The sequence below is a fragment of the Danio rerio genome, chromosome 1 (assembly GCF_052040795.2).
Source record: "Danio rerio strain M-AB ecotype USA chromosome 1, GRCz13ab, whole genome shotgun sequence".
Taxonomy (NCBI): Eukaryota; Metazoa; Chordata; class Actinopteri; order Cypriniformes; family Danionidae; genus Danio; species Danio rerio.
Window position 1 is genome coordinate 6,336,980 of NC_141021.1, and position 72,089 is coordinate 6,409,068.

General features: G+C 36.7%; 1 long non-coding RNA gene across 1 annotated transcript; it reads right to left on the reverse strand.

The window, feature by feature from the left end:
- Positions 1-17,543: 17,543 nt before the first annotated feature.
- Positions 17,544-48,123, reverse strand: LOC147846656 (uncharacterized). The gene is made up of 3 exons (XR_015476128.1): positions 47,678-48,123; positions 24,125-24,303; positions 17,544-19,776 (listed from the first exon to the last, which is right to left on the reverse strand). It is a non-coding gene; the product is annotated as an uncharacterized LOC147846656 (long non-coding RNA).
- Between the last annotated feature and the right edge of the window lie 23,966 nt (positions 48,124-72,089).

Here is a 72,089-nt window from a genome sequence, read left to right on the forward strand (position 1 = left end):
TGTACAGTCTTGAAGCAAACGCTGCTGGAAAATCAAACAGCCTCATAAGATACTGAGCTACACATATGCATCATGGCATGGCAGATACGCTCAAGGGTAATAGTGGTTATGAATAAAGTTTATTCAGTTCCAACAAGAAGGTTTTCGATTTTTCTGGGTGGATGATCCTGATGATCCTGAAGACTGAAGTAATGATGCAAAAAACAGCATTGAGTGAAATAAATAAATGGTATATTAACATATATGTTTAAAGTAAAAAACACTTATTAAAAAATAATTTAATTAAATAAATGAATAAATAAATAAATAAATAAATAAAAATAAATAAATAATAATTATATATATATATATATATATATATATATATATATATATATATATATATATATATATATATATATATATATATGTGTGTGTGTGTGTGTGTGTGTGTGTGTGTGTGTGTGTGTGTGTGTGTGTGTGTGTGTGTGTGTGTGTGTGTGTTTATTTATTTATTTATATATTAATTTATTTATACAACAGTTCTGTATGGTTCTTGAATCTGATTGGCTGGCTGGCCGTACAATATTCTGCCAGTAACAGCACTTGTCCAGCCTCTTCACCCTTGTGTATTACTCGGCCTACATACAGCAACAAGCAGAGGAGACACTACAGTTTGACAAATATTGCAGCTGTTGGACAACATAATGTACTTTTGAGGCACTTTTAGTCGAGAATGTAGTTGTTTATGTTGCAACTATGCAGTTTAATTATAAGGATAGTACCTATTTTTAAATATTTATTATATCTGAGAGACAGTGTGTCGTCTGCCATTAGCCTGTCATTGAGCAGAGCAAAGATGGTTGACGTTGACTATCCACATGATTGTTACAGAGACCGCATAATAAGGCCTTAGAGGAGGTAAAATACAGCCTAATTTTAAACTACAGCAGATTAAATTATTATAAAACAGGTAAGTGACTTTCTAAATCGATCTTTTTTGTATGTTGTAGTGCTGTATTTATATCATAGTAATTGTGGTGTGTTGAATGTAATATGGGACTCGTCTTAGTCTTAAAACCAGAGATGGCCATCTGTTTCTGTTGAGCCTCCTGTTTTTCTACTGCAGACTAGTTCAGTAAAAAGAAAGAAAGATGCCCACACGTGTTTACCGTTTTTCCTTATAACAAACACAACAGTAATCTGGTAGTGATTGCGTTGCTTTGGCTTTTTTAGGGTTAACTATTGTGATATCCCGATTGCAACAGAGAAGTATTGGGAAATGTCTCTAGACTGATGGCACTTCATGCCGTTTAGCTTTAAAATCCTAAAATATCAGCAAGATCACCTGCTTTGTCTTCACTTTAGACACTATGCTAAAGAATCATTTAACTATTGGCGTTAAAGTAGTGTTTGTTAAGTAGCAACAGTTTCTGCTGTTCTGACGTCAGCTGTAGATGTAAATGAATGGCGGAAAAAAAGTAGTTCCTCATACAAAAGGATTTTGAGACCCTCCATGTTTGATTTTCTTTTTTATACACACACGACTATGCAGTCAAACTGTTGTATGAAGGCAATATCACACTCGTAGCAGTATATATATATATATATATATATATATATATATATATATATATATATATATATATATATATATATATATATATATATATATATATATATATATATATATATATATATATATATATATATATATATATATATATATATATATATATATATATATATATATATATATATATATATATATATATATATATATATATATATATATATATATATATATATATATATATATATATATATATATATATATATATATATATATATATATATATATATATATTGACATTTACATGTTGCATACTCCACCTCCTCCTACTCCCCTCTCAATCCCTTTTTTGCATCACTATTTATTGTGTACAGATTATGATTTGTACTGTAAGAATTTAGTTACATGTTTGAGTAGTGAGGTGCACTTAATCTAATCACACATGCATATAATGTACATTGTATATGTGTATAGAGACAATAAAAGGCATTTTATTTTATTCTATTCTATTCTATTCTATTCTGCTATTCCAAACTTTCATGAACATGATTAGCAGGATTTGTGTAGGCCTCAGTGAATCAGTCACTGGCAGTTGTATGTATTTTTCTCCAGACATGACACAGCCTTAAGCCTGACAGCGATGTGCAGCAGTAGTTGTTGACTTGAGTCAATATGAGCGACAGAGACCGTCAGCAAGTTCAACTATATGCAGATCCATGATGACTGATGAGAGAGCAGATGGAGAACCTCTTCTGATCCATGAGCTGACAGAACACAAACAGACCTAATGCCATTTGCTTTAGTCCTTATATATGTTCAAATCCATTTATGATGGAAATACTTTTTGGTTACATTAAAAAGTCAATTAATTCATTTGAGAAAGGAATGCTCACTGTAAAAAAATACAGTGTTGTGGGTTTCACACAATTTATTTGTATTGGGACAACATGAAGGGATTATGCTAACTCATTAAACATAAAACAATTAGGTTGTCCCAGAAAACCTCAATAATTGTTAAATGTTTTACAAGAAAATATAATATTAGTCCCTTTACTTTAAAATCATGCGTTTAAATATTCTTTGTAAACATTTGTAAAAATTTACCAATTACATGCTAGCACTTTAGGCGTTTCTGTGTGGAGTTTGCATGTTCTCCCTGTGTTCGCGTGGATTTCCTCCGGGTGCTCCGGTTTCCCCCACAGTCCAAGGACATGCGGTACAGGTGAATTGGGTTGGCCTAATTGTCCTTAGTGTATGAGTGTGAATGTATGTGTGGATGTTTCCCATGGGTTGCGGCTGGAAGGGCACCCGCTGCGTAAAACGTGCTGGATAAGTTTGCGGTTCATTCCGCTGTTGCGACCCCGGATTAATAAAGAGACTGAGTCAAAAAGAAAATGAATAAATGAATGAATGAATGAATGAATGAATGAGTGAGTGAGTGAGTGAGTGAGTGGGTAAGTGAGAGAGTGAGTGAGTGAATGAATGAATGAATGAATGAATGAATGAATGAATGAATGAATGAATGAATGAATGAATTCTATCACTTTATTTGCATATGCAGTCTTGCTTTTAACTTGTACATATGAACTTGTCATATAGTCATTACATAAATGAGTTAATGTATTAACTAACATAACAAACAATGAGCTGTACATGTCTTACACTAATTATTCATCTTTGTTGACCTAATGGGAAAAAAAATCATTCATGCTTAGTACTTGTAACTCACAGTTTATTAACTAATGTTAACAAGCTTAATTGTGGAAGTTAATAATGTATTAGTAAATCTTGAACTATAGTAATAAATGCTGTACAAGTATTGTTAGTTATTAGTTCATGTTAGTAAATACAACAGGTTTGCAAACACGTTTTATACCATTTCAAATATATATTTTTGGTGCATGCTGTATGTAATAAGAGCACATACATTGTTTACCCAGAGTGTTACATGGTCATAATACAACAAGCATTTAGTTTGGGCATCAAGCGTCTTTTGAAGCTGGACATTGCTTGAAATTACCCTTGATGGGTGAACATTAGCCTGTGGGGGAGTGTCTTTTGTCTCTTCGGGTGTGAATTGTTCATGATCATTGTCACTCCTATGCATATAGCTGACCCAAAGCACACTTTACAAAATGTAAATCATTGTAATGTTTTCTTTGAATGAGAGAACAGAATAATTTTCACATAGTTGTGAAGTAAACATACAGTGCATCCAGAAAGTATTCATAGCGCTTCACTTTTTCCAATTTTTTTTTATGTTACAGCCTTATTCCAAAATGGATTAAATTTAATTATTTCCTTAATTATTAAAGGTTAAAGATTCTACGCACAATACCCCATAAAGTCAATGTAAAAAACGATTTTTTGAAATTGTTGAAAATTTATTCAAAATAAAAACCTGTACATCAGTATTCACAGCCTTTGCCGTGAAGCTCTAAACTGAACTCAGATACATTCTGTTTCCACTGATCTTTCTTGAGATGTTTCATCAGCTTTGTTGGAGTTCACCTGTGGTCAGTTCAGTTGATTGGACATGATTTGAAAAGGCAAACACCTGTCTATAAAAGGTCCAGGGTTGGCGGTGCATGTTAAAGCACAAACCAAGGATGAAGACAAAGGAATTGTCTGTAGACCTCCGAGACAGGATTTTCTCAAGGCACAAGGTTGGGGAAGGTTACAGAAAATTTCTTCTGCTCTGAAAGTTCCAATGAGCACAGCGGCCTCCATCATCCGTAAGTGGAAGATGTTTGGAACCACCAGGACTCTTCCTCGAGCTGGCCGGCCATCTAACCTGAGGGACCGGGGGAGAAGGGCCTTTGTCAGGGAAGTTACTCTGTCCAAGCTCCAGCGTTCTTCTGTGGATAGAGGAGAACCTTACAGTAGGACAACCATTTGTGCAGCAATCCACCAATCAGGCCTGCATGGTAGAGTGGCCAGACATAAGCCACTCCCCGCCTGGAATTTTCCAAAAGGCATCTGAAGGACTCTTAGACCATAAGAATCAAAATTCTCTGGTCTGATAAGACAACAACTCTGTAAATGTCCTTGAGATGCCCAGCCAGAGCCCAGATCTAAATCCCATTGAACATCTCTGAGAGATCTGAAAATGGCTGCACACCATCACTTCCCATCCAGCCTAAAAGAGCTTGAGAGGTACTGCAAAGAGGATTTGGAAAATTGCCAAAGACAGGTGTGCCAAGCTTGTGGCGTATTCAAAAAGACTTGAGGCTGTAATTGCTACCAAAGGTGCATCAACAAAGTACTGAGCAAAGGCTGAGAATACTGATGTACATCTGATTTCTCAGGGTTTCTTTTTAAATAAATTTGCAACATATTTAAAAACTTTTTTTCCACACTGTAATTATGGAGTATTGTGTGTAGAATTTTGAGGAAATAAATTAATTTAGACCATTTTGGAATCAGGTTGTAACATAAAAAACAAAATATGTAAAAAGTGAAGAGCTATGAATAATTTCAGAATGCACTGTACTAGCGTACAAGGCTGGTTACGCAAAAGTCTTATTCAGGCCCATTCAGTGTGTGTTTTTTTCTTTTGCAAAACCTTCTAACCATGCATATTTTTTTATTTTTTTCTAAAAAACGCAATCATGTACATCAATATTTCTCACATATTATTGTAGCACAGTTTGTGCTGAATACAAAAAAACACACATGTTGGCCAATACTATGTAGGCAGAAATGTCAGGGCATGTCAAAACATCTAAGGAGCCACAAGATCACCTCAGACCCCAGAGGGTTAACTAATGAAACCTTATTGTAAAGTGTAAATGTTGGGTTGCCGTATTAGCATTAATGCTATTTAATGAGCAGTTAAACAGATGTAGTAAACCCATGTTTGCCTTTTTTTGTTGTTGTTTGTACTGTGTGTTGCTTTATCGATAATCTTTTTTTTTCATTCACATTCTGTAAGTGGTCCATTAACCCTGCTGCACCCAATAGCTGAATACAGCAATTAGGTTGACGACTACACGCGAGAACATCGGGAAACCTCCAGTGATTTAATGGCTGTCGGCCCTTTGGAAGGTATATGCCTATGTGGACAAATTTCAAAATCTTTACAACATCATCTGTGGGCAAACGCAGTTGTCTCGAAAGTGAATTAAAATGAGCTGTGAAATGTGTCGAACAGCAGTTTAGTCTTTTAGGAGGGAGTCACGATAAGAGTCAGACTGCTATATTGCTTGTAAATGCTTATTTCATTCCAAAATGCATACAGCAAGAGGAAAACCGCACTTTCCTCATAAATCAAAAGGCAGTGGGAAACCAGAGCACCCAGAGGAAACCCACACGAACACTAGGAGAACAAGCCCACTGGTTCAGTCGAGACTCAAACCAGCAACCCTACTTGCAGCGAGACGATAGTGCTAACCGCTGAGCCACCATGCCAGGGGCGCCGCGGGCTGGTACGGGCTCTTTGACAACATTCTGGTGGGGGCAGTCACGGACAAAAGTGAAGAGCAGGAGGAGGAGGCGTTAATCACATATGAAAGTGAAGACTGCGTGGGGTGCGGGACGGGGGGTGTAGGGGGGTGTCCGGTATGGTGCTGCAGATGAAATCATGGGGGGGTTGATGTGGTGGAGGGGTACAGAAGTTATTTTGGGGCTCCATAGTATGGCAGTCTGTTATCAGGATGGTTCAAGAGGTGAAACATTTCCAAGAATCTCTTCTGGAGAACTATACAGAGGTTAGTTGGGTCTGAAAGTCTTTCAAATACAGCCTGTAATCTCCTACATCATCACAAATAGTTTGAAAGGTTTTTAGGAAGACAAAAGAATCATCCAAAAATAAGCTCTTGATTTATTTATTTTTTCTTTGGTAAGATTTTAAGCAAAGGATCAAAAGGTTAAACAATAAAAGCAATTTTACTCATGTTTACCGAAGGTGTCAGTATTAGAGGAGGGCACTGTATCATCACCCTGTCAAACAATCGCAGCTGATTTGAGGCTGATGTCAGGCTTATGGAAGAGCAGTAATTATTCATCAGTGTTATCTTTGACTCATCCAGGTTCAATGCGGGGCTCCAGAGTTCCCTCTGCAAGACTCTAATTGCAATATAGAGGTAATGACAAAATGACTGTAATGAGCGTCTGATTATCTTTCAATTTAAGACATTCATTTGAATAATTGAGGTACAAACTTCATTGTTTGAGTCTCATGCAGGGAATTCCTTCAGTATTTGAAGACACATCGGGTTTGTTTAAGGTGGTACTACCGCATAGAAATAAAATACAATCAATACACATTGGTAATCAGTATCTCTAACTTATGTAGTTTTTAAACAAATGTGCTAAATATTGTATTCAATATAACAAATCATCTATTAAATGATAATATCACAAAAATAAACTCAGCGGCCACTTTATTGGGTACACCTGTCGAACTGCTTGTTAACACAAATGTTTAATCAGTCAATCACATGGCAGCAACTCAATGCATTTAGGCATGTGGACATGATCAAGACGATCTGCTGCAGTTCAAACCGAGAATCAGAATGGGGCAAAAAGGGATTTAAGTGACTTTGAATGAGGCATGGTTGCTGGTGCCAAACGTGCTGCTCTGAGTATTTCAGAAACTGCTACTGATATTTTCACGCACAAAAATCTCTAGGGTTTACAGAGAATGGTCTGTAAAAGAGAAAATATCCAGTGAGCGGCAGTTCTGTGGGCACAAATGCCTCGTTGATGCCAGTGGTCAGAGGAGAATGGCCAGACTGAGGATATATTCTTGGCACACTTTGGACCCATTAGTACCAATTGAGCATTGTTTTGACGCCACAGCCTACCTGAGTATTGTTGCTGACCATGTCCATCCCTTTATGACCACAGTGTACCCATCTTCTAATGGCTACTTCCAGCAAGATAACGCCATGTCATGTCATGAAGCAGGAATCATCTCAGGCTGGTTTCTTGAACATGACAATGAGTTCACTGTACTCAAGTGGCCTCCGCATTCACCAGAACTCAATCAAATAGAGCACATTTGGGATGTGGTGAAATGGGAGATTTACATCATGGATGTGCAGCCGACAAATCTGCAGCAACTGCGTGATGCTATCTATTAACTATTAAGGCAGCTCTGAGGGCAAAATGGGTCCAACCCGGTACTAGTAAGGTGTACCTATTAAAGTGACCGGTGAGAGTATATCAGGTCATGCAGTTTTATCATTGCAGTTGTTCTTGTTGTTTGTTGTATTTTTGTTATTATTATTATTATTATTAGTAGTAGTAGTAGTAGTAGTAGTAATATTACTGAAATTATAAATAGAATTTATTTATATTCAATTTTTATTGATGATGGTGGTGATGTATTTATGATTCAGCATATGCTTACAATTTGTTCTTATTTTAATTATTAATTAATTTAATTGATTTATTATTTAAAATTCAAACAATGTTAATAATTCAGGAAAAAAAGGTGCTTATATTTTTAAATATTGCATAAAAGAAATGCAGAACTGACAAAAATGCCAATTTTTAATTTTTTTTTTCAGGGTATTTCATGGTCCAAAAATATTTATATTCATAGAAATCCAAGTTCCAGAAGTCAATATTGACAGATCGCAGCATTCCTAGAATCATTCTCATCGGCACCAGCTTCTCTCCACTCCGAAATCCCCGTACCTTTATAAATTATGACTGGCTAAAAGATTTAGCTGGAGAGTTTGTTCACATGAAAGAAGATTGCCTTCAGACCAGGCTCTACCCGTGGGGCCAACTAGCAGGCAGGGAACAGTGTGTGTAGTGGACCAAAACAACTAAATGACTTGTTGTTCTGCCAGCGCACATCAAAAAGTGGGTGCATTAACTCCAAATTGGACAGTTCAGACAGGTTATACACTTCTATTTCTCCTTTGTCTCCATTCGATTTTTCAGTGGCAAAAGTAATGTGCGACGCCGAAGTGCAGAAACAGCTGTTCTATCAAAGATATGGATGACCAAAGCGAGGGCCCATAATGGTGATGTACTTTATGGCCGCAATGAGAGACCAGAGTGCAAAACAAATGTGGACAGAGAGATCACTGTTGTCTAAATTGGCTCGGTGGGCACTGTTTGTACAAAACATCCAGCCAGTGCTAAAGACGGCAGCGCTGAGACATTTATAACCCCCGCTCTTAACAAGAACTGCCGGCACATAATGGATCACAGATAACGTAAAAATGCTAATGAACCAATTAGACTGCATATTTCGCTGGTAATTACGCTCTCCGCTGATGAGATCCACTCTTATTAATTAATTAAGCACCCTTCGTTTGAGAATATATCGACATTTTTGGTCATTTGCAACCGTTTGCATAGTGTGAGGAAGACGTTTGTATTTATCACTGGATAGAGTTTGTAATATGTTATTTTGCATGCAGCACATCCGTTATGCTTATATTCGCAAATAGCAGCTGACGTTGTCTACACTCGTTGTTGATCAACACTGTGATGTGCAAATGGGAACTGAATGAAGCGATTAGTTGACTATTTAAGTGAGTGAATCAGAAACATTTCCATTCAATAAATGTGCAAATAAAATATGATGCACAAACTTATTGATGATTCCTACTTGTCTTTCTCGTGATAAATAGTGGGCAAAATCTGATATGTAGCGGGGAAAAAAAGAAGAAAGAATTCATCAGACGCTGGATTCGAGCCGAGTTTATGCTCGAACGTGTCAGTACATGATCACATGCTTCTTATGAGGTGCGCCACTGAGACTGCTAAGAGTATTGCAACAGTTTACAGATATAAACCACACTATTTCTTTTTTAAATGCACTCAGTGCGATGTTCAGACCCAACTGTGTTAACCGTATCAGCTAAACTCTCCCACTCTATTTTTTTCTTTTGTTGTTAATTCCGGAGAACAAACTTGCAAATAACACCGCTTTTCTCCGTTCTACCTCCGAAAGCAGCACCTCCAATTCACATTCTGTTCAAAGTTTCTCTTTTTGTTTGATTTTGCCGTTGCTTTTTCGTTGGGTTTTGCCATTAGCATAGTCATTAGCATATTCATACGGGGGAGGAGGCAGGGAGGGGTTTTGCGCTCGTGCATGTTGCGCTCAGTTTCACGTTCATTCGGATGTACAAAAGAATATGCGTGAGATTCGGCGTACGCAGTGTTTCATACATCTGAAATTTTTTCTGCGTACGCACATTTACAGCTTTGTGCGTACGCAATGTTTTAGTAAGATTTCCACGCAAGTCTTCGTACATGAGGCCCCAGGTCCTGATGTGTGTTTACTATGCTGATGTTCTTTTGCAGACGTCAGCCTGAGAAATAATGCCATGAGGCTGAAAAGTGGATGTTTTTGATTCACATGTTTAGAGTGAGAACAAACTGACCAAAGAGAAGGAAACATCATACACTCGGATAAAGGGTGTATTCTCTTTCTAAATGTTCCTTTTTCTCTTCAACTCAGCCTTTTATACACACACACACACACACACACACACACACAAACACACACACACACACACACACACACACACACACACTTCTGTGATTTGATGTTCTTTGTACTGCAAAGAAAAGACGAGTAGGCCTATGCTGGGTATTACAGAGCTCACTAGATAAATCTTATAGTACAGACAGAAAAACGGGACATAATTTTCTCTCTCAAAGACAGGAATTCTTCGCTGAACAGGGAAAAGTTGCTGGTAAACTTGCTTACTCTTTGCAGTTTCTTAGTTTTTTTTTTGCTATGATCAGTTGTTCTTGGACAGATGCTTGTTTGGCTTTGCATCAGACTCTTTATCTCTTACAGCCACTGAACAGCACTTTTGCAGATCCGTCACTGTACCTGCCGGGAATGATGCAGACACACATGGATGTTTGACTCTGTGGAGGATGATCGTATCTATGGCAACTTAATCCTCAACAAATGAAGGAAATTAAGCCTGTTGAAGAGCTGCATTGAACATCAGGATGATGTGACCTGTTACTCAAATCAGGCAATTTCGCAGAAAAGAAAAAACTGAATGGGAACAGGAACAAGAGTTCTGTTTACGGCCTTGAAATGCAAAGAACACAATTTCCATCTGAGAACAAATAAACTCATTTTCTCATATTATCCATTGCAGCATCAGCTCTTTTTCCTTCACAATAGCCCCTTTCACACAGTGATACTGGTAAATATCCAGAAAACAAACGATCTGGAATAACTTTTCCGGTAAACTCAAAAAAGCACTGTTCACACAGGCAAAGTGTTCAGGATCTTTTCAGGAAAAGACCATTCACACATCCATTCCAAAATACCGGTAAATTCTGATATCATTAACCAGAACTGACTTCTAAACGGCTGTGATTGTATTTGTAAACACATGACTACATTAAAAACTCTGTGGATGGATAAGTATTGTGAACAACTTCGATGAAAACATATGGAGGAACACTTTCGCCAGGGACTGGACTGGCCATCTGGCAATTCTGGCAAATGCCAGAAGGGCCGGACCATTTGTTAAATCTGGGCCGTTCAGTTTTTAAAATTTCTTTTATATGTATTGTTTTTACATGCAGGCAGATTTATCTCTGGCAAGAATATGAATATATAATAATAATAAAATTAATAATAATAATAATAAAATTAATAATAATAATAATAAATGTTTAGCATTTGGCCAAACCCGCTGCGGCTGGCTGATTTTGAGATGGGCCAACCTAAGCCTAGCCAATCAGCGGTTACGCTGGTGGCGTTTTGAGGAAGGAGGGGGCTTTGGGGGCTTAAGCCCCTGATGTATTGTCAAAAGCCCCTGATCTTTTGGAATATGTTGCACTTAAATAAAATAGGTCATAGAACATTTAATTTGTTATCGGAGTCCCTAAATTTTTCACATACATCACGCGCTCTACTTAACGCAGCATCTGTGTCATGTAATTAAATAGTCAGCTATTCAGCATTACCTGTTTCTACTGGTAAGTGGGAGTGGCATTGTTGTCACATGGTGTTAAAAAAATCCTGTCATCATGATTCTTCATTATTTTGAGGAGCTGATGCTGATGAGGTAATAATACGACTGTTTTGCGAAACTGAATAGTTCTAACTACTGATGAAGCTTGATATTTGTTTTCACAGTATAAAATGTGTGTAGTTTTGGTGAAATAAAATAACTAATTGATCAAATGTGCATCATATCAATGTCAATATATGTGAATTAGTCATAAAAACTGTCAAAAAAAATTGTACTAGCTTTCTATATACATATTTATCTAGATATACATATTTATCTAGATTTGATATAGCCAGGCACATCTGTTTCTGTAATAGTTAAATCACAGTGAGTTAATGCATCTAGCTTATTATTTTATAGCTTCTATTATAACATGCTAAGTCGATTTATAATTCGGTGCTAACTGATGTTATAATATCACTCCCAGGCTGGTTTCCAGCCATTTCCAGCCTGGCCTTAGCTGATCAGGCTGGAAGAAGGCTGGAAACCAGTCTGGAAATGGCCAAAACCCCATCTAAAACCAGGCTGGTCAATCAGCTAAAACCAGCTAACCAGCCTAGGCTGGTTTAAGCTGTTTTTTTTTTCCGGAGCGAGGGATATCTTTTATAGCTACATTACAGAGTATAAGATAATATATTAAAAAGTTTATTAAGGACATATTAAATACAACAGCACAACATTTCTCTACTGATTTAGATTAAATCAGTAAGTGGCACTTCTATGCAAAGCTGAGTGTTCGTGAATACTAATACCAATTACAGAAAAAAATCTACCGGGTAGCCTTGCAGTCTTGTAATTAGGCTAATCAAAACCAGCAACTTCCCCACACACAAGGAGAATTTCATTCATAATGGGAGAAAACCTCCGATGTTAAGGTGTGACTTGACAAAAGTATGCAAAAGTTAGGAGTGTGAACAGCAGTTTTGGTTCCCATAGCAACTAAATATCTGCAAATAGCAGGGACTTGTAGAATATAGAAGTGACTAAACTAAAATTAATACAAAACTTCTGTTCTGTTGTTGACAATCATTTTTGGATCACTTTATTAGTCTTGAAGTGCTCTTTTTGAGTTTATTTATTTATTTATTTATTTATTTATTTATTTATTTATTTATTTATTTATTTATTTATTTATTTATTAACAGAGCGATCTATATTTGGCAAAACCAAACAACTATAAAAAGTGAAATTGTGAGTCAACAGTCACAGCTAGATAGATAGATAGATAGATAGATAGATAGATAGATAGATAGATAGATAGATAGATAGATAGATAGATAGATAGATAGATAGATAGATAGATATAGATAGATAGATAGATAGATAGATAGATAGATAGATAGATAGATAGATAGATAGATAGATAGATAGATAGATGGATGGATGGATGGATGGATGGATAGACAAATGGATGCATGGGTGGATGGATGAATGAATAGATGGATGGATGGATGGATGGATGGATGGATGGATGGATGGATGGATGTATGGATGGATGTTGATGGATGGATGGATGGATGGATGGATGGATAGATGGATGGATGGATGAAGGCATGAATGGGTGGACAAGTGAATGGATTGATGGATGGATGGATGTGGATGGATGGATGGATGGTTGGATGGATAGCTGAAGGCTTGAATGGAAGGACAAGTGAATGGATTGATGGATGGATGGATGGATGGATGGATGGATGGAAAAATGAATGCATGGGTGGATGGATGAATGAATAGAAGGATGGATGGATGGATGGATGGATGGATGGATGGATGGATGGATGGATGGATGGATGGATGGATGGATGGATGGAGGCATGGATGGAAAAATGGATGGATGGATGGATAGATGGATAAATGGATGGATGGATGGATGGACAAATGGATGGATGAATGCATGGATAGACAAATGGATGCATGGGTGGATGGATGATTGAATGGATGGATGTATGGATGGATGGGTGGATGGACAAATGAATGCATGGGCAAATGAATGCATGGGTGGATGTATGGATGGACAAATGGATGAATGGATGGATGGATAAATAGATGGACAGATAAACAGAACACATTCTGGTACAGGAATAGTCTTATATCATTTTACAGCTTTTATTTAATCCTGTTTATTTAAGTTCCTGACTAAAAATATGACAAGGACAGAATAGTACAATCTTTGCATAAAAGGCATCAGAGCATTTCTAAGACTGCCATGACCTTCATATAGCAAAACCATGAGAGAAAAAAAGTTCATTCTAATAAAACTCACTCTGACACAAAATCTCCTGTAGTTGTAATTCTCCATAAAGACTCTCCATCATCTCTTCTTTCCCTTGTATCACTGGATGGACTCCAAATGTCCCTCATTGACAGCTATAGTGAGGCTTTTGGCTGCTTCAACATTAAACGCTGAGGGGTTCCTTTGGCTTCTGCGGTGAAACACTCTAGTTTGACGCCTTGGGGAGTGAAAACACTGATCTCATCTCGTTCCTGCTCACTTTCTGCTTCCCTCCGTGAGCTCTCCAGCTTTCTCTAGCCAGCTCGGCATGATACAAACTACCAATCATTTTTAGTGATCCAACTCGGACACCTCCGGCCGGCTGCGTTACAAGCGTCACACATGCCTCCCTTTTAGTCTCCATGCACAATCAATTGTTCTCGATTAGGGGCCGCTGGAGTGGATAATGAATTAAATCAAATTGGATTCTGCATATCTTGTTGATTCTAGAGGAGCATTCAATCTCAGCTTGAGATGTTTAAGGATGCCTGCTGAAGAAATCCAGGGCAAAAAAAGCTTCTTAGCGAATTCTTTTTGGCGAAGATGAATATCGTCTTGAAGATTGTGGTGAAGTAAAAAGCTGACGGCTTGCTCACTGTAGTGCCATATGGCAAAGCTTCGCCTGAGTGAACTCGGCCGTCCCGTCTCCAGAGAACAGTCGAGTGCAGTCTGTCTAGCCATGGGCCTCCGGAATATGGGAAAAAAGGGGAAATGTGGGTGATCCGGCAAATTGATTCATTAGCAAAGAAAATGAGTGTAGAGAACAAACAGAACGCATCCTGGGTTGTGCGACCACAATGATAAAAAAAACACATTTTTAGGGCAAAATACATTTATAAAGATTATTTTCTGTCCTTTTATTTGCTTAAATATAATATTTATTTAATATTTAGTTCAATATTTTAGTTCTTTCTTGACAACTTGACATTTTTTTGGGCTATGAAAAAAACATTTTAAAAGAAAACTATCTTTGATTTACATACAATTTATATTCAATTCAGGATAATTTGACAAAACTAATACAAATACCACTAAATTAATTTTAGCTCTGTCGTGATAACTTTCAGAGAGATTTATGATAGCGGTACATGGTATGGTAATGAATATGTAAATGACAACGTTGATGTGTTTAGTCTTGGGAGTAGAAATGCTGTCTGAGAATATGACACACTGCCGCTGCAAACATAACATACATGTAGCTCCCATAGCAGATCTATACAGGTGGAGCTAAGGTAGAAGGGGGCTCAGATTATAAGCCTTTGTGCCCAATAGTTTCATGACACTTTGTATTTAATAGATAGATAGATAGATAGATAGATAGATAGATAGATAGATAGATAGATAGATAGATAGATAGATAGATAGATAGATGGACAAACAGATAGACAGGTTGATAAATGGACGGATGGACGGACGGACGGGCGGACATACGGACGGACGGACAGACGGACGGACGGACGGACGGACGGACGGACGGACGGACGGACGGACGGACGGACGGACGGACGGACGGACGGACGGACGGACGGACGGACGGACAGACAGACAGACAGACAGACAGACAGACAGACAGATAGATAGATAGATAGATAGATAGATAGATAGATAGATAGATAGATAGATAGATAGATAGATAGATAGATGGACAAACAGATAGACAGGTAGATAAACGGACGGACGGACGGACGGACGGACGGACGGACGGACGGACGGACAGACAGACAGACAGACAGACAGACAGACAGACAGACAGATAGATAGATAGATAGATAGATAGATAGATAGATAGATAGATAGATAGATAGATAGATAGATAGATAGATAGATAGATAGATGGACAAACAGATAGACAGGTAGATAAACGGACGGACGGACGGACGGACGGACGGACGGACGGACGGACGGACGGACGGACGGACGGACGGACAGACAGACAGACAGACAGACAGACAGACAGACAGACAGACAGACAGACAGACAGACAGACAGACAGACAGATAGATAGATAGATAGATAGATAGATAGATAGATAGATAGATAGATAGATAGATGGACAAACAGATAGACAGGTAGATAAACGGACGGACGGACGGACGGACAGACAGACAGACAGACAGACAGACAGACAGACAGACAGACAGACAGACAGATAGATAGATAGATAGATAGATAGATAGATAGATAGATAGATAGATAGATAGATAGATAGATAGATAGATAGATAGATAGATAGATGGACAAACAGATAGACAGGTAGATAAATGGACGGATGGACGGACGGACGGGCGGACGGACGGACGGACGGACGGACGGACGGACGGACGGACGGACGGACAGACAGACAGACAGACAGACAGACAGACAGACAGACAGACAGACAGACAGACAGACAGACAGACAGATAGATAGATAGATAGATAGATAGATAGATAGATAGATAGATAGATAGATAGATAGATAGATGAACAAACAGATAGACAGGGAGATAAATGGACGGACGGACGGACGGACGGACGGACGGACAGACGGACGGACGGACGGACGGACGGACGGACGGACGGACGGACAGACAGACAGACAGACAGACAGACAGACAGATAGATAGATAGATAGATAGATAGATGGACAAACAGATAGACAGGTAGATAAATGGACGGACGGACGGACGGACGGACGGACGGACGGACAGACAGACAGACAGACAGACAAACAGATAGACAGGTAGATAAATGGACGGACGGACGGACAGACAGACAGACAGACAGACAGACAGACAGACAGACAGACAGACAGACAGACAGACAGACAGACAGACAGACAGATAGATAGATAGATAGATAGATAGATAGATAGATAGATAGATAGATATAAACCGCGTTTATAGCTACTAGCATGTTTGAAGCATGTTTCACAGTAAATTGAAGCATGTTTCAATATGAAACATATTGTTTGTATGTGTAACATGCTATATTTTAGCCCATTGTTAGCGTACTCTAGCATGTTACTAGCATGTTAACAGAAGTCTAGAATAAATTAAACAACAGTTTGAAAGACTGAAATAGTATTTTAAACATGCTAATAATTCATATTATTATGATGAAAAATGTAAATAAAGCAATTTTATTTCATTATTATTATTCAGTTAGTCAGCTAGTTAGATGTAGAGTGTCTGGACATCTATATTAATATCAATGTATGTTTGTTTCCCCTCTATAGGTTGCTTCAAGTATGAATACATGTTTTTTTTGTTAGTTAGTTGTGAAGTGTCTAGACATCTATATTAATTTCAAATAAGGATTTTTCTCCCCTCTACCCGCTGCTTTGAAGATTAATACATGTTTTCCTCTCAAGTGAACAGCTAAAATATGTTATAGAAATGTTTTCTCTTTTAGTGCAGCACTCTTTGTAATCGTGTGTAAGCGAGTTTATGGGCTGCTGGACCAAACTGGCAAGAATGAGGCTGAGAAGGATTTGTGATGCCTTTTTGGCTCTGAAAACCCAGGCTTAGGAGGGATTTTGAAGGTCTTCATGGACCAGTAACAGAGCGGAAGGTCCACTCAGTCCTGAATGCGATAAACAGAACAAACAGCACTTTTAGCTGTGCTGAATTTCTTGCTCTTTTTTTTTCCTTTTTTGCCATGATGACAGTAAATAATATTTGACTAGATATTTTTCAAGATACAAGTATTGAGCTTAAAGTGACATTTGAAGGCTTTAAGTGTCACAATCTGCTGTAACACGTGGGAGTGACACAAACAACTGAGGTAGGATCCAAAATGCAGATTTATTCGTAGTCTGGCAAGCAATGGTCAACACAAGTGCAAATGGGTATGTGAAGGCAGTCCAGAATCGTAATCAGTAACAGGCGAAAGGTCAAAAGGCAGGCGGCAGACAAAGACAAGGAGACTAACAAGACTCCAAGGTCGGTATACAGGATAGTGTAGATAGAATAGGGGAGTGTGTGTGGCTTAAATGTGTGGCTGAGTGCGTGCAATCAGTCTCTGACAATCCTCAGGTGGTGCGAGTAATCAGTCTAGATGAGGAAGCATGTGTGAGTGTGACCAGAGTGCATGTATGAAAATGTAGTCCAGAAATGGCGGAATTGTTGTCCTTGAGTTATTGTGAGTGAGATCCAGCAATCTATGGAGTTATGATCGCTGGAGATTGTGACATTAAGGATAACTAGATAAGTTAGTGTAATTAGGAAAATCATTGTATAACGATGGTTTTTCTGTAAACTATCGAAAAAAAAAATGCTAAAGGGAGTTGATAACATTGACCTTAAAATGGTTTTAAAAAATGAAAAGCTGCTTTTATTGCTTTTATTGTAGCCGAAATAAAACAAATAAGACATTTTTCAGAAGAAAAAAATTAGAAGGAAATACTGTGAAAATTCCCTTGCCCTGTTTAAAGGGTCACGAAACACTAAAACACATTTTTTGAGCTGTTGACAGTCGTATATGTGTCCCACACTGCTAAAAACACTATTAGGACACCTATATTTCACTAAAAAGTGTAAATTGGTTGTTTTTGCGTTATTTCAAGCAAATTCGTACTTCCTGTTTGAAACGAATTTTTGAAGCTGCGTCACGGTCATGACATAATAGCGTTGTATTCCAGCGTGCAGACTGGGCGTCTGTGCCAGAGTGAGTCTTATTACGTCTTACAGTGTGTTGCATTAATGCATGAGTAAGGCTTGGTTCAAACCAATCAGCGCGCTCTATTGTGCAACTTAACATTAATATTCATTACTGTCAGAGTGTAGATGGCAAAGACGCCACGTTGTGTTGGCAAAACAAGCGTGAAGTGTTGCTTTTATAGTTTGCTGCAGTTAAGTTTCGTTTTCATTTTCTCTCTGTGAGAGCTCAGACTCACGCGTGGATTAACAGTGTACGCGACGCTCGACAACAATAACTTACGTGTCTAAGGAGGATTATTGTTTACCTGAGAGCTGTTCTCATCTGCAAACGCTGAGATCCAGATTCGCTTTAGTCTCCTCTAAATAAAGACGCGGCTCTAGTTGCTGGTGATTGTCCTGTCTCTACAGATTTGGTAAGTGAGCGACCAGTGCTCTGTTTATTCAGTTCGTATTTTATTCGTATCAAACAAACTATTGCACCGAGTGTGCAAAAACAGTTACAACCAAACTATAACCTCGTGTTGGATTTTGTGACCGGAATAACACACGGCTTTCTGACGCTACCTGCCGTGTTTATCTAAGTTTCCGGGAAATGCTGAGTTTTTTTTTCTCTCATTCGCCGTGCGGTATCAAACATTGCATGAAAAATACACGCTTAGAGCAGCGCCTCTAATCAAATATCACGTTTGTCGGGAGGGGCATGAATGAATTCCCTGAATGAAAGAGCCAAACTGCAGTTAAAGTTCACCATTTAATAATTTGGCAAATAATTCGACTACAGATGTCCATGTAAACACAGTCACATTGTCCACTGTGGTTGTGTGTTTTGACTCTGAAATTCAGCGCGCCCAAATAGACACTCCCACACCAAGCCTCTTTTGTTCCTCCGACACTTCCCCCTAAACAGAGCTGGACACGCCCACTTTTCTGACTTTTTCCAAAGTAGAGGTGTGAAAACACCCTGCTGAAACGAGGGGGTTTCATGGCCCTTTAACATCATTTGAAAAATATTTGAAAATAAAAAAAAATAAAATTCACAGGAGGGCGAATAATTTTGACTTCAACTGCATGTCTGCATTATTGGGTGAGAATTGCTGGGGACTCGAAGGTAGAAGACTTTGTTGACAAATGAAGAAAAATAACACCCAGAGCAACATCAAAATAAGTGTTTTGTTTTTGGTAATCCAGTCTGGCCCTCCGTCGCTCTTCTCATTGATTGTCATCAGAGTGGATGGGGATTGTGAGACAGGCTATCATTTTTGCTCCTGCTAATTAGTTTTTTCCTGGATTTTGTGTTGTCAAGAGAAAGCTGCATTTCATCATTCGGTTTATTCACTGTCACAGTTCAGTCTCTGGAAACCTGTAAAAAAAATAGTTGTCGTTGTTGTAGACCGTGGGGAGAAATTAATGTTTAACAGTGTCACACATTTTGCTTCCAACCTGCAAATTACCTTCAAATTACCTGTAAATTACCTGCAAATTAGAATAACCTAATGAATTAAAAAAGTTATTTACTTTCTTTTACATAATAAAATATACCCTCCAAAAATACTCTGCTGTTTTTATTTAAAATTAGGTAAAACAAGCACAATTCTTGCACTCAAAAAACACTTTTGCTGCTTGTTTAATTTATTTATTTAACATGAACTGAATCAACACAATTCTCGAGGTTTTTTTTAAACAACTTAAATGTTTTATGTGCAATCCACTTAATTTATATATATATATATATATATATATATATATATATATATATATATATATATATATATATATGTTTGTTTTATTTATTTATTTATTTATATTCTAATATATTATTCATTTGTCTTTATTTTTATGTTTATCAGTTTATTTATTTTTTTCATTTATCTAGATATGTATATATTTATTTTATTTACTATTCATTTATCTGTTTATTTATTTATTCATATATATATATATATATATATATATATATATATATATATATATATATATATATACATATATATATATATATATTTGTGTGTGTGTGTGTGTGTGTGTGTGTATATGTATGTGTGTGTGTGTGTGTGTGTATATATATATATATATATATATATATATATATATATATATATATATATATATATATATATATATATATATATAATTTATCTTTATCTTTACATATATATGTATATTTGTTTATTTATTTATTGTTTCATTTATCTAGATATTTATTTATTTATTTATTTATTTATTTTTATTTATTTTATTTACTTAATGTCATTAAGAATTCATTTTAGAATTCACTTTAACCAAATATATATAGTAAGTAAATAAATCCATAATAACAGTAATCTAAATAATCAACCAACTAATTCATTAATTATTAATTATTACATAATAAGATACTATTACATAATAATTTATATATAGTAATATTATTATCATGCATTCACTTCATTTGTTTAAAAATTTATTTTATTTTTATTTTCAGTTTTTATTTTATTTTTTGCTGTTCTTTGCTCTTCGTTTGCTATTCTTTCTGTATCGTTAGATTTATTTTAGCATTAACCACAATAGCAACTTTAAATTAAAGAAAATATAACTTTATCTGTAACTAGTACCTGTATCTTTGTCCCTCTCAATTCATAGATATTTCCTTCAAAAATTGTATTTCAAAAATTTAGCTTGGCCTCTTAAGCTTGGCCATCAGTATTTTCTGAACATATTAAGCACCTCTTGTCACTAACAGAGAACCAATGGAGCATCAATGAAATGAGCATCAAATGGATTGCAATGGATGCACTGCTGCACTGCATCAAGAAGCGCTTTTATCACTGAACTAAATTAACAGACCGAGAGCTTTTACCCACACAGCCATTAAATATCTACCAGCCACATAAATCTTACCTCCGCATGTGTGTTTATGTAGCCTGAGTGGAGGAGGAGATTGAGAAGAGCTCAAAGGAAGTCTTCCAGTGTGCTTTCAGAAAGAGAAACACAGGCGGACTAATTCTAGAATGGAGATTGGAAGTGTAATGGTGTTGTCATTCGACTTTTGCCCTCAGGCCAAACCTGATCCATCTCTCCATCTTCCCTGAGAGGAAGAATGATGCTCCGTGGAGAGCGGTTTCATCACTGTGACACAATCAACAGTATTGTGGTGTTGCTAGATCAAGTGGAACTCTGCGCTTCAGCAAAACAACGTATGAGTGCTGGGTATTTCAGAATCAATGGAAGAAAGTGTTGTGTTGTGTGACATAAGCCTCATCTGAGCCCGTGCTCCTATTTCAGACACAGGCCTTCACTGATTCCTGCCGTGAAGATTCAGATGTTTCAGCGGTAGATTTATCTTTCTGGCCTGTGACCAGACTCCTTTTTGTCATTCCATGCCATTTTGTCGGGTCAGAGCAAGGACATGAAGCAAGGGTTCAGCAACACACATGTTTTGGGGACAAGAATGTAGAAATACTCTCTTTAAAATGAAGATTCTAAAAGAGTTTTGTTTGTTTGTTTGTAGTTTGTAGTGAGTACATAGAAGAACTATTTCTGGTTCTACAATTAACTTTTCAATGTATAGTTTAAAGAACCACCCTTTTGGTTTGAATAATATTTGAATAAATTTTAAATAAGTCAGTAAGTAAGTAAATATATAAATAAGTCAGTAAGTAAATAAATAAATAAATGAGTCGGTGAGTAAATAAATAAACCAGTAAGTAAATAAATAAATAAATGTGTCTGTAAGTAAATAAATAAACCAGTAAGTAAATAAATATAAATAAGTAAATAAGTCAGTAAATAAATAAATAAATAAATGAGTCAGTAAGTAAACAAATAAATTGAAAAATGAGTAAGTAAAAAATAAACGAGTCAGTAAATAAATAAATAAGTATATAAATAAAAAAGCCAGTAAGTAAATAAATAAATAGATAAACATATATATATATATATATATATATATATATATATATATATATATATATATATATATATATATATATATATATATATATATATATATATATATATATATATATATGTAAACAATTAAATAAATAATTTAAATAAAAAATAAAAAAATAAAATTACTTGTTTTGTTTTGTTTCATTTTTTTATTTAATAAGGTTCATATCTCCTTTCATGTTTTGTTAAAATGAAAATTTAGCATATCAAAATATATTTGAATATTTATTTTATTTGTTTATTTATTTTTATTAAGGTTCATATTTCATATAACTCAATTGTAAAAAAATAAACAAATAAATAATATGACTTTTCCTGTGATATTTTTCCACTCTTTATAATCTTGATTGTTTTACACATCATAGAACAGAGTTGTTGTTATTAACTAAACTCAATTATAAAGTTTTGTATAATTAAAATAAATATAAATATTATGTGAAAAAAACTCAAAAGGTTTCTTTCAAATCTTTCTAATGTTCTTAAAAATACCAAAATTATCAAACATGAAAAAAAAAAATTGAGAGGTATAAAGGCTAACAGAAATGTTTTTTAAAAATAAAATGGGCAAAATTATTATATCTTGTAAAAGTTATATAACTCTACTCAATTTGAAAATACATAAATAAATAAATAAATGAAGAAAGAAAGAAAGAAAGAAAGTTTAAATATTTTTTCCAATCTTTCTTTTTGATTGTTTTCCACATCATAGAGTTGTTGTTGTTGTTGTTAGTAAATAAAAATACTACTGGTATAACCTTAATAAATATAATTTTAACTATAAGGTTAAAAAAAATGTTTTTTTATTATTTCTAATGTTCCTTCAAATGCCAAAATTACTAAATAAGAAAAAAAGATTAGAGAGGAATAAAGACTAATATAAATATGTTTAAGAAATTAAATTGACGAAAGGACATAAAACTACTAAAACTTAAAATAAAATGAAAATTGAACATATCTAAACATATTTATTTTATATCTGAATATTTTTATTTTGTTTCATTTGTTTTATTTTATCTAAATGTAATATTTTATTGGGCGACGCTGTGGTGCAGTAGGTAGTGCTGTTGCCTCACAGCAAGAAGGGCGCTGATTCAAGCCTCGGCTGGGTCTGTTGACATTTCTGTGTGGAGTCTGCATGTTCTCCCCGTGTTCGCGTGGGTTTCCTGTGGGTGCTCTGGTTTCCCCCACAGTCCAAAGAAATGTGCTATAGGTAAATTGGTTAGGCTGAAATTGTCCATATGTGTGTGAATGAAAGTGTATGGGTGTTTCCCAGTGATGGTTTGCAGCTGGACAGGCATCCGCTGCATAAAACATGTGCTGAATAAGTTGGTGGTTCATTCCACTGTGGCGACCCCAGATTAATAAAGAGACTTAGCAGAAAATAAAAAAAATAATCTTTTATTAATTTTATTTTATTTTATTTTATTATTTTTAAGCTAATATTTTATTTTATTAAGGCTCATATCTCATATAACGCTACTCAGTTGGCCGGTTGCCATTAGGATGAGCTATATTCCGTTAGCAAAGCAATCCACAGAGTTCAAGTCGATTCCTTTAAGCACAGTAGTTTCCACTTTGCATGCAGAATAAGAGTATCATTGACAGCTCAGATGAATAATTCATCCTTTATTTGCCGCCGCAGCAAAATGCTAAATGCTTGCCGTTTTTTTCATAATCTTTTTTTTTTCCTGTTTCTTTTTTGTCAACTCCTACACAAGTCAGCCATCATTCAGAAGCAGGAAATAAAAAGGCAGTTCAGCGACGTGCTGGAGACTCACCAATGGAACATCTGGGTGTCTGTGAATGCGGTTATTCGCTTTCTCTTGTCCCTCGAGCCGGAAAATGAAAGGCGACATGCAGAGGGGTTGACAGGTAAAGCGATTGCCCCCTGTTGAGAGGTTGGCAGCATCACTCTCTAAACGTCTCTGCTTTCCGTCTCTGAGTCTCAGAAGTGGCCCTGAAAACACAGGAAGAGAGAAACAAACAATCCAACCAAAACACAAAGGATAAGCAGAGAGAGAATCGCATTTCTATCAGCTTCAGATGACCGTTCAGCGGGTCAAACTGCAGCGAGGAGGATCTTGATGTTGTCTATGATGTGCTTGACAGATGCTGCGGTGGCATTTAATGTTTTCTCGCTCTTTTTATTCTCCTTCTCCAGCTGGCGGGCATTGAAGGCAGAGAAAGGAAAAGCACTTAAACGCTGGATTCAAACCAGCATGTTTGACACCTTTTATAGATGCACTGACACAGTCAGACCTCTCTTTATGTGACACCTCTATCATTTTGAATGGCAAATCTAAATATGGAGGGTTGCAGTATTCAATGGCTGACAGAGAACATTCTCTTAAGCTCGCTAAAAGCGGTCTCAATGCAGCTGACAGCTGGAAAGCGAATAAGCTTCGCCGGTACTTCAAACCTAGGTAAAAATGACAAATAGAAAATAATAGCCTCCAAAATATTTTGAATTATCCACTCAGGCCGGATCCGAAACGGCGCCTGGAACTACGGCACGCAAGAAAAGTAAAAAGCTGCACTTGAAGATATATGAGCCGTGTTATATGGAAATGTATTTTAAAAAGGGATGTTCTTTATTAAAGGCATCAATCTTATTTCTGTTTCATCTGATGTTTTAAATTGGCCATCTGCCTGAGTGGACATTTTTTTATTTATTTAATAATTTCTTTTGTCTGGGAGTTTTGCATGCAGGATTGTAAGAAAACTGGCCCGACTCATTTTAAAGTTTACGAGTTTAGCTCATGAATATTGATTGTCATAACTGAAGCAGCCAATGAACACAATATATTCATGACTAAATTGTATCACACTGTATATGATGAAGAGTAAAATGTATAACCCCCACCCCCATCTAAAAAAAATCTAAATATTTAAAAAAAGAAATACATAAAAAAACATATATATATATATATATATATATATATATATATATATATATATATATATATATATATATATATATATATATATATATATATAGTTGAGGATAAAATTATTAGCCCTCCTGTTTATTTTTTTCCCCCAATTTCTCTTTAACGGAGAGAAAAAAAATTCAGCACTTTTCTAAACATAATAGTTTTAATAACACATTTCTAATAACTGATTTATTTTATCTTGCCATGATTACAGTTAATAATATTTGACTAGATATTTTTCAAGACACTTCTATACAGCTTAAAGTGACATTTAAAGGCTTAACTAGGCTAATTAGATTAACTAGGCAGGTTAGGGTAATTAGGCAAGTTATGTATAACGATGGTTTGTTCTGAAGACTCGAAAAAAAGGGGGTTAATAATTTTACACTTACCGGCCACTTTATTAGGTACACCTTACTAGTATCGAGTTGGACCCTCTTTTGCCGTCAGAACTGCCTTAATCCTTCAAGGCATGATTTCAACAAGGTACTGGAAATATTCCTCAGAGATTTTGGTCCATATTGACATGAGAGCATCACGCAGTTGCCAACCACATCTCAAAGGTGCTCTGTTGGATTGAGTACTGGTCACTGTTTAGGCCATTTAAGATGGAGTGTGAATTGTTGCCTCAGTTTCCTGTACTTAGCTGACAGGAGTGACACCCGGTGTGGTCTTCTGCTGCTGTAGCCCATCTGCCTCAAGGTTGGATGTGTTGCGTTCAGAGTTGCTCTTCTGCAGACTTCGTTGTAATGTGACTATTTGAGTTACTGTTGCCTTTCTATCAGCTTGAACCATACTGGCAATTCTCCTCAGACCTCTCGTATCAACAAGGCATTCGCGCGCCCACAGAACTGCCGCTCACTGGATATTTTTTCCTTTAAAGGCCAGTTTCTGTAACTCCCAAAGATGGTTGTGCTTGAAAATCTGAAATACTCAGACCACCAACAACCATGCCATGTTCAAAATCACTTTCAAAATAAACTGTCTTCAACATTCTGATGCTCGGTATAAATGTCTTGACCATGTCTACATGCCTAAAAACATTGAGTTGCTGCCATGTGATTGGCTGATTAGAAATTTGCATCAATGAGCAGTTGGACAGGTGTATCTAATAAAGTGGCCGGTGAGGGTATACATACATACATATATATATATAAATATTCACTAATTTCACATTAAAGACAAAGAAAACAACATATTAAGTGACATAAAAGGGAAATTACTCAACTTATGCATAGTAACCTGACCAAAATCCTAATTTTAGGAGAAAACCTACACAAATTACAAACTTAATTTCTGTAAAAGTTATAATATAATTTCATGTTGCAGCACTTTTAGAAATATATTAACCAGGAAAAAATCGTGACATGCCCAAAACGTATTTTCCGGGCTGTATATGTATAATCAGAACCAGTGTCTTATGGAATCATTAAAAACAGTGGGGAGGAAGCTTTTAGGGGGGATTTCCATGGCTTCCAGAATCCACCTACAGACAGAAGCAGATTCAAACAGGTGGAGAATGAGTCACGCTAATGCCTAATAAAGTATAGCAGCCGCCAACGGAAGGTTACTCTTTAAACCGCAAACAATAAACCAATATAAACTCTTTAAGATCCACAAAGAGATCTCCTGCCGCAAATGGGGGCCGCATCGCTGCAATTACGACTGTACATCAAGACAGCTTATGAACCCTAGGTAATGACTCAGGCACTTATCTGCTGTCTCCTAGTCTCCTAATACATTGTTTATTGGCGTACCACACAGTCCTAATTAAACACAAGAGCTCCTCTGGTGAGTTAAAGGGGAGGAAAAAAAAATCAGAGAAGCATCAGAGCTAGGAACAGTAATTAACCTAAAAACCGAGGCTTTATACGAGACTGGCTTAATGAAGTGTCTTTGCTTTAAAGAAACAAAACTCTGTTTGCTAACACTCAGGGTTCGTGTTACATTATGCCACTTTTAATTGTTACTCAACTGACATGAGACATTGGGGAAAAGAAAAGTTGTTAGAAAACGAACTGACCCGAGAGTGACAGAAGAGGAGAAAGAGTAAGAGCAATTATTTGATTCATGTTTGGTTATGTTTCTTAGAGGCGACAGCGAGCCAAACTGAGCTGTCAAATGAAGGCCTTTGCTTTTCTTTTGAACGAAAATTGTTGGTCATGAAAATAGTGAAATAACAAGGCTTGACATAAACAGATCACTTTGCCTTTGGAGGAAATAATGAATATTAATACTTTCATCCAGCAAGGACACTTTAAATTGACCAAGAGGGATGGTAAAGACATTTAGAGTGTTACAAACACTCAAAAAAAAAAAAAAAAGATTTTTGCTGTTTGTTCAAACTACTTATTTAAAATAAACTGAACTAACATTATTATTGTGGGGTTTTTTTGCCTCAACTTAACAGTTTCATGTTCAGTCTACTTAAATTATCAAAAACAAAGAGTTAGCTTAATTGATTTCTATAGGAACAACATGAAGTAAATGTGTGAAACTCTGTATTTTGTACATTCATTCATTCATTCTCTTGTCGGCTTAGTCCCTTTATTAATCTGGGGTCGCCACAGCGGAATGAACCGCCAACTTATCCAGCAAGTTTTTACGCAGCGGATGCCCTTCCAGCCGCAACCCACCTCTGAGAAACATCCACACTCACATTCACACACACACTCATACACTACGGACAATTTAGCCTACCCAATTCACCTTCACCACATGTCTTTGGACTGTGGGGGAAACCGGAGCACCCGGAGGAAACCCAGGGAGAACATGCAAACTCCACACTGAAACGCCAACTGAGCCAAGGTTTGAACCAGCGACCCAGCGACCTTCTTGCTGTGAGGCCTCGCCTGTATTTTGTACATTGTATGTTTAAAAAACAGAATTCAAAAAATGAGCAACATGTTTTCAACACTTACATTACCTGACAAAAGACTTGTTGTCGATCCCAGTTGTATGAGTGACAGATAATAACGGTGACTTCTTGTTAATTATTTAGAAAAGTGGCAGAAGGTAGATTATTCTGATGAAGCATCTGTTGAACTGCATCCCAATCATCACAAATACTGCAGAAGACCTACTGGAACCCACATGGACCCAAGATTCTCACAGATATCAGTCAAGTTTGGTGAAGGAAAAATCATGGTTTGGGGTTACATTCAGTATGGGGCGTGCAAGAGATCTGCAGAGTGGATGATCAACATCAACAGCCTGAGGCATCAAGACATTTGTGCTGCCCATTACATTACAAACCACAGGAGAGGAAAATTCTTCAGCAGGATAGCGCTCCTCCTCATACTTCAACCTCCACATCGAAGCTCCTGATAGCAAAGGAGGTCAAGGTGCTCCAGGAGTGGCCAGCCCAGTCACCAGACATGAACATTTTAAAGCATGTCTGGGATAAGATGAAGGAGGAGGCATTGCAGATAAATCTAAAGAGTCTTGATGAACTCTGGGAGTCCTGCAGGAACACTTTCTTTGCCATTCCAGATGACTTTATTAATCAGTGATTTGAGTCATTGCAGAGATGTATGGATGCAGTCCTTCAAGCTCATTATGGAGTCATACAGAATATTCATATTTATATTCTATACTGGACATTATTACTGATAAGTGACAAGATTTTTGTCTAAGCAAAGTTAGACCTTACTGTCCTAATTAAATCATTAAAAATCAAGGCATCATCGTGATTTATTTTGGTAAAATAAGTGTAATCTAGAGGCCTTTGCCTTTCACATAAGCCACGCTGAAGTCAAGTTATTATTTGTTGTTCTTAAAACTTGGATAGGCGACAAGACGTTTGTCAGATGATGTATGATTCTTACACGGTAATTATGTATATTAAAATCAATTCTGAAGGATTAGGAGACACTCAAGACAGGAGCAATGATGTAAAAAAATCAGCATTAAGAGAGTTAACAGTATACTATGTGTGCATCATATGAAACTAATTTGAAACCTCATTCGCCCCAATGGAAAGTATATTACACTGTCTGGATTGTTTAAGTGCACTGTGTGACATTCAGCAAATGGAAAATAGCAATAGTAATAAATATGAATGAATTTTTCAAAACAGTATAGTGTCAGGGCACTTCTGGACAAACAAATCTGATGAAAATCCGAAATGCAAAGTCATGATAAAGTGATGTCATGAAAATACTTCATATTGAAATGTTACTGTAAACTCTCAGAAATAAAGATGCAAAATCTGTCACTGGGGTGGTATGAAACAGGTACTTATTCAAAAAGTAAATTTTTGTTCCTATACAGGTCCTTAAAAGGTACATATTAATACCCTAAAAATACAAATGTGTACCTCACAGTAGCTTAAAGGTACAAAAGTTAAATTGTAAGGTACAAAAGTGTATCCTAAAGGTACTAATGTCCACCTGCATGGTACAAAAGTTTACTTTGCACCCCAGTGACAGATTGTTTTCCATTATTTCTGAGAGTGTATGTTATGAATGCCTAGATGTTTTAAATGTTTGTTTTGAAGCTTAAACATAGCATTGTGGTTATTTGGCTAAGCTTTCACGTCGACTTCAAAACTAAAACACACACACAAGTGAACCATTCCCTTAAAAACTGCATATATTACTATTCTCTCTGACATCTAAAGCAATTACTGATTTTATTTAAATTCCTCACTACCTGGATCATTGAACTGAATATTTCCTTAAGTTTAACTGCATGTGATGTGATCTCAAATACACAGAAGCAGAATTGAATTAAAGTGTTGGAATAGAAAATCCAGACCTACTATAGTTTTACAGGTGAATGCGGCAGTATGATAAACTCCCGACTCCCTAGATCATCTGTCTGTGTGACATAAATTACGTTAATGACGATTTCAGTTGCTCCTATAATTTATTTGTGTTACATTATTTTAACGTGCCAGAGATTTTGAATTAATCTCAAGCATTAATGTGTTAACGTTGACAGCTAATTTATAGTCAACATTTCTCTTGCTTCAGTGGCTGATGTTCAGCCTATATGTATACTGTATATTATGCCTTGGAAGGTTTTCTTAGTAGGCAGCAGACTATAAGTAGGCTCACCAATCTTTTTGTTGCCAGAAAGCAAAAAAATGAAAAAAAAAAATGACATAATTAAGGACTGTGTGGATATTTTACACCTGGTTTAAAACACAAGCAAGCACAAGTTGCCAGATTGATGACATTAATAGAAGTGTGCCTAACTATCAAGACTGAAGGCTGATTTAAAGGGTCACGAAACACCAAAACACATTTTTTGAGCTGTTGACAGTCGTATATGTGTCCCACACTGCTAAAAACACTATTAGGACACCTATATTTCACTAAAAAGTGTAAATTGGTTGTTTTTTTATTTCAAGCAAATTCGTACTTCCTGTTTGAAACGAATTTTTGAAGCTGCGTCACGGTCATGACATAATAGCGTTGTATTCCAGCGTGCAGACTGGGCGTCTGTGCCAGAGTGAGTCTTATTACGTCTTACAGTGTGTTGCATTAATGCATGAGTAAGGCTTGGTTTAAACCAATCAGCGCGCTCTATTGTGCAACTTCATTAATATTCATTACTGTCAGAGTGTAGACGGCAGAGACGCCACGTTGTGTTGGCAAAACAAGCGTGAAGTGTTGCTTTTATAGTTTGCTGCAGTTAAGTTTCGTTTTCATTTTGTCTCTGAGAGCGCAGACTCAAGCGTGGATTAACAGTGTACGTGACGCGCGACAACAATAACTTGCGTGTCTAAGGAGGATTATTGTTTACCTGAGAGCTGTTCTCATCTGCAAACGCTGAGATCTGGATTGTAGTCTCCTCTAAATAAAGACGCGGCTCTAGTTGCTGGTGATTGTCCTGTCTCTACAGATTTGGGTAAGTGAGCGACCAGTGCTCTTTGTTTATTCAGTTCGTATTTTATTCGTATCAAACAAACTATTGCACCGAGTGCAATAGTTAGCACTAACAGTTACAACCAAACTATAACCTCGTGTTGGATTTTGTGACCGGAATAACACACGCGGCTTTCTGACGCTACCTGCCGTGTGTATCTAAGTTTCCGGGAAATGCTGAGTTTTTTTTTCTCTCATTCGCCGTGCGGTATCAAACATTGCATGAAAATACACGCTTAGAGCAGCGCCTCGAATCAAATATCACGTTTGTCGGGAGGGACATTAATGAATTCCCTGAATGAAAGAGCCAAACTGCAGTTAAAGTCAACCATTTAATAATTTGGCAAATAATTCGACTACAGATGTCCATGTAAACACAGTCACATTGTCCGCTGTGGGTGTGTGTTTTGACTCTGAAATTCAGCGCGCCCAAATAGACACTCCCATACCAAGCCGCTTTTCTTCCTCCGACACTCCCCCCTCAACAGAGCTGGACACGCCCACTTTTCTGACTTTTTCCAAAGTAGAGGTGTGAAAACACACTGCTGAAACGAGGGGGTTTCATGGCCCTTTAAGCTGGTTCTAAATAAAAGCAACGGCACACAATAGAAGGAATATTTTCAGTATAGTTTTTGTCCTAACCAACATCTAAAATATATATTTTAAATAAGGCCATTATTTCTTGCAGCTAAATAACAAGATAAACTGACAATGATCACCTTAGGTACACCGCATATGCTTTATTCAATGTTAAATGCTAATAATGTGAGTTTGAATGCCCTTTTACATGACATGTATTATCATACTACTGAAAGCAGCAGCAGATCTTGAAAATAAAATAAACGGTTTGAAATTGAATTTTAGAATTGTGACTCAGTGCAAGCCAACAAATATCAGTGATTCAGCATCTACATTTAATAATGTCAAAGTGGTTTAATATGCATTAATTAAATCATAAACCTTGCCATTTCGCTGCAGTGCAGTGAGTGCACTATTCTGTGCTTCTAAATGGCTGTATTTAAATTTCTGTGGTGTTTTCTGTTACAAACAGCCAAATCACTGCAAATCTTGTCTTGTAACGTGTGCTAGGACACAGGGTTAAAAATTAACCTGCTCATCTAATGTTTACACTCATAATAGTTATATTATTTGCTAGTTAACAACCACATTATGTGGAACTCTGAATCTGCATCTCATTTCGGAGTCTGCTACTGTCCACCAGAGGTCGCATTTCAGTCACGGACACACTTTAAGAGCCTTCCTGACTGGATGAATTAAATATGCGGATATACATCAAGGCAACCTGGGGTGCTGAAATATAATTGGTGAAACTGGCATTAGGCAGGTTAAAAGAACCAAAACACAGTGTTACGATAACCAGCGATCGCTCTCCGGAGATCGCTGGTTTCCACTATGCTTGGACTACATTTCCGCATATCCCAGGACTACATTTTCATACATGCACTTCTCCTTGACACCCATGCTCACTCATCTGCTTGATTACATTCACCACCTGAACCTTGTCATAGACTGATAGCATTCCATACATAAGCCACTCATGAACCCATCCAGTTTGCCGAGTCTTGTTTGCTTTTTTGTGACATTACACCGCGTTTCCCTGTCTTGTTTTCTCCGTTTTAGACCTTAGCGCTGTATTCCCTGTTCTCCTGTTTAGCCGCCTGCCTTGTGACCTGTTGCCTGATTTACGATTATGATTTTGGATTTGTCTGCATATAACCAATTGTACCTGATTTGACCATTGCTTGCCTGACGCTGAATAAACCTGCATATTGGATCTTACCTCCAGTTGTTTCTGTCACTCCACCCCGTCGTTACACACAGACAGCCGTTCCTTCACATACCTTGCATTTTCAAAGCAGAATATCTGACTTCAGCATTGTTTTTAAGATAAACAAGAATGTTCATTTAACATATTTTTAAATATCTCCACAGATATTATGGAATTTTTATGTTTTAAAAGAGTCAAAAACATACATACAGCACCTTTAAAACAAAGGTCCCGTTAGGGGAATTTTCCAACATGCTAGATATCATATTGAAGAACAGACAGTTCAGAACAAATAAGTAAAATAAGTGCAATACTTGGCCATTGATTCACATTTTTCTCTATTTTGGGGGGTGGGGGGGGGGGGATTTGGGGACACCTGTTTTAAAAAAATATATACCTTTTCATACTAATTATATGGTATGAATTAAATGCATAAACAAGCAACATGTCCTCATGAGATTGGCCTGGAAATAAAGTTTGTAAGCTGAGTAGTATGTCCGAATACATAGTTTTCGAAAAACAATAGGCGTAAAGTTTCTGTACCTACTTCTAGCTAGATTCTGAAGTGTGTATCCAATAGACAATCTAACTTAACAAAAGAATGCTATGGCACAAGTTTGTCCAGTGACCCTAGATTGACAATTTCTGAGAAAATAAAAGAGAAAATAAAATCCCAAAAGCTAAAAGTCTTCATTTCATTCCTGTCTAGATGAAATAATGGAGATGCATATTAAAACAAAGGTCTCATTAGGAGACTTTTCAAACACACTGAAGAACAGACAGTTCAGAACTGAAGCTTGGTAAATAAGTGCGAGACTTGGTCATTGATTCACATCTTTCTCTCAATTTTTTTTTCATACACAGAGCGGTTTTGGTCCCCTGGGTGCCAGTAGTTTGATGGTTGTTGTAAAGCCATAATTGGTCAGCATGTGGCATTTGTCCTATTATCCTTTCAACACAAGTTCAATAATTTTAAATACACCATTGTGGCACAAATGTGTATCATTCCAGTGGAGTGTTGATCGATACGTCAGCGTTGTCTAAAAAAGCCCCATTACTGTGTGTCTATGTATGCCTTTGGGGTGTGTAGCACTGATTGGAAACCCTGGATGGATGGTGGTCATTTCAGAGTGTCTAGATGAGTTTCCCATTGTTTGGAGAAGTAAAAATTACGAATGACATCGATAACATCTCCATTACTTCTTCTAGACAGGAATGAAATGGAGACTTTTAGCTTTTGGGATCTTTTTTTTTTCTTCCAATAAGAAATTGTCAAGCTAGGGTCACTGGACAAACTTGTCCCATAGCATTCTTGTGTTCAGTCAGTAGACTGTCGATTTGATGCACACTTCAGGATCTAGCTAGAAGTAGGTCATGGGAACTTTTTGCCTACTGTTTCTCAAATACTATGAATTCGGACAAACTACGCAGCTCACAAACTATTAACAGCTCAATCTTATAAGGAAATGTTACTTTTTTATGCATTAAATTCATACCATTTCATTTGTGTATGTTTTTTTTAATGGAGGTGTCTCCAAACCTAAATCTACTCCTCAATGGAGGATGAGCTAATCATACTAAAATGTGTGAATGAGATTGTACCGATAAATTAGAATTAGCCACTGTCACTGTTAAATGTCTGATGGTAAATCATACTAAACGTTTAATATTTTAGGTCCGTTAGGATTACCTAAATGATTTACATTTGCTAAATGCCAAAATAATGAGATATTTTTTTTAAAGAAAATGTTTCTCTTAAATTTTAAATTAAATAATTCCTAGACAGTTAAAAGTTTACATACATTTCCTTGGTGTTTTTTTAGCTTTGCTTTTAAACTGTGTAACTTTGGTCAAATGGTTTGGTTTTGGGTATCCTTCCACAAGCTTCTCACAATTTTGGCCCATTCCTCCTAACAGAATTGGTGTAACTGAGTCAGATTTGTTGGCTGTCTTGCTCGCACAAGCTTTTTTAACTCTGCCCACAAATTTGCTATAGGATTGAGATCAGGGCTTTGTGATAGCCACTCCAAAACATACACTCTGTTGCCCTTAAAGCACATTTCGACTAATTTGGCAGTATGTCTAGGGTCATGGTCTGTTTGGAAGACCCATTTGTGGCCAAGTTTTCATTTCCTGGATGATGTCTTGTGATGTTGCTTCAGTATTTCTACATAATGTTCTTTCTTCATGATGCCATCTATGCTGTGAAGTGGACCAGTCCCTCCTGCAGCAAAACAGCCCCACAACATGATGCTGCCGCCCCCATCACAGTTAAGATGGTGTTCCTAGGCTTGTAAGCTTTTCCCTTTGTCCTCCAAATGTAACACTGACATTTGCGGCGCATTAACCAATCAGGAGCTTTCTCTGGTAGGCGCATGCTCATGATGTAGCACCTGTTGTTGGTGTCCCGGGAGTAATTCCTCCTGCCAGAGCCGGCAACAGTTGATCAAACTTGGTTCAACTCAGTCGGATGCATCGATGAAAGCTTTTCGGAGGAGTATATGAACTCACAGAGCTGGGTGCACCTCTAAAAAGGATGTAGTAGACTCAGACACGGCTCCAAACGTATCAATGCTGTTTTTCAGCCTTCATAAAGCACAAAAACACAAATATTCTTTCAATAAAATCCATGTTAGCCATTTAGCATCGAAGCTACAGTCACCAGGCACACAGAAGCCCCCCTGAAGCTGGTTTGAAGCGCGAATGAAGTGGATTTGATGCACGAATAAAGCGAGTAAACTCAAAATGTTCACACGTCTATTTACACGTGAATAACGCAATTTATCCGCACGTTTCGCGTCTGGTGTGAACACAGCATAAAAGTTTCAAATAAGTTTCAATAAAGACATATTTGACACAAATGAATCTCACTGAATTCTTCTGAAACCAAACGATCTGAGCTTCTTTTCGATATATTTTATAAAGATCTGTACATTCAAAGTGTGTTTCTAATTATTTCATTTTGTATCTATCAATCCAGACAGATTTAAAACACATTAAAATAGCAAGTCTCCTAAAGTCCAGAACTGCAACTTCTGAATGATTCACATTTTCTTCTGGGAAAAGCTGATCAAGGCCGTTTATCATAAATGCGGCCGTGTGACCAAAAAGACGACAGCATTAAAGCATCTACATCTCCACACTGACATCCACTTCATCATCAGGTCACACATGAACAGTTCACTTCTTACTAATCATTATGCAAAGTGAGAAACCTTAAAGGCTTTGCCGGGCAAGTGCGAGCCCCACTGGGCAGCATTTCGATTGAACACTGTTTAAGGCTGAGTGCTTCTCGAGAGTCAAGTAATGCACACAAACAAAGCGAGAAATGCATGATTCATTTGTCTAATATACATTAGTTCTGTACTGAAGCACAGGCGGGAATTGTTTTCTGTCATGCGGCGATTTTCTTGAGAGGCTTCCATATGATTCCAGCCTGTGAGCGATTTCTTTTACTGCTAACGTGACTAGTTAAAGTGACTTCGTTTCAATAATACAAATGAAAAGCATCTGCTAAATGACTGCTTACTTAGTAGAGGACATCTGGCATATGTTTTGAGGGAACCAGTCTCGTAGGAGAAACACTGTAGGGTTTCTAAAATAGAAACGCCATTCAGAGTTTCTCAGTCAAATTGATTTCGTTTTTCTAACCGTAACAAGCTGTAAGTATTATTAAGTATTTGAATACCACAATTCCATAACGAATACGCCAATCAGTCTCACCATGCAAATTTTGAGATACATCATACAGTACATTTCATCCCAAACTTGAAAAGCTGTCTGGATCATGTATTGACTTTACTTTAGATGCCCCCAAAAAACTGTAATCTGTTAGTTGTTTCTGAAATGAACTTCAGCATCCCTTTTGGCTTTTTTAAATGGGTTCTATATGAACTCTCTTGTCATGAAATTACTTGTCTGCTGAACCGCAGAATGACTCATTCTGTCACAGGTTCCCCTCGAGGAAAGATTGCTTTGTCTAATAATGTCGATTGGTCAGTTTATTTGTCTTACATGGTTACACCAAGGATGTTTTATTGTTGGGATTGTTTACAGTGGGCAGATAGACGTTAAAATACAAAATAAATGTAGCTAATCCATTAAAAACAGGTGCAGTTAAAATAGTTGATGAAAAAAATTGAAGAAAATTCTTTAAAAATTAAAGGATGTCCACGATGACATCCCAGATTGTTCAAGGATTTTAAAACAAAGGTTAATAGTTTAAAATCAATCCCAGACCTAACAGGTAGCCAGCCTAGAGAGGAAAGAACTGGGGATATTAGACTTAGACTTAGAAAACTTTATTGATCCCGCAGGAAATTTCTTATGTAATGTGCTCGTACTTGCGAGTCCCTGTCAGAAGTCTCGCAGTTGCATTTTGTACTAATTGCAATCTATTTAGGGCATTTTGACTAATACCCACATACAGAGAATTGCAATAGTCAAGTCTTCCCAAAAATAAAAGCATGGATCACCTTCTCAAGGTCATTAAAAGAGAGAAACGACTTTACTTTTGCCACAAGTCGTAAATGGAATAAAATGGATTTAACAACTGTATTTACTTGTTTGTTAAATTTCAGATCACTACTGTTAAATTTACCGGTATCACTGTGTGAAAGGAGCTTTTGTGAGTATAAATGTGAGAGTGTATGGGTGTTTCCTAGTACTGGATTGCGGCTGGAAGGACACCCACTGTGTAAAACATATGCTGGAATAATTGGCGATTAATTCTGCTGTGGTGAGCTCTGAAATAGAGACTAAACCAAAGAAAATTTAATAAATGAATGAAAGTCTGACAGTATTCAGTGTTTACGACCATGCTTGGTTTAAATGTTGTATAATGACACAGCTGAAAACATTACCTCAACTTTTTGATAAGCAATTAAAACTTAACTAATAAAATCATTTAAATAGTTACAGACTTCTTTTTAAAATAGGTGAACTTTTAATGTGTATAATCTGTACATTTCCAAAGTAATCTTCTTACTATTTTGTTGTGTTCTTTCTCCAGTTAATTTTAGAAATCAAACACAGCTTGATATACTGAAATTTGAAGAGTGAAGTTGCTGCGAGACCCCAGAACCTGCAATTCAGAGTGTTGCTTTACAATTCAGATTAGCCGTTTTCTTTTTCGACTACATCCTCCCTGCTGTGTTGATCTTGTGGGTGTCTTTTTATGTGTTTGACCTTTCTTTTGCTTGGACTGCTCCTCATAAAATCACAGACATTTGGCCGTGTGAAGCTGTTGAGTTAGTAGACTTTTTTGTGAGAGCCTCTAAAGCAACAGAAGATTTAATCAGATGAAAGTCTGAGTATGACATTTCTCTTAAGCTGTGTTACATAACTAGATAAGAATCTGTTATACATTGTATTGTATTATATTCAATTTTAAAGGGATATTTAATTTAGATTATTATAACTTTACTATGGGCGACGCGGTGGCGCAGTGGGTAGCACTTTTGCCTCAAAGCAAGAAGGTCAGTTGCCATTTCTGTGTGGAGTTTGCATGTTCTCCCCGTGTTTGCGCAGGGTTTCCTCCAAGTGCTCCGATTTCCCCTACAAGTCCAAAGACATGTGGTATAGGTGAATTGGGTGTGCTAAAATTGACATTAGTGTATGATTGTGTGTGTATAGATTTCCCCAACGATGGGTTGTGGCTGGAAGGGCATACGCTTGGTAAAAACATATGCTGGATGAGTTGGCAGTTCATTCCACTGTGGCGACCCCAGATTAATAAAGAGACTAAGCCAAAAAGAAAATGAATGAATAAATAACTTTAATATACTGTGAATCATTTCCCAGAGATGGGTTGCGGCTGGAAGGGCATCCGCTGCGTAAAAAAATGTGCTGGATAAGTTGGCGGTTCATTCCGCTGTGGCGACCCCGGATTAATAAAGGAACTAAGCTGAAAGAAAATGAATGAATGGATTCTTCTAACACTTTATTGGGTAGCTATGCTGTGTAAAAACATAACAATTTAATCCAAAACCAGCTGAGAACCAGTGGTCTAAAACACACAGGGCACTCACTCATCCAACAATGACTGTTTTTCAGATGGTCGCCCACTTAGCATGGTTTGGTTTTTCGGAATACTCCCAATCATCAGAGGAAGACTTTTTAGGAAACAAGATGTGCACTAAAAACTGGAAGAGATGTTGGGAGATCACGGAGGTGATGCTAAAAAAGGGAGTGATGTGTTGGCAAAGCTCTCTGCAACCCCTCTGTCTGGACGTGTGCGCATGCGCCGGCGACCTTCCTACACACTCCTGCAAGTCTCTCGCTATCTTTTTTATCTTTCTCCCGCGCGCGCGCGCTCTCGTTCTGTCTGAGCAGGGACGCGCTCCTACCAATCTGTCTCTCGCGCTCACATTTCCTCCCTCTCCATCACAGTCTTTTCTCTTCTATCATCGTTGTCTATCTCAGCATCATGCGGCAATGACAACCCCGCACTAATTAGCTCACAGCCAGAGTCTGTCAGTGGCGTGTTTACGTGAGCGAGCACGAGTGACGGCAAAGTCAGCAAAGTTCCGAGATGGAGGCGCGCGCTGCCCTCCGCGCCCCCGCCTCAAGCCCTTCGTTTCCCCTACCGCGGAGAACGTAAAAAGAATCGCAAACCCGTGGAATTTTTCTTCTTCCCGTCGTTAACGGGTGGCTCGTGTGATGAATGGCGCTTGGGAGATACTGACAGCTCACCTGTAGCCCGCATTAGGTTGCATTTAAAGCACAGGACTGCACAAAAATATATATACACACACGCGCGCGCGCGCGCGCGCACACACACGGGCAGGCTCTTCTGATGAATAATGATTGACTGCCTCTGAAAGATCTGCGTCAGTTGTAGCTGCAGCTTTCTGAACTGTGCCGCAGGCAATTACTTTGTTTTATATTAAAAAAAAGGAAGAGGAGGAGGGAGAAATGAGATGGAGCTCGGGAAAGATCACAGTGCCATCTAGTGGAGGCCGGCGGTGGAGGAGGTTGTTGTTTACAGGAAAGGTAATTAAATTACCCCATTAACTCAGCTTGAGTTTTTCAGGGGGAAAAAGACTGTGTGGGAGGTAACTGAAGCAATGTTAGTTATAAAACAAGTCTATATTTGTATACTGCCAGCAGTCGGTAACTACTTTATACCATTATTTATAAGACAGAAGTAGATGCAGGGACTCATGATCTTAGAAAAGGTTAATGAAGGAGATGCTCGCTTTTGTTTTCCTATAAGGTGAAATCTACCTTAAATGCTTCCTGCTTCAATCCTCATGTTTGGGGTTTGTACTGTGTGAGCGTTACATAAAGCGCCACAGCATTGCAGAGTTTATGTGGAAATCAATCACAGGATCCCTTTATGGATTCCCCCACGCTTGCTTTTAAAACATTCATCTTGGTGTGTGTTGGCCGGGATGGTGAGGGCTAAAAATATCCTGCTTTCGGTTTATAGCGGCCAACAATGCAGGGTAGGAAATCTACTTTGCTGCCGATCAATAGGTACGGGTTTCCTGTCAAGTGCGCCGACAACCTCTTTAGTCATTCAAGCCCTTTCAAATGTCTCACACTGCGATCTTTGTGTCCCGCCAATTTCTAATTTCACAATGTTTTGGTGGGAGGATTAGCTACGCCGCTACGGAGCACTATTTCTTTGGGGGGCTCAGGGAGAAAGAAAAAGAGTAAATCTGTTTCCATAAGGGAAGGGTTTTTGAAAAATGCAATTTATTCCTCTTGCTTTGAGGCCTGATTTATTTCATATCACGGTCTAAGCCATAAACCAGAGAACTTACCTGGCCGGTTGAGAGAAGGTGAATTGGAAAAGCTTATCTCTGAGGTGCACTTACTCCCAGGTTGGGGTGTTTTTAAGGCCGATTACGCCGCATATGCCCAATGTGAATATGAGATGAGTAGTTGTGCATGAGTCAGCACATTCTGTTGAAGGCGAGGGTTTCAATGATACTATTAGCAAATGTGGAGCTGCAGAGAACAGGTATTATGCTCATGGACTCACAGCGTGTCCACAGGCCTCCCGCCAGTCAGACGCAATAAGCAGCCTTTTTACATTGAGGTGCAATAATGCAGTGATGGAATCAAATGTTAATCCTGGTGCTCTGATATATAGTATAGATCTGAATGAGTGTTCATATGGATGAATCTTTCAAAACTTGTCCTATTGTGTTACTGCAAACTTCGAGGGAAAGTAAAAGGATTTTATATTTTACATTAAAAAAAGTAATAACATAAAAAAGTATACATAGAAAAGTTTCACAGTATGTCTGATAATGTTTTTTTCTTCTGGATAAAGTCTTATTTGTTTTATTTCTGCTAGAACTGTATTAATTATATATATATATATATATATATATATATATATATATATATATATATATATATATATATATATATATATATATATATATATATATATAGTCTACAGCAGTGGTTCTCAACTGGTTTGACCATGGGACCCACATTTTTACATGGTCATCAACCCGTGGCCCAAATTTTTTGCAACTATAATATTATTTTAGGAATTATAATTAATTTGTATTTATTTGTTAACATCCACAAGTAGTGACAGATAAATCATAAGAAAATCACCAAGACTTACAAATAAACAATATTTTACTATTGTCATTTAACAAAATGTCTCTAATTATAAAAATATCACAAAGTAAAAACAACAAATGTTTGGTTTCTAAAAGTGCTCGGGGTCGCATCACATTTCAAAATAAAAGTCTTATATAAGCAAAATAAGTTAAAAATTAAACGTTTGATGTTGTTTTTTTGACCACACACTCTGCGACCCACTAAAAATGTTCCCGTGACCCACTTTTGGGTCGCGACCCACCAGTTGAGAAGCACTGATCAAAAAAACAATATACAATATCTTACCTAATTACCCTAGCCTGCCTAGTTAACCTATTTAACCTAGTTAAGCCTTTAAATGTCACTTGAAGCTGTATAGGAGTGTCTTGAAAAATATTTTGAGAAATATTATTACTGTCATCATGACAAAGATAAAAGAAATTAGTTATTAGAAATGAGTTATTAAAACTGTTATGTTTAGAAATGAGTTGAAAAATGTTCTCTCTGTTAAACAGAAATTGGGTGGAAAATTAAACGGCAGCTAATATTGAAGCCTTTATTTGTCACATACACTTTTACATGTAGCGAAACTGGACTCCAACCCCCCTATATACTTCATTCATTCATTCATTTTCAAGGAGGTATGCTCTACCTGTTCCATATTGAACTTGGCATTGGTCATAACTAACACACACACACATACACAAATACATATTTAAGTTTAATTTTAATCATTTGTTGTATTAACTGATGAAAAAACAATTTGTTATATTGTAGAATGTTATTTTTGTTGACAGTGTGTATTTAATGGTATGAGCTGAAGCTGCCAATCTGTATAAATCACAATAACATTCTCTGTGCAGACTCAAAATTGTGTCCTCTCGTCATTCCCTACACAAAGCTGAGCAAAAGAGAGTACGTTTACACATAGATGCAACAAAGGACTGGAAATATTCCTCAGAGAAGTTGGTCCATATTGACATGATAGCATCACACTCATTTCACATGTTCAAAACCCCATTCTGAGATGATTCACACTTTATGGCATGCTTTATGACACTGTGGTCATAAAGGGAAGAAAATGGTCAGTAACATTACTTAGGTTGGCTGTGGCATTGACAAGATGTATAAATTATATATATATATATATATATATATATATGTATATATATATATATATATATATATATATATATATATATATATATATATATATATATATATATAAAAAAATTATGCTGTAAAATGCCTAATATGCATTATTACTGATTGATTTAGTAAATGCTGGTAATTGTACATTTTTTGTACGTATTTGTAATACCATTATAATGTGTCTTTTTAGATATTTTTTACGATATTTATTTTGTTTTATTATTTGTGGATTAATATTTTAGCCTATTATATATAGCAAGGAAGGACACATTAAATTGATCTGAAATTAAAGACATTGTTAAGAAACTTCCAAATATTCCTAAATGCCTAAAGTTTCCTGAAATATATTTAAAATCTTTTCCATCATTGCATTTAGATATTGCGGTGGTTCAGAGGAAACCATTGTATGTCACTGTAAAAGTCCAAAAAACATTGCAATCCCAAGAGTCCACCTCTGCATCTCATTGCTCAAATGCGGTGGTTTCCCATCTTCTGGTTTAGCTGTTATTTCCGACCTGTGAGGAGCCTCCTGGCATCTAGTCAATTCCACACAAGACTCAGATCAACTCTCATTCTCATGCTGTATATATACAAAAGACCTGCTACAGTAGGTTATTACGCATGGCTATCACACATGACTTAAATCTAGGGTTTGCACATTTATTTGTCATAAACAAGTGACAAGGTACTTACAGATAAAAGCAATATTTTTATCACTACTGTGAAGTTTGAACTCATTTTCAAGTGGTGTTTAATGGAGAGAAGATTTTGTAAGACATATTTTAAACAATAGTTTTAATAGCTAATTTAAATAACTAAATTATTTTATCTTTGCCATAGTGACAGTGCATTATATTTTACTAGTTAGTTTGCAACTACTATTCAGCTTAAAATGCAAATTTAAAAGCTTAACTGGGTTAATTACACTTTTAGACTTTGCCGCAATTTTACTGTTATTTTCTGCAAAAACTCCCAGTAAAATAACAAATATAGTAGGGTCTATCTGCAAGACAGGGGCGTAACTTGAATGGGGCGTAAACTGTAGTAGAGACGTAACTTGAAGTTGTCAAGACTAACGTGTCAAAACTGTTGTCGGCAAGATGGCGCTGTACCTGTCACATTATTAACATCTACACCTACCCCAATCCTAAACCCAACATTATAGTCATTAACGTCTACACCTTCCCCAACCCTAAATCCAACCATCACACTAATTAACGTCTAGACCTACTCCACTGTGCACACACAGCCGCGAGTTGTGGAGGCTTTCATACTTGACACGCTCACCATTTTACTGTGCAACCACAGGGGGCGACCCCGAGTAGGCTAACAGTCATAACAAAACGAACTAAGAAGTCAGCGAGTGGAGTTGCATAAATGAATATAATAACATATCAAATGAATAGGTTGTGTATAAATTTAGAGAAAACGCATAAAAACTTGCTAAAGTTATCTGGTAAGTATTTCTTTTATCTTGCCAACAACATCTCATTGTGACATCTTGCATGGTTCAATGGGAACTTGATAACTCCTAGTTAAGCCTCTAGTACAAGCTACGCCCCTTTCATGTTACACCACTGACTTGCAGGCTGCAGACAAATACACTTGCTGCTTCCGAAACCGCATATTTCTGTACTATACTGTATGCTAAAATCAGTATACGAGCCAAGTAGTATGTCCGAATTCATAGAATTCGAAAAACAGTATGCAAGAAGTACCCGGATGACTTACTACTACCTGCGAGATTCTGAAGTGTGTATTCCATGCACGATGTGCTATCCCATGATGCCCCGTGAGAGAATTCATGAATGGAAGTGAAGCGACGCAACTGACGCAGGTAGGTCATGTGACCATGACAAAATGGCGGAAGTAGTAGATCCGAATTCCATTTATACTGCTCACATTCATACTGTATAGAACATACTTTTCTATCAGCCGAGTAGAACATTTAAATTCAAATGCAGTGCCTACTGAGTAGTAGGCCGTTTCAGACGCAGCCATACATTCTTTATAGTTCACTACTGTAAAATGCAAGACATTGTGGGTAATTTAAAAATTTGTACAATAATCTGCATATTAGGGATTTGCGTTATTTTACTGTAATCAAAGTAGTGAAGTAAAACTACTATAGTTGAAGACAAAAATAAGGCAGTTAATGAAACAAATACCATCGCAAATTGTATTGAAAACAGACTGATAAATGAAAATGACCTTTGTAAATCATTTAAAATGTATATAATAATGAATAATAATAAAAACTGTTGTACATGATCTCGTCAATTTATTAATTTCAAAATTAAATACTAAAACTAGACGCTGTGTACTGCTAGTATAAAATGTAAATATAAATAATAATATAATATAAAGCACTGTAAAATTGTCATACTGTAAAACTTAAATGTAGTAAAGGGCATTTTAGCATAAAAATAAGTTACAGTAAGACTATTTTACTGTAAAATGAAATTGCAGTAGGCCCTGCTACTGTAAAACACATTTAAAGGTAAGTTACTGTAACTAGGCAAATTAGGTTAATTGGGCAAGATACTGGAAAACATTGGTTTGTTCTGTAGACAATAATGAAAAAAAAATATATATATATATATATATATATATATTTGCGACATTCAGATGGTCGGGTCAGAATTTGGCGTCAACATCATGAAAGTATGGATCCTGCCTTGTATGAACAGCTTAGGCTGCTGGTGGTGGAGTAATGGTGTTGGGGATATTTTCTTGGAACGGGAGATTTGCATTATGGATGTGCAGCCGATATATCTGCAGCAACTGCGTGATGCTATCCTGTCAATATGGACCAAATTTTTAGAGGAATATTTCCACAGTCCCTTGTTGCATCTACAGTATGCTACGAAGGATTAAGGCAGGTCTGAAGGCAAAAGGGGGTCCAACCCGGTACTAGTAATGTGTACCTAATAAAGTGGCTGGTAGGTGTAGGCCTATATAATAATTAAAATAAAACAGCTTTTTTTACAGCTAAATTGAAAGAAATAATAACATAACAAAAAAAAAACATATAATAAGAAATTATATGAATATCCCCTTGCTCTGTTAAACAACTTTAGCAAAAGATTTGAAAAATAATTACAATTACACAGGAGGTCTAATAATTTTGTCTTCAGCAGTAGATGAATGGACACTGGATTAGCACTGACACCAGACAGTTGCTATCAGTGTTCATCGTTTTCCCCGTCACAGTCACTTCCTGAGGGTGCGAGAATGATTTGTCATCTTCATAAGGCATCAGATATGAAAATCTGTCCCAGACATAATCTCAAATAAAAGTCGTGCCACTCCGCAAACACATTTTTCATATACATCTCAGAGCATTTCGATACCGCCGCTTTTGGTACTTTTCATTCAGTTCATGTTCTGCTAGTGTTTTCTCAGTAGATTTGGTCTGAGGAGATTGCTGAACCCAAGCAGAAGTCAAAAAGAAATGAATGGACCTCCAGCTTGTGAAATATTCATGCACAATATACCCCCGACACTCCTCTACTATTTTCAGAGGGCAAAAACAATGCTCCTCGCTCTTACTTCATGTCATGGGCCTTAAAGGAACAGTGCACTTCTAAAATATTTCAGCTTTTACATCATTTTTATGGTGTACTTATTAACAAAGTGGTGTTAAAACAATTTAGTATGAATCCTAGAGACACAGAAGAAACCGTGCAAGCTCTATAGGCTGAATTACCCTTAAGCAGGTCGCACACCAGAAGCGACGCTCGGCGGCGCGCCGCGCAGCGCCACGCAGCGCCATGTATTTTAGAATTCTAAACATAGGTTTCTATCAGGATACGGCGACGGCTCAGGACGCAGTTCATTTTTCAGCCGCGCCACAGAGCGCCATCTGATTAGTTTCATGTTAAATATCATTCGAATGTGCGCGTCTGGTGTGCGATACTTTAATCTGTCATGTACGCGCCGTGTCGCGGCGCCGAGCGGCGCTTCTGGTGTGCGACCTGCTTTAGGGTGCTACACCTACACTTTTGTTTCGGAACGTGTCTCGATTGCCCAGTTAGCGCGGTTCGTTTGGCATATGTGAACAGGGCAATCGCGCTCTGTTCCGCGCCAAAGTAATCGCTTCCGAGATCGCTTGAGTGAGGTGGTCTCGGCTCGATTGAAACGAACCCTGGAGCGGTTCGATTACAGTGAGAAAGCGATCCGATCCGAGCGCGGTTATATCACAGTTTTTTATGGACATGTAATAGGCTTACGGCTATATTAAGAGAGAATTATGAGCATGGCGGGAAGTTTCGCGAGTCTCCTGATGCCCGCAAACGAGTGATGATCTCACGGTTATCTCGCGTCTCCCTCCCGGTCCTCAAATAGGCTACGTCGCGCACCCTTCTTACCCCTCCCCACCGCATCTCTCCTCAGACACATCGTGCGCGCGCACCCTGTCAATCACCATCAAACCACCACCTCTCCTGACAGCTTAGCGGGACGCTGCAAAATAAACCCTGACACTCTGACCAATGTGAGGAGAGTTTACTCGCACGTGACTTGTTTTAGCTCTTTTGGTCCGATTAGAAACTTTGCAATGTGAAAGCGAACCGCTCCAAGAGCAAAGAGCAACAATGTAACAATTGTAATCTCTGTTTCGGAACAACTGAATCGATTCACAGGTGTAAAAGCACCCTTAGTTAAGCATCAGTTTGCTCAAAATTACATTATTATTAACTGTATTAACTACAATATAATGTTATGGAAAAACTTTAAGGAAGATATTAAAATGTTTTGGGGGTGGGGGGGGCTGTCTGACTGAATGAATAATTGACTGTGCGACCCGCCACTTGGCCGACCCACCCTCCTCCCTTCCCCAAACCCAACCCCAAACCCGCCTGCCCGCTCACTTCCCTAAACCCAACCGAAAATTTACAAAAGCTGTTCAGAAAAAGAAAAGCTCTCGTCTGATTTAAAAAAAAAAAAAAATTACCACGTTTTCACCCTGTCATGAATTCGTTCACTTTATTTTTTATGATTCTGTTTTTGTCTTACCTGATTTCTGGAACCGCTCTTCCCTGACTCGAACCCGGTCGTCGTGGTCAACTCCTCTCTGCGTCTCAAGTCTGCCGACGTACACGGTGAGCTGACTGGCCAAACTGGTTGCAGCAGGAAAGCCCTCCACACGGAGCTAAGCGGTCACCCGGTAAGTGCGAAAGGGAATGGCGTCATACCGCTCCGTAGCTTTCGCTTAAAAAAACGAAATGCAGCCATACGTACCTCCCAGGACGTATTTCTCTGTCTACAGAAACGCCCATGGGACTACTTTTTCAGAATGAGCCTGGTTTGTAAAATAAAGTGTTGCCAAATTTGATCATTTGCTCACCCTCACATCGCTCTCATTTTGTTGTGTTTTATTTTTTAGTCACACAAGACAGATTCTCTGTAGCTTTCTGACCTTTATCAGAGATAAAACAAGCTCCAACGATTTCATCTTGAATGAAAAAAAAAGAGAAAGTACTGGTTTTCTGTGCCAAATGATGACTCTTGCTTTAATAGTCGTTTCAGGGCCAAAAATGAAGGATATTACGCACATACACAGACCAATTTTTTTTTTCCCCGGACAACAAACTATGAGTATAAGGTCTATAGGGAGCCAAAACAATCCATCGAGGATGCAGTCAAGAGTCCAGCTCATTTTTTCTGCCGTCTACAGGGAGTTGAAAGGGATGAGCAAGTAAAAATCACTAGCCGCTCTTTGCATAATTCAAGGACCCTGCAAAAGAATAAAAAATAAAAATGAATTAATGATCTCATCAGAGTGCTATTGTGTACACTAACTGTGTAAAATATGCCCTAGCAATTCATCTACAACTGCAGCGCGAGTGCTTATTGTAACATGACACTGGTAATTAAAGGTTTGTGTGACAGTACATAGTAGAACAATGCACATTTCCACAGCTAGTGGGCACGAACAACGGCACACTCCTAATAGCCAGCTTATGTTGCCTAGATACAGTTGCTGTAATTGTCACAGATGCATGGTTTTACTGTGAAAGCTAATTATGTTTTGTTTTGGCTTTTTTATTTTTTACTGCAGTGCATTTGCCACCCCCAAACTTCACGTTTTCCCTGACACCTTTGCCTTTCACGTCCACAAATGCGTCAGGTTAGTTTTGCACAAACAGGACTGATTAAAACAAGGGATATTTGCTGAAACTGCTGGGTCATGAACTAGAAATGTGTTGCAGGTCTTTTAGGGTCACGGCCGGCATAGAGAAGAGAAAGCAAATACAAACAGCAATGATTGTTTGGATGAAAAAATAAAAATGTTTCTATTCACTCAGTCATACATTTTGTTGATTAGTTTGTTACTAAAACTTCACTTTCCTGGAAATTTACTTTACATTTGCTGTGACATTAATTTTGCTTGACAAAATTATGCAAATTGATCCACTTTAAACCATTTAGTGTAACTTATATATGCTGTATATATATACTTTTAGTAAGATTGAAAATTATTTTATTTATATTGTGTGCACTGTATCCATCATGTATGTACATATACTGTATGTATACTGTATGTATAGTATATGACAAAATATATATGCAATATACAGTTGAAGTCAGAATTATTACCCCCCTTTTGATTATTATTATTTTTTTTAATATTTCCCAAATGATGTTTGACAGAGCAAGGACATTTTCACAGTATGTCTGATAATATTTTTTTTCTTTTAGAAAAAGTCTTATTTGTTTTATTTTGGCTAGAATAAAAGCAGTTTTGATTTTTTAAAAAACTATTTTGGGACAAAATTCTTAGCTCCTTTAAGCTTTTTTGTTTTTTTTCGATGGTCTACAGAACAAACCATCTTTATAGAATAACTTGCCTAATTACCCTAACCTGCCTAGTTCACCTTATTAACCTAGTTAAGCCTTTAAATGTCACTTTAAGCTGTATAGAAGTATCTTGAAAAATATCAAGTAAAATATTATTTACTGTCATCATGACAAAGATAAAATAAATCAGTTATTAGAAATAGGTTTTTAAAACTATTATGCTTAGAAATGTGCTGAAACAATCTTCCCTCCATTAAACAGAAATTGGAGAAAAAAATAAACAGGGGCGCTAATAATTCAGCATGAAACGGCATGAAATGCCATCAGTCTAACGTTACAGATATTTCAACGCAATCTCATGGTAATTGGTAACTTTTTAATTTAGTGGCTAATTCGTATGAATTTGTACGATCTAATTTGTACAATTTAGTACGATTTGCTCATCCCACAATGATGCTTGGGGTTGGGTGCCACGTCTCCCTTTTAAAATCTTACATTTTCGTATAACTGAACACGTGTGAATTCGTACGAATTAGCCACTAAATTGAAACCTAAATACTTACGTTTCCTTGTGACATCTGGATGTTTCCCAGTTTCTATGTGGCAATCGGAAGATCAAAACAGTTAACCCCGAAAAGGCAAAGCAAACACCAGATTACTATGGTATAAATACAGCACTTCAACATGAGAGATTGACTTAGAAAGTCACTTGCTTGTTTTTATTATGATTTCATCATCTGTAGTTTGAAATGATGCTGAGTTTTTCACCTCTAAGGGCTTATTATGTCATCTCTGTCGCCATCTTGTGGCCAAACATCAGTCAAAGACAGGCTAATGGCTGCTGTGGCGCTGTATATGTAAAATTATAAATATTTGAAATAGGCACTATCCTTATAAATAAACTGCATAGTTGCAATTCAAACAACATTCTCGACTAAAAAAGCCTCAAAAGTACATTATGTTGTCCAACAGCTGCAATATTTGTTAAACTGTAGTGAGTTTATGGATCTGCTTTCACTCTATGTGTGCGGATTAATACACAAGGGTGAAGAGGCTGTATGAGCGCTGTTATTGCAAAATAACGCACGGCTATCAGCCAATCAGATTCAAGAACCAGACAGAACTGTTGTATATATATATATAATACTACATGAACATATTGCAAATATATTTTAGAAACTTTTTTTTGTTTCTAAATTACACAAATTTTGAATTTAGACATTAATTTTATTGTACATGATTATTAATCAAATACATTTACGCTTTTAAAAATAGGTACTAAAGCAATCACAGTGCCCATACCTTTTAAAACATACAAGTTTGTACCTAATAGCTTCAAATCTGTATTTAAAGATACACTTTAATACTTAAAGTCTACATGTTTATACATAAAAGTACAAAAGTGTTCCTCATTACCCCTGTTGACCAATTAGTTTTAAATGTTAAAAAGACGCCACCACAGTGAGGGCTTTATTTCTGAAGAGTGTTAAATAGTGAGAGTGTGAATGAAACAATTAAGGATTGATGGCAGTCTGAAAGATGTAATTTGCACGTCAACGCCACCTCAAGTGTTTAAAATTCTAATTTGTCATAATTCATTAGACGCCTAATTGGTTATGCTGGGGAAGTCTGTATAAACGCAAACACCAGCGAAGCAGAGTCCTATTGATCGTTAATCTACTAGAGCGCTGCTGTCACTTTAGACACCTTTTCCCCACACTGTAAACAATGATTCATTGGATTTACTCTTTTTTTTTTAAGGTAAGTGGTTTCCAACTATTTTTATGGGCTGAATTTAAGCAAACAAATTGAATTTAGTAATATTCAACTTTAAAAAATTGAGTAAATCCATTCATTCATTCATTCATTTTCTTTTTGGCTTAGTCCCTTTATTAATCCGGGGTCACCACAGTGGAATGAACCGCCAACTTATCCAGCATGTGTTTATGCAGCGGATGCCCTTGCAGCCGCACCACATCTCTGGGAATGAGAAAATCCAATGAATCATTTTTTTCAACGCACTATGATGATTTGCACAGATTATAGGAGTAACGTCTGTCAAACTGTAAACAGTCAGTGAAGTGTTTAAACAAATGTGTAGGTTTCATTATTCTCCTCACACTTATTCTCCTCATTAGTTAAATATTAAAAGACAACTCATCAGAATTAGCTAAACATATTAAGCAGAGTATTAAAACAGAAAACCATGATCTTGATGGACTGGGAAGTTCACTTCACTGCTTTTCATAAATGACTGACTGAACTGGGGTCTGTTCTTCATAGGTGGATTACTCATCTGGATTTGGTTATTGACTATTTGACACGATCCAGGATCGTTTCATTCTTCAAAACTCATCTGAGACTTGTTGTCATAGCGACAGTTTTGGTAGCTCAAACCTGCTCGGGAGCAGGTTCATTTCTTACAAACAGGATTAGATTGGGTCAGTTCAAGCAAAGATAATACTGATTGTATTTACAGAATTATGATGTTTTCTTACAGTAGTAGTTATATACACTTGGGAAAATAGTAAAAATATTTTCTAAAGATATATAAAGTTATATAAAAAAATAAAAAATAACATATATGTATATATATATATATATATATATATATATATATATATATATTAATAAAACTTAAGCAATCTGCACTCAATCTGTAAAAGTAGAAAGACTGCCACCTGGTGGTTCAAAAATAAAATTTATTGATATGAACTTTTTAGATACAAATACGTAATTTTATTTATTAATATTTGACTTAAAAAAAGGATAATAATTTATGCAGTCATGCAAGTGTTTGACTAATATGCCAGTGATTTGAGGCTTTGCAAAAGTTGCAGACACCTTTACTGATCTCAAAATGCTTTTTTGATGCAAAATTAATTTATACGGTTATTCCTAATGCCGATTTAAAAACCCTAGGCCTAGGCTACTTTAATAAAGAAAATCCTCACTAAATGTAGAACTAAATACGTTGAAATGAATTGAAATAGATGATGAATACTCTTGACACATGAAAGTGTAAAACTCATCCTCCATATATAGCAAGATTCACGACCCATTCTAAGTCAAAAAGATACAAAAGTATCCTCATAGCTTCATAAAATTTTGATTGAACCACTGAAGGCATATAAGGACTGTTTTGAGGATGTTTTAGGGTATTGTTTTATAGACTTTGAACAAGTCGGGAAGATTTCTGTCTATGGAGGATGAAGGAGCTCTAAAATATCTAAGAACAAGCAAAGGTTTAAAGAGATTGTTGAAATCTGGCATCATTTTCTCACTGTTTACTTGTTCTAAACCCATCTAAGTTCCTTTATTCTCTTAAGAATGTTTTATCAAAGAAAGCTGAAAACCTGCAACAACTGACTTCTATTTGTTTTTCTATTGTGGAAGTCAGTGGTTACAAGTTTTCAGCGTTCTACAAAAACCAGAGTAAAGAAACTCATAACTCATGAACGTGAGAAAATAGTAAGTAAAGTTTCATTTCTGGATGAACTATCCCTTAAAGGAGATTGAAATGACACGTAATTGATAGCATAATGGTATTCTTAGGTGAACTAACCCAAACTAACACTAATAATAATGCTATTTCAATGATTGAATTAAAAAATTAAGCCCAAAGCCAAATTATATGTTCAAGTTCCTTTAGAAGTTCGTCAAAACTGGAAGCGCAACCCATTATTTGAAACGCAGCGTTCATATGCAGAAAAAGGTGGATAGTTCAAAGCAACTGCGATTCCTTCATCTGAAATTTCCACGCTTCAGAGCTGGTCGTCCTCTTCTGGGCCTCTTATCTCCGGGGAGCTTGGCAGCAGCACTGACTTCTCTTCCTTTGTAAGGGATTTGAGGCAAGTGGATAATTGACTGATCGAGCAACCACTTGAAGGAAACCAATTAATGGCCTTCTGCGCCATGCCATCGCCAGTGCCTTGATTTGCAGTGGAGTTTATTATCCCAGCCAATGCATTAAATATTAATGTATACCCCCGCATGACTCTGAGGGGTTTAGCGAGAGGTATTTAGTTGTGTTCTGTATCCGGTTGTCAAGAACACCTGCTTTGGGAGTTGCAGATTGGTGCGTTCGCAATTAATATTTATTTATGGAACTGTTGGTTGTTGTGTGCTCTGTTTCATTTAGATACGTTTTTTGTTCCCGTGAGTGTGATCTATTAGCCTGTAGCACAACAAAGACCTTAATACTTAGCCAATGCATTAATTTAAAAATATATTGGTAATATTTTAGCTTAAGTACCAGTATGAACTGTTTTCTACACTACTTTTCGACATACTCTCCTGTGGTTTGTAATGTAATGGGCAGCACAAATGTCTTGATACCTCAGGTTGTTGATGTTGCCATCTACTCTGCAGATCTCTCGCACGCCCACATACTGAATGCAACCCCAAACTATAATTTTTCTTTCAGATTTTGGTGAGAATCTTGGGTCCATGTGAGTTCCAGTAGGTCTTCTGCAGTATTTGTGATGATTGGGATGCAGTTTAACAGATGATTCGTCAGAAAAATCCACCTTCTGCCACTTTTCCAAATGATCAACTAGAAGTCAAGTTACTATGTATTGGAAACCAGCCTGGAATTGGCCAAAACCCCTCTAAAACCAGGCTGGTCAACCAGCTAAAACCAGCCAACCATCCTAGGCTTGTTTAAGCTGGATTTTTCAGCAGGGGAATAATGGTTTGTTTGTGTTATTAAATACATTAACTAATGGAACATTATTTTAAAGTGTTACCTTTTCTATTTATTTATGCCTTTCTTTATGCAAATGATCTAAAAGTATGTTGCATACAATTTTCACTGTCAGTTCTGAGCTTTCATTTCAGTTGTTCTCCTAGGCAGCTCACTAGGTTTTGAATTACACATTAAAGACAATATCACTTTGAAAAGTGCTTCCAAATGTCCCACTAATGTCTTAACACTGCATTCGAGAGATGTTATGAAATGAAGACATCTCCGTTGACAGCCGTGTTCAATACATCCAGCACAAATCCATTCAGTACACAGCAGCGCCGCCACCGCTGCAGACAAGTGTTTTTGCCCAGTGGAGGAGAGCGGCAGGAGAGTCTGACACAAAAGGACTTGATGAAAGAATAAACATTGAGGGTAATAATTAAGAAGCATTAATGAGGCGTGCAGGTCTCATCGCCTCTGCTCTTCCAGCCCTTCAGCGGCGGGACAGGCTCTAGACAAGCGTTTCCTAATTACACCACGCAGCCGCGCTCCTGACAATAGACATGATGATGACAGTCCCAATTCGCGAGCTATCCTTTAAATGGTATTCGGAAAAGAAGAATTAAGCTGCTGAAATCACACACTACTCATGTTCTAAATTTGAAATTGAACTTCTTTCATGATTATTAGAATAGCACATTCCAACACCACCTCATGGCAATTCATAACTTTTTGATTTAGTGGCTAATTTGTATGATCTCATTCGTACAATTTAGTAAGATTTGCTCATCCGCCAATGACGGTTGGGTGCCACACCTCCTTTTAAAATCGGCTGAATGACTGAACTTATACGAATTTGTATAAATTTGTACAAAAATATACAGGGGGCTAATAATTCAGGAGGGCTAATAATTCTGACTTTAACTGTGTATATATACGCATATACACTCACCGGCCACTTTATTGGCAAACCTTACTAGAATCGGGCTGGACCCTCTTTTGCCTTCAGAACTGCCTTAATGCTTGGTGGCATAGATTCAACAAGGTACTGGAAATATTCCTCAGAGATTTTGGTCTGTATTGACATGATAGCATCATGCAGTTGCTGCAGATTTGTTGGCTGCGCATCTATGATACGAATCTCCCATTCCACCACATCCCAAAGGTGCTCCATTGGATTGAGTACTGGTGACTGTGGAGGCCATTTGAGAACAGTGAACTTATTGACATGTTCAAGAAACCATTCTGAGATGATTTGTGTTTTATGACATGGTGCGTTATCCTGCTGGAAGTAGCCATCAGAAGATGGTACACTGTGGTTATAAAGGGATGGACATGGTCAGCAACAATACTCAGGTAGGCTGTGGCTTTGACAGGATGCTCAATTGTTACTAATGGGCCCAAAGCGTGACAAGAAAATACGCCCACACCATTACACCACCACCACCATCCTAAACCAGTTGATACAAAACACAGTGGATCCATACTTTCATGTTGTTGACACAAATTCTGACCCTACCATCTGATTTTCTTTTTTTCAGACCATTTTCTGAAAACCCTAGAGATGTTTGTGCGTGAAAATCCCAGTAGATCAGCAGTTTCTGAAATACTCAGACCAGCCTGTCTGGCACAAACAACCATGCCACATTTAAAGTCACTTAAATCCCCTTTCTTCTCCATTCTGATGCTCGTTTTAAACTGCAGCAGATCGTCTTGATCATGTCTACATGTCTAAATGCTAGGCTTAATTTGTGCCGGAACACGACGGATCTGGATTGGGCACCTCTGAAATCTGATCCAGCACCTCATTTTACCAATCCACCTCCTCAGCCGCCCTCCTCCCCCGTCCACTGTTCACTTTCACTTTGTTCCGTGACTCCTCAACTCTTTACTTTAGTCTGCAACAACCAACCCCTGCCCTGGCTCGCAACTCACGTACGCGACACCCCTCCGCTACCCGTCCTCGTGCAACGTCATCATCAGCTGCATAAGTTCAGTTCAAGACCGCAAGAACAGAGGACGCGTGAACTTCCCGGATGTGTTCTTGATATTGAGGACGCACCGATGCATACTTGAGCATCAAACTCACTCTGGAGGTCCCAGAAGTCATTGCGACTGGAGGTGGGAAGTGCAACATTTTATTTATATTTATTATTAAAGTTCAGAGATATAACTTATTTATCTCAAAGAGTTTCCATAAATGAAAACTTAATAAAGGAATAAACACATTAAGGGAGTTTTGCTCAAATTCATATTAAAATCTGTTTTATTTTTATTGTGCAGAGTATATTTATAATGTTTTTATGCAAAGTATATATTTTGAAAAGGGGAAAAACCATAAATCGTTGTATGAATGCTGCACTGTTTAAATAATTTACCATTTAAGACATGTGAAGGTCATGTGACCATCAGGAAGAACGCGACATCTCATTTTTCAAAGGATGCGTTCTCTGCCCTCGCCGTCTCCTGAGTTCGTTCTTCCGAGGACACCTGGCAAGACCGGTCTCCACAAGAATGCAAGTCCGTTCTCTGCGTTCTTGGAATTGAGAAACAGCCATAGTGTCCAGCTTTGAACCAGGAAAATAATTGATATCATTTGCCATAGATGTGTAATTCAGAGTGAAACATTTGAGTTTTAAAACAAATACTCTGTGCCAGGACTTTTATGATTGCATCACGAGAGAAGTGTGTATTTTATTCCAGGATAAAGATCTGAGGGTGCTTTCACACCTGGCTTATTTAGTTCGATTGAATCGCACTAGAGTTCGTTTCCCCTTTTGGTACGGTTCGTTTGGGCAGGTGTGAATGCAGCAATCGTACTCGAGTGCGCAACAAAAGCGGACCAAATGAGCGTACCAAGACCTGCTTGAACAGGTGGTCTCGATACGCTTTCAAACAAACCCTGGAGCGGTTCGTTTGTGGTAAGAATATGAAGTACTGCACGTTTTGCACTAATTCAGCTGCCGTAGGCTGATGCGCTGTGCATTATGGGATATGGAGGAAAAATATTTGTTGACAGCGCTTTACCAACAGAGAGAGAGAGAGGGGAAAACATTACCTGATGGATCGTTGGTAATATTTCCGCAAGATGACCATGACGCAGTTTAGCTACATTAATTCACGCCTCCTCCTGAAGTGACGAGCGATGCATTAAACACTGTTTTCCAGCCGCGGCCGCGCTAGCTTGTCTAAAGCAGGGATACAATCAGCCAGCGCAGTCGTCCCTCCAGAGTAAAAGGTTTTGTTTACCTGTGGGAGTTCACTGGCATTTTCCCGCACGTGAATTCTGACCAATCAATAAGCAGTTTAGGAAATGTGTTCAACAACGTCTGGCCAATGAGAGATGTGGATTTTGTCAGATGACTGCATTTTGGTTCGTTTCAACTGGTTCGGACCAAAGCCAGCAGTGTGGTGTGAAAAAGACCCAAAGTAGGCAGAAGATGCAACAATGTATCATTTATTGCGCTTGGTCTGGAACAAATGAAGCGAACTACAGATGTGAAAGCACCCTGAATGTGAGTGTTTGTTTCTTATATAACATTTCAGAGGCAGGTCATTAAAGTTTGATAAAACATTACAACAAAAAGCAGAGTGTGTTCTTGTGTGGAAGAGTCATGTGTTGACCATGCGTTGGAGTTTTCCGTCAGCTTCAGCTCTGCGAATCCTCCTGGACTCATTTGTCTAGGACTGATCCTGCTTCAGACAAGTGTAACCGAACATGTTGTGATAGCAGCTCAACAACCCCTCGCTCCATGTAATCAAAGATCCGTCTGTCTGCTGACAAAACCGCCATATGTGAACCGCGGAGAGCTTTATTGCACACGAATCTCAGAACTTCAGCAGCATTATTGCATTATCTCGTCTCATTGTGCTTTATAGCATGCTTAAGTTGCAGATATTAATATAAATAGTGTCATACACATTAGCATTAAGCAAGATAAATTGGCTTAAAAGGTGTGCATGGACAGTAATGCTAATTTAATAGTAGATCCTTCAAATATTTTTCATTAAGTAGTCTACCTGAGTAATAGCATAAATCACGAACATGATGAAACAGTTTTAGATATTTATACACGTGGAACAAGTAGGCAGTATGTGTGTTTTTAACAATTTTGACTTTGAAAATATAATATAGTAATTAAAATAATTAACTGTGCCATTGTTGGTAATATTGGTTAATATTAAACAATATTTTATTATGATTATTTATATTATATTGTGATTGTTTATGAAGCTTATTTTTTCTTTCTTTCTTTCTTTCTTTCTTTATTTACAGAACACATCTTTAAACTAAATTAAATTTTTATTAATTTTATTTTATTTTTAGCTGGGAAATCCACCTGAAATAATGATAGACATCTTTAAAAGTAAAATAATATTTAGAAAATTATAAGTTATTAAAATAATTAACTGTACTATTGTTAGTAATAATGGTTGACATTAAATAATATTTTATTATGATTATTTATATTTTATTGTTATTGTTTATGAAATTTTGACTTTAATAAATTAATTTAATTTAACAGTTATTTTTTTACAGAACACAGCATTTATTTTTTTTTTTTAGCTGGTATATCCAACTCTGAAATAATGATTTTTAAAAGTAAAGATTATTAGGAAAATTATAATAAAGTAATTAGAATAAATAAATTGTTCCATTTTTGTTAATATTGGTTTATAATAAATTAGAATTTTATCAGAATTATTTTTTTTAATTATTTTTTATTAAACTTGCGAGTTTTTATTTTCTTCTTTCTTTTTTTCTTTATTTATGTATTTATTTACTGATCACATCTTTTATTTTTATTTATTTTACGCTAGTAAATCCAGCTCTGAAATAAATTATAATAAAGTAATTTAAACAATTAACTGTGCCATTGTTGGCAATAATGGCTGATGTTAAACAATATTTTATTATGGTTATTTATATTCTATTTTGATTGTTTATTAAATATTCATTCATTAATTTGTTTTTTTTCCAGCTTAGTCCCTTTATTAATCCGGGGTCGCCACAGTGGAATGAACCGCCAACTTATCCAGCACGTTTTTATGCAGCGGATGCCCTTCTAGCCGCAACCCATCTCTGGGAAACATTTATTAAATATGTACTTTTTTTTCTCTCTTTCTTACTTTACAGAACACATTGTAATTTAATTTAATTTGATTGTTGCTTTGAAATATAGGCATATTTAAAGGTAAAAGTTATTTAGAAAATTATAATAAGTGATTTAATAAAGTGCACTGTGCCATGGTTGGTAATATTGGTTGATATTAAATAATATTTTATTTTAATTATGTATATTTTATTTTGATTGTTAATTAAATATGTAAGTTTTTTTTTCTTAATTCCTTTACATTGTAATTAAATTTAAATTAATTTAGTTATTGCTCTGAAATATAGGCATATTTAAAGGTAATAATTATTTAGAAAATAATAATAACAAAAAAATGTACTGTGCCATTGCTGATAATATTGGTTGATATTAAATAATATTTTATTACGATTATTTATATTTTATTGTGATTGTTTATCAACTATGGTAGTTAAAAAAAAAAAAAAGAAAATAGCTTTCATATTTTACAGAACACAGCATTTAATTTTATTTTTAGCTGATAAATCCAGCTCTGAAATAATGATAGACATTTGTAAAGGTAAAAAAGTATAAAGAAAATTATAATAAAGAAATTAAAATAATAATTATTATTTATAACAATAATACAATAATTAATTGTGTCATTGTTGGTAATATTGGTTGATGTTAAATAATATTTTATTATGATTATTTATTTTTTATTGTGATTGTTTATTAACCTTGTGAGTTTTTCGTTATCTTTCTTTCGTTCTTTACAGAATGCATCATTTATTTAATTAGTTTATTAATTTAATTTAACTTTATTTAACTGGCAGGTCTAGCTCTGAAAAAAAAGATCTCCGTGTGTGCTTTATTGATTTATTCACTTTCTTTTTTATGTGCTTATAACACACTTATTTACACACCACCGTATTGAAGGAATGAGTTTCATAGCAAGCAGGAGGAGAACGAACGCAGACAGAAAATGTGAAGGAACACAAAAGACGCAGAGAAATAAATAGAAAGAAGAAGTAGTGCTGGGTTTTTCAGAATAGATTCATACACAGACAGAAAGCATCTGAATATTGATTTTGTGTTTGAAAGGGTGTCTGGAAAGCCTGTTTTGTTCAAGTTTAAAGCTGGTGACAGGAAAATGACACCGTCTCTGTGAGACTCGTTAGAGATGTTTGGGAAAGTTTAGTGAAGTCGTGTCAAAATCCCAAAATATTTTGTCATCCTTAAACTTTTAGAGCTTCTGGGCGCTATGAGTCACATGGTGTTTGGTGTCATTCTGTGGAAAAACACGATGTTAGTGAAGGTGAAGGGTGTCATGCTTGCTCCTTTTGATATTTTCGTATAGCTTTATTTAGTGTATTATTTGCATAGACCACAGAAAAGTATTTAAAATAATTAATTAATTATTTACATTCTTATGTACTTAATTATTTATTTTCTTAAGAAACATTACACAAATAATCTTGACAATTTATTATTTACACTGACCAGAGAGAAGTATTTTAAAGAACATATATTTATTTATTTATTTTCTATTTATTTATTTAATTTTTTATTTATTTATTTTTTTTACCAAGTACAGTTACCAAATACTATCTACTGTAAACTGAGTTTTATTTAGAGGATTTTGCTGTGCAAATTATCTTAGCAATTTATTATTTATCTACATAGACCAGTAAGAAGTGTTTTATAAAACACTTATTTTTGTTTATTTATTCATTTATCAATTATTTATTTATTACAATTAAACATTATTACGCAAACTATGTTGACAATTTATTAATTACACAGACCTCTAAGAAGTGTTTAAAAAATATGTCGTTTATTTATTTGTTTAATATTTTTTAAGTTTATTTTAAAAAATACCAGGTACAATGACACATTATTACACAAATTATCTTCACAATTTTATATTTATTTACACTGACCAGTGAGATGTATTTTAAGAACACTTGTTTATGGTTTGTTTATTTATATTTTTACTTTTAGTTATTTATATTAAACATTATTACACAAATTGTTTACACAAAATTATAACACAAAACTATTTTTAAGAACACTTTTTTTTTTTTTTGCATTTTAAGCTTTTTTATAGGCAATACTTTCCGAAAACAATATTATTATTATGCAATATTTATTATTTATCATATTGACAATAAAGAGGTATTTAAAATAAAAATGTATTAATTTATTCACTAAGACATTTTTAGGGCACTTTATTATTTTATTTTATACAAAATAAATGTATTAACAATAAAATATTTTAACAATTAAATAAAATTATGTAAAGCAATATGTTAATTTGTTATTTTAGGATGGATGGATGGATGAATGAATGGATGGGCAGATGGATAGATAAAGAGAGGGATGGATGGATGGGCAGATGAATAGATAAAGAAAGGGATGGATGGATGGATGGATGGATGGATGGATGGATGGATGGATGGATGGATGGATGGACAGATGGATGGGCAGATGGATGGATAGATGGATGGAAGGGCAGAGGGATGGATGGATGGATGGGCAGATGAATAGATAAAGAAAGGGATGGATGGATGAATGGACAGATGGATGGGCAGATGGATGGATAGATGGATGGAAGGGCAGAGGGATGGATGGATGGATGGGCAGATGAATAGATAAAGAAAGGGATGGATGGATGAATGGACAGATGGATGGGCAGATGGATGGATAGATGGATGGAAGGGCAGAGGGATGGATGGATGGATGGGCAGATGAATAGATAAAGAAAGGGATGGATGGATGAATGGACAGATGGATGGGCAGATGGATGGATAGATGAATGGAAGGGCAGATGGATAGATGGATGGGCAGATAAATGGATGGATGATGGTTGGATGGGCAGATGTATGGGTGAATGTGCAGATGGATGAATGGATGGGCAAATAAATGGGCGGATGGATGAATGGATGAATGAATGGACATATTTACATTTCTACATTTGGCACTTCTAATGCTGTTTTGATACGTTGATATGCATTATACAAGTCACAATGTTATATCATTTCTGTTCATTTTTTTATTCAAGAATGCAATGTTTGGAAACCACAATCTAATGCTAATTAATGCAATCATTCATTGTCTTTAAAACAGAAAGCACGCTACATTCATCAGCACTTCACAAAGATGAACAGTTGAGAATTAAAGAAGCAGTCGACATCTTTTTATAGTGAGACTTTACTGTTGTTTACTTCACATGGCATGATAGTTTTTCTTGACTGTGGAGAATGGGACAGTAAGTCTATAGAAGAGCCGGTTGTTTCATTTCTCCGAGCTTTCCCTCAGTGTCATTATTTCAGAGGCGCTCAGAAAAGCTGGGCTGCTAAACATGTTATTATTTGGTGGAGTTTCTCCAGCACAGCAGGTCAGAAAAGCTGCTGAATGAACCCAGCCAAAATATCACACTCTCATCCAGAACGCCATCATGTGACCGACGTCCACACACCAGACAGTTTCACACTTTCCATTTTCTGAAAGATGACTTCTGACAGTAGCCATTATAGTAGCAGATAACCCTTGTGTTGTCTTAGAATTCTGGATACACCGATTGTCCTTTGGGTTAAAAATAAGCTGCCTTTACTGTACCTCTAATATTATGCAGATACATTTAATTTTAATCCTCAAATCTGTTTTACATGAAAAAACAAGCTCAACTTTGTCACAAACTCCTGTGAATGTCTAAGTTTTCTCTCATTAGTATTTAATCTGTGAACAACACTCATTTTTTGACTAAAGTAAATATTTTGTGTTGATTAGCTATATACATTGTCATCGGCCACTTTATTAGGTACACCTTACTATCGGGTTGGACCGACTTTTAGCTTCAGAACTGCCTTGTCATAAAGGGATGGACAGGGTCAGCAACAATACTCAGGTTGGCTGTGACGTTGACATGATGCTCAAATGGAACTAATGGGCCCAAAGTGTGCCAAGAAAATATCCCCCACACCATTACACCACCACCACCAGCCTGAACCGTTGATACAAGGCAGGATGGATCCATGCTTTCATGTTGTTGACACCAAATTCTGACCCCACCATCCAAATGTTGCAGCAGAAATGGAGACTCATCGGACCAGGCAATGTTTTTCCAGTCATCTATCATTCAATTTTGGTGAGCCTGTGTGAATTGTAGCCTCAGTTTCCTGTTCTTAGCTGACAGGAGTGGCACCCGGTGTGGTCTTTAGCTGCTGTAGCCCATCTGCCTCAAGGTTGGACATGTTGTGTGTTCAGAGATGCTCTTCTACCTTCTTGCCTACTGTTGCCTTTCCATCAGCTAAAACCAGTCTGGCCATTCTCCTCTGGCATCAACAAGGAATTTGCGCCATTTTCTGCAACCCAGTACTGGGAAACATTCATTGATTCATTTTCTTTTTGACTTAGTCCCTTTAATAATCTGAGGTCGCCACAACAGAATGAACCATCAACTTTTCCAACATGTTTTACGCAGTGGATGCCTTTCCAGCTGCAACTCATCACTGTAAAATATTGGGAAACACCCATATTATATTCTATTATATTATTCATTCATTTTCTTTTGGCTGAGTCACTTTATTAATCGGGGGTCGCCACAGCGGAATGAACCGCCAGCTTATCCAGCAAGTTTTTACGCAGCGGATGCCCTTCTAGCCACAACCCTTCTCTGGGAAACATCCACACACACACTCTTACACTACGGACAATTTAGCCTACCCAATTCACCTGTTCCGCATGTCTTTGGACTGGGGGGGAAACCGGAGCACTCAGAGGAAACCCACGCGAAAGCAGGGAGAACATGCAAACTCCACACAGAAACGCCAACTGAGCCAAGGTTCGAACCAGCGACCCAGCAACCTTCTTGCTGTGAGGCGGCAGCACTACCTACTGCGCCACTGCATAATATATTATATTATATTATATTATATTATATTATATTATATTATATTATATTATATTATATTATATTATATACAATTTGTAACATCTAAATAAACATTTCTCAAAACATCACTTGCTAAATTAATCTGTCGCTTACACCAATAGAAGTACGTTTGAAAGGTCATATCAGGTAGAAACAGCTTGTTAAGAGTACCAACTACACACACAGAGTCATGCTTCAGTGTGCATCTTTGTCTGAGCCCTAATGATGGCGCTTCAAAACACCCCAATTAATGAAGCAGGATGTGAATCAAAGTGACTTGCTATTGCACTGGATGTAAAAGGGAATGGAGTGCGTCTGAGAAATGCAGTCCCCAGACAGACACATAGAGACTTTTTTGTAGCACATCGTGTCTGGAGATGAAATCAGAGGTCTGTGAAACAGTGGCTCGCTGCCGTTTGATGTCCTGTACTCGCTGGAGATAGAAACAAGGCACACTTTTCACATTATCTCCTATATCCGACTCTGAAATCAAGCCTGCTATACTGAATGGGAATGAGGTCAGTGTTGTGTGATCGCAGACTGAGAGCTGATCCAGTAATGGTCCTGCTACTTACAGTTGAAGTCATAATTATGAGCCCTCATGAGATTTTTTTAAAATCTTGTTCAAATGTTTTCCAAATGATGTTTAACAGAGTAAGGAATTTTACACAGTATTCCCTACAATATTTTTTCTTCTGGCAAAATATATTTTTGTTTTATTTTGGCTAGAATTTTACATTTTTTTAAACCATTTTTAAAAAAAAAAAAAATATATATATATATATATATATATATGAGCAATATCACACGAGTAGCAGTGCGATATGGCTGTATATCGGCACTGGTGGGAGGCATGCGTTGGCACGAGGCTGCAGGCCGAGTGCCTTAGTGCCCCCACCAGTGCCGATATACAGCCATATCGCACTGCTACGAGTGTGATATTGCGTTTTTACAACAGTTTGACGGCATAATTGTGTATATAAAAACAAAATCAAACATGGGGAGTCTTAAAAACCCTTTGGTATGAGGAACTACTTTCTTCCGGATTCTAATCATAAGCTGACAGTTAAACAGTTGAGCGTGCATCTTTTAAACTTTAGATCTGTAGTGTCTGCTTTTTGCTGGCTGTATGTGGGTGGAGTAATACAAAAAGGGTAAAGAGGCTGTAGGAGTTCTAAAGCAGGTCGCACACCAGAAGCGTCGCTCGGCGCCGCAACACGGTGCGCACATGACAGTTTAAAGTATCGCACACCAGACGCGCACATTCGAATGATATTTAACATGAAACTAATCAGATGGCGCTCTTTGGCACGGCTGAAAAATGAACTGCGTCCTGAGCCGTGGACGGGCGCCGCCGACAGCCGCCGACTTGCGGTGCCGGTGTGTGTATCCTGATAGAAACCTATGTTTAGAATTCTAAAATGCATGGCGCTGCGAGGCGCTGCGCGGCGCGCGCCGAGCGGCACTTCTGGTGTGCGAACTGCTAGATATTCGCACGGCTATCAGCCAATCAGATTTGAGAACCATTTATATATATATATATATATATATATATATATATATATATATATATATATATATATATATATATATGATATGCATGATTTTATATATATATATATATATATATATATATATATATATATATATATATATATATATATATATTATATATTTTGCTATTTTGTTCTGAACTAGAACAATTTTCTTTACAAAAAAGAACTAAAAATAACATGTATCTATCTGCCAGAGGGGTGTAACATATAGCAACCATCCAGAACACCCTAGCAACTGCATAGAAACACCTTGGCATTTTGACGCTGACTTCTTGTCCGCTCATGTTTTATTAACAAAACGTAAATCAATTATTGAGACTTTCAGTTATTTATCACTTGAAAAGTGATGGGTTTGAGTAAAATATTTGTTTAGTATACTCCACTAAAAAGAGGGAATAAAATCAGGTAGAAGAAAAGCAACACAACTGCTGGAAAAAATTCATTTTTCCCGAACATGAAACAACTCATATAATCATATCATAAAATTATAATCAACTCATATAGTTTTTTTGTAGTGTATTAAGTTTATTTATTTTACATATTATATTATATTTATATGGGCAGTGCGGTGGTGCAGTGGGTAGCACAATCGCCTCACAGCAAGAAGGTCTCTGTTTCGAGCCCCAGCTGGGTCAGTTGGCATTTCTGTGTAGAGTTTGCATGTTCCTCCCATGTTGGCATGGGATTCCTCCCGGTGCTCCGGTTTCCCCACAAGCCTAAAAAACATGTGGTATAGGTGAATTGGGTAAGCTAAATTGTCCATAGTGCATGAGTGTGTATGGATGTTTCCCAGTGATGGGTTGCAGCTGGAAGGGCATCCGCTGCATAAAACATATGCTGGATAAGTTGGCGGTTTATTTTGCTGTGGCGACCCTTGGTTAATAAAGGGACTAAGCCAAAAATAAAATTAATTAATTAATGAATTAAATTTATATATTTTTTTATTCTATTATGGTGATTCAAAGCTGAGTTTTTAGCATTATTAATGCAGTCTTTGTGGGGTTGGGGAGGGTTAGGTTCAGGGGTGAGGTGTCTGAATGACACTGTTGAGAACCAGGTACTGTGTACTGTGGTTTTGGTACCAACTATGAAGTGTTTTTTGGGCTGCCGCTGCGATTGGGTCCTGCGATTCTTTCTGGAAGAAATAACAAAATGGGAGGGTGGTGGCAGATGGGTCTGAAATAAGGGAAAAACGGGAGTGTTGGCTGGTGTGATCGCGATGCCGGCTCAGCATCGTGATGGCTATTGGCCACTGGTGATAGACGATGACATCATCTATCGACGCAACCCTAGTAGTCACTGTTAAAAAATGAATGAATTTCCAATGCAGTCTCACGGCAATTCGTAACATTTTGATTTAGTGGCTAATTCTAATGAATTCGTATGATCTAATTTGTACAATTTAGTACAATTTGTTCATCCTCCAATGACGGTCGGGTTTAGGTTTGGGGTTAAGTGCCACGCCTCCTTTTTAAAATCGTACAATTTCGTACGACATAACCCGTACGAATTACCCACTAAACTGGCAAAACGTAAAATACTTACGTTTTCTCATGAGATCAGGCTGGAATGTCCGAATATAAAACCAAGTTTACCTCACAATTTGATTTCCCTTTTCTTAATATGCCATCATTAAGGAGAAAGTCTGAATTTCCGAATATAAAACCAACTTTACCTCAAATTATTAGAGTTCAAAAACAGTATTTACCAATTTCAAGAGCAACTGTTGAAGTGACTTTGTGCTGAGATAGTCTACAAGCCCCAGATCCTCTTCATGCTGCAGCATTACACACTGAAGGAGGTTGAACGTGTAATTGGACCCTTTTAACTGGAGGTCTCAGTCAATAACAAGTAACTGAAATGTTATGAACCAGTCTCTGCGGTAGCCTACATCATGTTCGTGTTTCACACCAACACATACAAACAGAGAGAGTGGGTTTAGAAGTAAAGACTGGGTTTATCGAATCCTAATATCTCTTCTCCTCATACTCACTTTGTAATCTGTAGATGGGCTAGCAGAGTTTTATGTGTTTGTCTGCTGTGCACAAACACCTCCTCTCCTCCGCCCTCTGATTAGATATTGATCAGTCTTTCCCCTCTTGTCTCAGACCATTCAGTCTTTTCCAGGCACTGTAAGAATCCTTTCCTCGGCAAATAAACAGCATGGTAATTTTAACAGTCATTTTCTCTCTCCCCTCTGGAAAACACGCCCCACACACACGCGCTTTACAAGCGAAACACGTTCCTCAGGACCAGCGGTTAGAGTGTAATGGCGCCATCTGATGGCTGCAAGGCGCATGCGCAGAATTATAGAAGCCTTTGACTTGTGCTGAATCATGTTAGGAGCATTTCACTCTAGGGACGAACGCTATTTGTATTATATATGTGGTGGAGATAAAAACGTCAGGGGATAATATAATACACCCGCCGCAAATAAAAAGACGTAAGACGTGATCATGCTGCAGACTATGGATTTTCATTTTGTTTTCAGACAGCCCTTCTGTTATCACAAGAGCTTTTAAGTTATAAGGAAGTCCCTTGGTAATGCAAACTGCTTTATTATCAGATACTCGCTGTCTCTTGTGTATATATCAGGTACATAAATCATCATTCAGAAAATTGAAATCTAAATTGTATGCTACACTCAAAAAAGTAACTCATTAGATGAACTCAATTTAATTGAGGGGAGGATTTTAATTCAATAAATGTGTTTAGCACCAAAAAAAAAAAAAAACTATTTACACAATTAAATCAATTATTGAAATTTTCAGTTATTTATCACCTGAAAATTCTCTGGGTTTGTTGGGTTCAAGTAAACTATTTGTTTAGTATACTTCTCTAAAAAGGGGGATAAAATCAGGTAGAAAAACAATGCAACTACTAGAATAAATTTACTTTAACCAAACATGAAACAACTCATATAATCATATCATAAAATCATAATCAGCTCATATATTTTTCTAGTGTATTAAGTTGATTTTATTAATATATATATATATATATATATATATATATATATATATATATATATATATATATATATATATATATATATATATATATATATTTATTTATTTATTTATTTCTTATTTTTAATTTCTGGTGATTCAAACTGAATTTCCACCCACCATCATCAATCTAGTCTTTATTGGCACTTCATTCAGAAGTCATAACATTATTCTAGTTTAACGCATGATAAATATATATATATATATATATATATATATATATATATATATATATATATATATATATATATATATATATATATATATATATATATATATATACGCATTTTTTTAAGACAGAATTATGAACAACATTCTAAACTAGATCTGTGAAATAGCATGAAGTAAACACATTACTAACAAATCTCAACCTCTGGCCCAAAATTATTCCTATTCTCTGAACTATATGGAAAATTGGTAACACTTTACAAAAACAGTACATGAATAATGATGTAAACTAAACATTACTTTATTATAAATTAATGATTAGTTAAGGTGCTTGCTAATCATGGACTACTTTTAACTTCAACATGTGTCGCATGGTTTCTTGTGTGAATAACGGCTCCCTTAATTACTTGTTCGTACATGTTATTGATTAATGTATTAATTAACATTTAAGTTTAAGTTAAATATTACCAACATGAACTTGAGAGCTGTTCATGTATAATTAAGGGCAGGATTTCCACAAAATAAATGTGTTTAATGCTAAAAAAAAAAACTATTTACACACTTAAATGTAATTGAGTTGGTCCAACATCTGTATTTTTATTCAACTATCATCTATGTCTATTATGTGTCGTGCATTTCAAAGTCTCTTAGTTTTATTTTAAGTTATTCTAAATTAACTTAAAGAGCGATTTTATAAACAAATTTACATATACAGTTGATTGAGGCTGATCTCAGAACTATTTTAGGACAGGTATTGCTCACTGAGCAAAGCAACAAACTGCATTTTGTTAATTAAGCTGCCAACATCCAAATCATGGGTGCTTCTGCAAGGTGGTAATCTCAAAACTCAAAGCATTATATGAGCATCTTTTAAATCTTCAAACTAAAGTGAAGGGTAAACTCTAACAAGTCTTTCTATTAACTTTAAACACCTAAGATTACTTTTTGTCAACATTTCCCTCTCTTAATCATCAAAGCATGGTAGGAACTACAAATCCCCTAACTAATTGTAGACCAACACAATTCCTGCATGTTGTCTCAACACAAAATGCAATGGTTTACATATTGAAGTGGACTGAATTTCAGATAAATTGCCCAAAGTCCAGCTCATTTTATACAGGTTTGAACAAGCAGTAGTAATCATATTTTGAGTGCGCTCTAGATTCAAACCTAAAATATATCAGTGAATTCGATTTGTTTTTCTTTTTCAAATATCTTTTTCAAAGGATCTTTAACAGAGCAAGGAATTTTTAAAAGTATTTCTTATAATATTTTTACTTCTGACGAAAATCTTATTTGTTATATTTTATTTAGAATAAAAGCAGTTTTTAAATTTTTCAAAACCATTTTAAGGTCAATATTATTAGTGCCCTTAAGCCAGAATTTTTTTTTTTTATTGTTTACAGAACAAACCACTGTAATAAAATGACTTGCCTAACTACAGGCCCGTAGCCAGGCGGGGTTGGAGTGGTTTAATAGACCCACCCCTCATTGACAAAGGTCCAGAATTTGTCTGATACATCAATCTTGTTTTGACTGCTATGCCATCATAAATAGTTAAAATAACTAATTGAAAAAGGCTTTATGACCAAACCGAATTCTCTGTTGGCTGCCGCTTTAGTGTGACTTCAGCTAATCAGTTTTGGCCAATGCAAACAATTAATTTTCATGAGTCCAACATCCAGCTGTGCAAGAAAATATGCAATCTGATGTAAATGAAGTATTCACAGCAACCCAAGTTCGATTCCGCCTTAAGGTCCCTTACCTTCCCCTCTCTCCTCTCCCCATGTCTTCCTGTCTATATGCTCTAGTGATGGGTCGTTCATGAACAAAATGACTCGGGAACTACGAGTCCTCTCAGGGAGTGATTTGATCCCTGAAAAAGTTTTGATCCGTTCATCTCTCGAGTCCTCTATCGGGTCTGAGTCACTCATTCCTCACGGGCCAATCATACGCGTTTAAAGCCGGAAAAAGAATTGAACCGTTCATCTCTCGAGTCCTCGGGTTTGAGTCATTCTGTCACGTGATGAACGAATGATCATGGCTCCTATCAGCTTAGACTGTGCATTGATTAAGATTATATGTGACTGTCAGTGTAACGTGAATGAACCCCTGACATTTGAAGACATGAAGAGGTAAACTGAGCAAAGAGACAACAATACTTTCATAGACAAAAGAGCCGGTAAACCTTGAATTATTATTTTCTCCCTCTTATATTCTATTTATGACTTATTTGTCGTGCAATCAACCGTTTGGGCTAGTTGTAGATGTGTTTGGAAGCAATTCGTAACATTTTAATAATATTTTGTCAAATTGAACCAAATGAACGAAATGACTCGAAAAAAGATTCGTTCATCTTGATGAACGAGACTCAAAGATCCGAGTCAGTAAAATGATCCGAACTTCCCATCACTAATATGCTCTGTCCTGTCAATTAAAGGTGTGGAAAAAAAATGTTGAGTACATAAGAAAAAACGAAAGGAAATAAGGATTATGTTTTTATTTTTTTGTTCACTCAACTTCAGGCATTCCAGTTCTGTAGACAAAAAAATTTCAGTCGGCACAACTTAACATTTTTGTTACAGAGTAGTTCACCTCTCCAGAAAACTAATAATATTTTGTTAACCCAACTCAATGTTTTTGTATTACTGACAAGAAATTTTAGGTCAGTTCAGCTTATGTTTTCAAACAACAAAAACCAAAAGGAAATTAGTATTTTTTATTTTTTTTTTACTTTAAACCATTTATATGTGTATATCTAAAAAATGAAACATGCGATATCACAGAGTATTCTCAGGGCTATGAAGACAAAAATATAAAGGAAGAAGTGAAAAGATTGAGCTGGATGGTGTCGATTAAGTTCACTGGCTCATTGTGAGCTGCAGGCTAAGTCTGTCTGCTGTTTTATCTCCTCCTCATAATCATGGTATTGTGCTGTTGCGCTTGCAGCGGAGACTTTTGCTTATTTGCATGTGAACCTTGGGGCTCTGCGCCCTATCTTTGTGTTGAGGTGCCCATTTGTGCAGCGCTGTCCCCTTTTTAGGGTTATTTAACCATTTGTTTGTGCTGAGACGGGGTCAGGACTAAGCCTGATAACACGCTACAGAGAATTCAGCTTTATTAGCCATATGGCGGCCATTACCGGAAAGGACTGGGTCTAACCTTGTCTCATTCACTCTTTTTAGCCTATAGGGAACACG